Source organism: Thamnophis elegans, chromosome 15 (genome assembly GCF_009769535.1).
Source record: "Thamnophis elegans isolate rThaEle1 chromosome 15, rThaEle1.pri, whole genome shotgun sequence".
Taxonomy (NCBI): Eukaryota; Metazoa; Chordata; class Lepidosauria; order Squamata; family Colubridae; genus Thamnophis; species Thamnophis elegans.
In genome coordinates this window covers 11,312,646-11,376,557 of record NC_045555.1, presented here as the reverse complement: position 1 = coordinate 11,376,557, position 63,912 = coordinate 11,312,646, and the positions used below count along the sequence as shown (strand labels likewise).

Genomic DNA, 63,912 nt, shown 5'->3' with positions numbered 1-63,912 from the left:
ACCACTTTGCCCGAACCGGTAGTAAAAATGCTACCCATTCATCCAAACCGGTAGTAAAAAAAAAAGGCTACCGGTTCAAGTGAACCGGTTTTTCCAACAATCAGCTGTGATGGGCAATTTATATTAGCTAGAAAGCTAATTCTAGCTAATCTAAATCATATGGCACTGCAGATTCCCCCCCTCACTGTTCACTTGCCTCTGCAGGTGTGCTTTGCGCATACTCGCACCCTTGTGACCTCTAGACTGGACTACTGCAACATGCTCTACATGGGGCAGCCCTTGAAGAGCATTCGGCGACTTCAGCTTGTCCAGAATGCAGCCGCACGAGCGATCGTGGGTGCACCTCGGTTCACCCACGTAACACCTATCCTCCGCGAGCTGCACTGGCTGCCTATTGGCCTCCGGATACACTTCAAGGCGCTAGTCGTCACTTATAAAGCCCTTCATGGTATTGGACCTGGGTACTTGAGAGACCGCCTGCTGCCAATTACCTCCACCAGACCGATTAGATCCCACAGAGTAGGCCTCCTCCGAATTCCATCCGCCGGCCAGTGTCGACTGGCGACTACCAGGAGGAGAGCCTTCTCTGTGGCTGCTCTGACCCTCTGGAACGAACTCCCCGTGGAGATTCGCACCCTCACCACCCTCCAGGCCTTCCGCAAAGCCCTTAAAACCTGGCTGTTCCGACAGGCCTGGGGCTAAACAACCGTTGCCCCTATCTCGAATGGTATGATTGTTGCGCTTTTAAATTATGTATTGTTTTGTGTTGGTGTCAAACTGTCTGTATCCCCTTTCCCTTGCTCGACTTGTGAGCCGCCCTGAGTCCCCCTCGGGGAAAAGGGCGGCATACAAATGAAATAAATGTAAATGAAATGAAATGAAATGAAAATACGCGGAACGTCCTAGGCATGTGCGGAGGTGGCCCATGCGAGTGAAGCGTGCATGCTCACATTGCTACCGAACCAGTAGCAAAGATAAGTGGATTTCACCCCTGATTCATCATCATTTTAGTGTATCCACTGCAAGATGAAGGCTTTTTCCGTATGTTTTCCTAAGCTTTCCATATGGTCCTAAGCTTTCTTTTGCCAATTGGGATCACAATACTTGCTGATATTGTTGATCCGTCTTGTTTTAGGTTTCTTTCATGGGCATGCTTTATCAAGTGGGACCCATTCTGTGGCTGACTTGGTCCAGCTGCTATCAGTTCTCCTTGCTATGACCAGCTCATTTCCATTTCAATTCTTTTACTCTCTTGACGATATCGTATACTTTCATTTGTTCTCTAATCCATGTGCAGGTCTTTCCATTGTTGAAAGAAATATCCATTTGTGTTCAGTTCCAAGGTGGGGGGGGTGGACACTGTATTCATGGAAGTTGCTTGGAAAGATGGTTTAATGGTGGACAGGATCGCATGCCTTGAGGTTCTGGGCAAAAAAAAAAAAAACCATGCATTTTTTCACTCTTTCTGAAATGTGGTATTTCAGAAAGGTCCTGTTCAATGCTAGCTTTATAATTCAGCTTTATACAATCAGATGAGCTCTTCAACAAGAATTCAGACGACCGATTCAGCTCCTTGGTCACATGTTCTCTGAATGTGTCTAAAGAGGTATTGATTTTATTCAAAACCTTTTTTTTTGACTCTGCTCTTTAACCAAAAAGCTTTCAAGAGCATCATGCAAGGATTATAATTTGACATGCAATCTAAAAAATATGATGAATAAGGAAAAATAAATGGAAACATGAGTGTTTGTGGGGAGGGGGGGGGAGTAACCAAGATGGCCACAAATACGCAATGAAAAGCCCACTCCTTTTTTTAAAATCTGCCTCACAACATACATCAAAAGTAGGGAAGACTTTGATCTCATGATTCCAGCCACCATCTTGCCTTTTGGACTACCACCTCCCAGGCACTCCTCAATCAGCAAGAAAGAAAGAGGGGAGAAAAGATAATAAGATGCCTTTTCTTTTAATAACCATTCTAATAGCCAGGAGAAACAGGTCAGATAGCCTGATGGACTGCTGTTTAGTGACATGAAAAAAGAACCAAAAGTAGTTTGCTCACCAGCAGGTCTTACTTTTATTTTTCTCATCTTCTGTAATTTCATAGACATACAATATGGTAAGCCTATGAAGAAAGTTAGCACCCACACCTCTTCTAGAAGAATGAAATATTCTAGGAAATATTAAAAAGGCAGAATATTCTATTTCCCTGGATGAGAAAAGGAGAAACATGTTTTTAAAGACAAAGCAGCTCCCTGCCCCCCAGCAGATATTTGGTACCCGTTGAGAAGGACTGGGCCAGCCTATCTACAAAACAACAGACTTCAGCTCCATGGTGGTGGGATTAAGACATGGCCCTCCAGGACATAATAGGATTATCTATCAGCAGAACTCACCACATGGCGTAACCAAGCCCCTACATTACATCACCCAGCAAAGTTCCACCAAACTTGATTCAGACAAACATGACTCCTGTTCTGCCCCGGGCAATGAGGTTCTGCTCGGGCAGCCAGTTAACGCCACGCTTGGAAATAACTTTCAGATCACGTTTATTATCAGGAATCCTTAATAGCAAAACTTACAATTCAGTGTTAAGATTCTTCTGACTTTCCATGATCTGTCCCATCACGTAGTGTAAAAAGACATTAATTCCTCTAACCCATGCCGCTGGTGCAAAGCTGCTTCTGGTAGTGCTGATAGCGATTCAGTGAGTGCGCAGTAATAAAAACAATTTCCCGGGCAAAATACCCCACTGCCCAATCAGGGAGCACAGAAGTGGTCACATGTTATGGGACTACATTTCCCATAAGGTAGTTGCATTTCCCATGAGATAGTTGCTTAAAGGAGACAGCTTCTAATTCTTAAATTGGCTATATACTGTTGGGACAGCACAACTCCACATGCGAGTCTGATTGCGACCAATAGGATACATACCCTTGCCACAGGAACAGGAAGCTCAAGTTCAAAGCCCAAGAGAAGGTGTGTGTGTGTGTGTTGCATTTTTGCTGATAAATAAATAAAGGGAGATTAGTATAGATCTATTTCAAGCTATTTAGCTCTCATCAGCTAGCCATACCCTGGAGTGGGGCTGAAAGGCAAAAGGGAAGCAGTATGCTCCCTCCCATATTTGGGCATACCAGGTGCTTTGACAAAAGAAAAAGAAACACACAGACACATTCAGACACACACACACACATATCCTCCATGTGTTCAGCTACCCAGGACTTCACACCTATGTGGCCCTGTCCACCATTAAACTATCTTTCCAAGCAGCCTCCATGGTTCCAGTGTCTTTCTCCCCACTTGGAACTCAACCCAGATGGACATGTCTTCCAACACCTTTATAACAGGGACTTTAACAAAAACCAATATTAATAGGAATGCTTCCATGCAACCCATTTACCACATTAAAGCTTCCAATCTTGATACTGACAAACACTGTTTATAGCACTCATTCTCCAGAAACAGGATATTTATTGTTGGCCTTTTCCCCCCTCCCCAATCTTAACCCCATGGATTTGCTCCTTTTCACACAATAGAAGCTGGACAAGTGCCAGCTGTGTAACAACTTCATCTCTAAGTCAGGTCATGATGAGCTGTGCATTCCTCACAATCAGTGCAATGTTTTTATGTTCTGTTCTCTGATTTTGAAACCAAATCCACAGAACCAATATGTGGCGTGTGTAATGCTTCAGTGATTCCTCACAAAGCTACCTGTTTTACTTTTGCCAATTATTTTAATGTTGCGGAGATAGCAAAGGTCCAAGAAGAATTTTACAAGTCTTCAGAATATGATTTTAGTGGTAAGTAAATAAGAAGGTCATAAATCAAAATGATGGAAGTATCATGAGCTGTCTTTTTCTTTTTGGAGCTGATGGCGTTATGTGTCTCAAGTTCCAGCTTTGTACAACTAGAATTACCCATAAAACCACAGCAAACTTTTGTGATTTAAGATCTTTATTGCAAATCCACAGAAGCATTCAGACCGTTCATTTAAATAAACTCCAGTCCTTTCCTCTAGGTAAGTATAAGTTTCAGAAATACAACTTTTGTCTGGGGAACGAAAAATAAAAATAATTCAGTTATTTTCTAAATGGGAAATTCTATCAGGCTGCCTGAATTCCATGGCATAGAAATCAATAAATAAAAATAACATGGCATAATAAACTACCTATAAAGTAATAGGATAAAAAAATCTAATGAATGAATGAATAAAAAGGGTCTGATTAGGAACAATTTCATTTTTTTTCAGAATAGATTTCAAAGAGGAAGAACAGAAATACATTAAATGTTTCATTGAGGCAGGTTTTATAGGGCTTAAAGAAGGTTGAATCATGCTGGTTTTATGTTTGCATCCTTTTGAGTTCAGAATGCGGTAAACCCTAAAGACTATATCATTATTCAATACAATTTCACTTTAAGACCAAGAGTTGGCAACTACATAGAAATCATTGACCACTTGTCTTAGAGAAACTAAAATGTAGACCTCTGTCAGATCATAGAATATAGCATTCTTTATAGATGGAATAGAATTCTTTATTTGTCAAGTGGGATTGGACAGACAAGGTATTTATCTTTGGTGCTTATGCTCTCAATGTACATAAAAAGACAAGATATATTCATCAAGAATCATAAGGTACAACACTTAATGATAGTCATAGGGCATAAATAAGCAATCCGGAAACAATCAATATCAATATAAATCATAAGGATACCAGCAACAAGTTACAGTAATGCAGTCATAAGTGGGAGGAGATGGGTGATAGGAACGATGAGAAGAGTAATAGCAATAGAAATGCAGCCTTAGTGAATAGTGTTGAGAGAATTATTTGTTTAGCGGAGTGATGGCGTTCGGATAAAAACTGTCCTTGTGTCTAGTTATCTTGGTGTGCAGTGCTCTATAGCGTCATTTTGAGGGTAGGAATTGAAACAATTTATATCCAGGATGTGAGGAGTCTGTAGATGTTTTCATGACCCTCTTTTTGACTCATGCAGTATACAGGTCCTCAATGGAAGGCAGGTTGGCAGTAACTGTTTTTTCTGCAGTTCTAATATCACGACTTAATATTACGACCACGTTATTATTTGTTTAAATTCAAGAACTGAAGCTATGGTGACTAAAGGGGAAATAGAGAAGATTCCGGTTACTTATAATATTGCCACCTTAACCGAGAAGCTGGAACAAATCTCCTTGGATTGTCCTGGCCAATTCAATGTTCAGTCATTGAAGACCCATTTGAAAACCTCTTCTCAATTTGGTAATCTCATGCAGCATCCTTTGACCAACTCTCACCAATTAACACAAATCCAAGGTAAGTATTTCAAAGCACCCCTCTCCTATGCACAGCTGCTACAAACTTCAGGTATATATCTATTCACTGTATTTTATAATATAATTGTAACTTAGTAGAGGGACACGGTGACTCAGTGGCTAAGATGCTGACCTTGTCGATCAGAAAGATCTGCAGTTTGGCAGTTCGAGTCCCTAGTGCCAGGTAAGAGATGGATGTGGAATGCCAGGATTGTTAGGCTAAACTGGAAAATCAAGATATTTCCTCTAGGAAAGCAGAGTTAAACCACCTCTGTTATTTTCAGAGAAACCTGAAGTCAAACAACATTAAATGAATAGCATTTAATTTAAAGAAAGACAGAAAAAAAATAATTGTATATTGTTGCACTGCTTATGAAGAATTTCATATTGACAAGGCACTTTTAATTGCAGCAAAATAGGATAAGGTGTGTGTTTTTTTAAAAAAATAAATGCATACCGGTGTTTCCACATGTTGAAGTTTCTGAGGAAGGTTAGTAAGCAGAGTGGAGGGTTGGAGAAATGGAGAAGGACACAAGGCCATCTTTTATCTACTTTTCCCTCTAAATATGTGGAAATACCAGAATCCTCTTTCTGAAAAGTCCCAAATTGGGGAAAACAATTAGACTCATATTTACAAATATATGCCTATAATTCACAATTTTGGGAGAAATAAGGAAAGATTGAGAGAGGAAGGTGGGGGGAGGGTCTGCTTTAAGGATAGAGAAATTGAAACCCAATCATTTTTTTTGTTTTTTCTTCACCGATGGCTTCTATCTGTACCACTACAGATGGTAGTGAAAATTGTGCCAAACAATTGACTGCAGACTTTCTATAATCTATCATGCATGATTCTGAAGGTCACCACTATGAAATAGAGCAACAACGAAATCAAGAGTTTGATGACACCTTTTCTAGCTAATAATTTTTATGAAAAGACATAAAATTTTGGCAATCACATTTTCATGCCTTTTCATAAAATTTGCCAGGAGGAAAAAATGCTATCGTACTCTCCATTTTTTTTGCCATTATAGACCAACACAGCTCTCTTTTGACACTAAAAAGTAGGATTTTCTGAACAGATGAAGAGAATTCTGTCTCTCTGACATGTAACCTGTATCTTGGATAATCAGCCTATTTTTATGAAAGCTTATGCCTTTTCATAACATTTGTTAGTTGAAGAATGTATTAGCAGATTTCTTTTCTTTCTGTAAATCTCAAAGCAAATCTGGAGGGTTACAGAATTTGAAACAGATAAGGTTATGCATACAACAAATGTTGAGATGGTTATCTGGAACATATTTGATTTGTTTCCAAAGTAAATTCAGGTCTTTTGCCCCAGGTTGTTGAGCTGCAGTTTGTGTTAGTTTCAACTAACAACAGGCAACTTTTTCAAACAACACAAATTAATTCAGGGCAAGAATATTTGTGTCACACCTAACTACTGCTTTGTTTATAGTCACTATTTATCAGTCATTCTTTCTGTCATATCTTTAACCATTTCCCTCTTTCTCCTCCTCCCTTCTTTCCCCTAAATTGTTGAGAATATATAAAAGATCATCAGATGAAGCAGCCTATGAGCTACGGAATTTTACGCAATTTTAAATCCACAAGACTCTTTGACATTTTGTTTAGAGACTTTTGTTTTGTTTTGTTTTGCAGCTTTGAATGATGCTCCTGGTTGCATAATTAACAATGAACAGTCAGAGAAGGCAATGATAAAAACTCATCTTAATACTCGTATTTCAAAGATGCTTGGCGTCCAAATACCAATTGGTGACCCACTGCCTTTTCCAGTCCCCAAGCTTTCAGTGGGTTAGTATGGAAACCTTTATGCTTTGTTTAGGAATTGATGGGGTATAATCCAGACGTTGTATTCTGCCAGTTCGCACCAGTTCGAGCAAACCATTAGTGGCAGTGGCACAAGGCTCCACCCATCCAGACATCATCACGGACCTTCTGCACATGCCCAGACGTATTTGCTCGTGTTTCTGCTACTGAACCTGTAGTGAAGAAAAGAGAATACCATTACTGGTATAATCTGACTACCAGCATCCCCTACAATGGACAGTCCAACACATCTAGAGCAAGAGTGGGTTCTAGCTGGCGTTACAGCTGGTTCACTCGTATGAGCGCTTTGCGCTTGTGCACTGGATGCATGTTGCATGCACATGGGCAGTTTAATAGAAACTGTTCTGTGCATGCGCAGAGTTCCAAAACAAGATGGCGGCAATGACTGAGGCAACTGGGGAACTGGTTCAGAGGTGTATTTTTCGGAGTATAAGACGCACCGGAGTATAAGATGCACCAAGATTATGAAGACACAATTTTTTTTTAAAAAAAGGTTTTGCACTCTGCAAACCTCCCAAAAATGGCATGCATAGCCTTTAGGAGTCTTGTAGAGTGCTCCTGGGGGCTGGGGGGGGGGGCAAAAACCTAGCAAAAAACAGTCCATCTTTTGTCAAAAAAAAGGGCATGTATAGCCTTTAGGAGGCTTATGGATTCCTCCGGGGGCTGGGGGGCAAAAAACGGCCTATTTTCCACTCATTTGTGCCCTCCCCAGCCCCCAGGAGCACTCTGGAAGCCTCCTAAAAGCTATGCATGGTCATTTTGGTGAAGGGCCAGGGTTTTGAGAGGCAAAACATTTTGTATTCAGTGTATAAGATGCACCCAGATTTTCACCCTCTTTTTTGAGGGAAAAAGATGCATCATATACTCTGAAAAATATGGTAAATTCAATAGTTAAATTATCCTGCAATGAGTTGGCCGTGGCGAGTTGTCACATTCCGCCTTGAAGGTCCCTTCCTACTCAGTTATTCTGTTATTTTTCAAACCACTCTCATTGTTTCCTCACTTAAAGAATGTAAAATAGAAACAATACTTGGCAACTGCTAAGGATTGTATTCTGTGCCACCACAACTCCTTTCTGCTCCTTTTCTTGCTCAACCCAGTTATATCACTCTGTGCAGGAATCTGCCAGCTGTCCACACCTGTAAATACATAAGGGATGTAATTAAAGCTGATTTGGCCGTAGCAAGTTAGCTCTGGTGAGTTGGCTGCGGCAAGTTCTCCCATTCCGCCTTGAAGGTCCCTTCCTACTCAGTTATTCTGTTATTTTTCAAACCACTCTCATTGTTTCCTCACTTAAAGAATGTAAAATAGAAACAATACTTGACAACTGCTAAGGATTGTATTCTGTGCCACCACAACTCCTTTCTGCTCCTTTTCTTGCTCAACCCAGTTATATCACTCTGTGCAGGAATCTGCCAGCTGTCCACACCTGGAAATACATAAGGGATGTAATTAAAGCTGATTTGTTAAAACAAAACTTGGCAAACCAACAAGCTACCTGCCGTATGTGAGCCACAACACCTGTTTTGCAGCCTCTAGAGCATCTTAAAATCATATCACTTATGTGCAGAGGCAAAATGCCACATTTTGCCAACATAATTCATCTATTTGGGTTCATTGGTTTGTTTTTGTTTACAATTCACAAGTTCTTAGGTCATTCTAGGCCCTGACCCCAAGACTGAACTACTAACCATTTCTCCCGTGGTCTTTCAAGTTCAGCCACTAATTTAACTTCCAAATTGTCCAGCTTGGAATAGCGCTGAGATATGAAAATATTGCCCATTGGTATGCTAAATAGGTAAAGTGCCTATAGTGTGATGAAAGTTAACAGGCTTTATGACAGACTTACACATTTCAAATATGTTTCTTACATTTGAACCAATGTAAGAACAGTAGTAAAGCATTTGATATTCTAGCCCTGTGATGGCAAACCTATGGCATGTGTGCCACAGGTGGCATGCAGAGCCCTCTCTGTGGGCACGTGAGCCGTCACTCCAGCTCAGCTCCACCACGCATATGCGCACCCCTCTCACCAGCCAGCTGGTTTTTTCAGATCTGCTTGTCCACATCTCTTCGCCGTGACTTCAGCTGCCCAATCCTCCCCATAGCGAATGGTTTTTCTGTGGACCAGGGGACCATGGTTTTGTGCACTGCCTGCATCTCACAAGTGCATGGATGGGGCTTTGCTTGTTTGTGCGACCCAGTTTCTGACAGGCCATGGACCAGTGCCATTCACTGGATCAGGGGTTGGGGGGGGACCTTTGCTATCGATGACTAACATAAAACTCAAGAGTCTTTTTTCTAAGGACCCAAGAAGATGTTTTCCAAAAGATTTTTTTTTGTACCATTGAACTGGGTTGGTACTTCTGATGCTTAACCATTATTGATTACTCATTTTTTTCCGATATTCACAAGGTCCTTCATCAGACACATCAAGAGAAGAATTCAAGAAGTCTGCCATAAGATCCAGAGGTGCTACCTCTTCTATTGAGTCAGAGAAGAAAGAAACAGTAAGTTTCATTAAATATCACTAAGTGTAATTTCATGTCATCAAATGTCATTAAGACTCCACTTTACTAAGGAGTGGCCTCAACCTTTGAGTATGAGAGAAGGAAATAAATTAAATGAGAAGTAACTATAACTGTGTACTGAAGCCTGAACTATTTGTACAGGAGATAGTTTCAGGGTATAGTAATTATGTCAGTTTCCTTCCTTCAGATGTTTTGCAATTACAATACTTAGACCGTTTTTGTTAGCTAAGAACCTTGAAAATTATAGTTCAAACAATTCTGGAGGGCACCAAATTTGGAGGGTTAGGAGATTGGTATAATATGTTACTAGCTGAAACCAGTGGGCTCTAAGCTGCTAGGCATGCAACTCCAAACAGCTTCAAAATTCAAAGATTACAGTCTTCAAAACAAGTTCTTGAATCCTGCTTGTTTGAGGATAAGGTTGCCAATGAAGGTGAGGGCAGTGTGTTAAGGCAAAGAAAGATAAATTAAGCAACTTCCAGTTTTCTAGCCATCTAGCTTCCTTAGCTTTCCTAAGCTGAAATAATTCATAGTGAAATAATTAAATTAGAAAGAGTCTGGTAGCAGCTTTTCTAACTAACAAATTCTATTGTGTTTTGTTAGATATGGCTCACTACATCAAATGTATATGAATCAGAGGTGGTATTCAGCAGGTTCTGACCAGTTCTGGAGAACCGGTAGCAGAAATTTTGAATAGTTTGGAGAACCGGCAAATACCACCTCTGACTGGCCCCGCCCCCATCTATTCTCTGCCTCCCGAGTCCCAGCTGACCGGGAGGAAATGGGGATTTTGCAGTAACCTTCCCCTGGAGTGGGGAGGGAATGGAGATTTTACAATATCATTCCCCTGGAGTGGAGAGGGAATGGAGATTTTACAGTATCCTTCCCCTGCTACACCCACCAAGCCACGCCCACAGAACCGGTGGTAAAAAAAATTGAATCCAACCACTGATATGAATGGTTAAGCCAATGTAGACTTTAAAGGGGGAGTAAGGTACAGAGTAGAGAAAGGGGGGTTTGTGCAGATGCAAGTTAAGCAAATGACAGGACCTCATCAGTCAACATGACTGTGTTGGGTTAAAAACCCATTATGTTAGTTAAGACTTTCTGAATATCCTGGAACATTTTGAATATGTTAGTTTGGCAGTTTCTCACTCTAAAACTGGTATAGTTCTATTGTTTTAAAATGGGCATCTTAACATCTGCCATGAAATCTGCTGGGAAGGTAAAATGTTCTGATTTTAATCTTTTTTTACATCTGATGTCAAATATATAATTCTTTTGTGCAAAGTTTGTCCCATTTTTCATAGAATCTGGGAAGGGGGGACGACAGATCATGGCATGTATGGCATTGAAAGAGGAGCACGCAAGAGTGTTTTCTACACTGCTTAAGGTTACCCTGTTTCCCTGAAAATAAGACCTCCCCAGATAATAAGTCCAATCGGGATTTTGAGCACATGTACTACAATAAGCCCTCTCCACAAAATAAGCCCTATTTGAAAATATTGCAACACAGCAGCCTAGCCATGAGGTGACCATGATCGCCGCTTCCTGCACCTCAAAAATAATAAGACCTCCCCGAAAATAAGGCCAAATGCTTATTTTGGGGGTCAAAAGAAAATAAGACCCTGTCTTATTTTGGGGAAAACACGGTAAAAAAATAACTTTCTCAACAAGGCCAAGTTTATCTGTCTGTTTAGTTCGAACATTTTAAGAATTCTTTCATGAAACTTTAATTTTTCTTTAATTTTTCAAAAAAAAACCTTTCAAAAACTGCTGTCCCTTCTGCTTTAAACGTTAAGAGATTCGATTCTTCTTAAGCTTTTTGCTGAAAATTTAGATTTTTCTTTCTTTTTTCAGAAACTGTGCTAACTCACCAAGTGTATTTCTTTTATTTTGCTGCTCAGAAAAACCTCTCTTTAGCTGTAAAACATTTACATCTGATAGCGATTAAGAAAGGAGGCTTTTGCAAACCTTGCCTCCATATAAGCCACCTTACAGCTGTCAGCTTGTTTGAAATCCATCAACCCCCAGCTGCTCGACTGACATGTTGACTGCAAAAATCTCAGTTCCTGCTGTCTTCTCAGGTTGAGTAGCTGTTTGGAATACAGATGGGCAATCTCACAATCTCTTTTGTTCTGGAGAGAGTGTATAAGCCATAATTCACAAACTGGCTGTCAAATTCCTTTGCAATGCTAACCATGTTCTTTCAGGGATGTCTACTTCAGCACCTGAGGGACAAGATAAGTAACAGGTGGAAGCTTATAAAGAGAGATCCAACCTAGAATTAACAATTAATCAATGAAATGGTTTGCCTCCAGAAATTGTGGACGCTCCATCACTAGAGGTTTCTAAAAAGAGATTGGATGGCTATTTGTCCAGAATGACATAGGGCAATGTTGACGAATCTTTTCGGCACTGAGTACCGAAACGGAAGCACCCATTTGCCGGAAACCATAAGAGTAGCTGCCCACTGGCCGGCGCATTGGAACCCGAAGAGCAACGGGTGACAGCTCACGTGCCCAGAGAGATGGCTTTGCTTGCCATAGGTTCACCATCACAGATATAGGGTCACCAGCTTGAGCAGGTGATGGACTAGGTGACCTTCAAGGTCTCTTCCAACTCTGTTGTTCTGTATTCTAATAGAATAGAATAGCATAGAATAGAATAGCATAGCGTAACAGCGTTGGAATGGACCTTGGAGGTCTTCTAGTCCAACCCCCTGCCTAGGCAGGAAGCCCTATACCATTTCAGACAAACAGTTATCCAACATCTTCTTAAAAACTTCCAGTGTTGGAGTATTTACAACCTCTGGAGGCAAGTTGTTTCACTGAGTAATTGTTCTAATTGTCTGGAAATTTCTCCTCAGTTCTAAGTTGCTTCTCTCCTTGATTAGTTTCCACCCATTGCTTCTTGTTCTACACTCAGGTGCTTTGGAGAATAGCTTGACTCCCTCTTCTTTGTGGCAATCCCTGAAACATTGGAACACTGCTATCATGTCTCCCCTAGTCCTTCTTTTCATTAAACTAGCCATGCCCAGTTCCTGCAACCGTTCTTCATATGTTTTAGCCTCCAGTCCCCTAATCATCTTTGTTGCTCTTCTCTGCACTCTTTCTAGAATCTCCACATCTTTTTTACATCGTGGTGGCCAAAACTGAATGCAGGATTCCAAGTGTGGTCTTACCAAGGCATTATAAAGTGGTATTAACACTTCACGTGATCTTGATTCTATCCTTCTGTTTATGCAGCCTAGAACTGTGTTGGCTTTTTTGGCAGCTGCTGCACACTGCTGGCTCATACTTAAATGGTTGTCCACTAGGACTCTAAGATCCCTCTCACAGTTACTGTTATTGAGCAAGGTACCACATATACTGTACCTGTGCATTTTGTTTTACTTGCCTAAATGTAGAACCTTACTTTTTTCATTTATTCTATACGCAGAAGCCAATCCAAAAATCTCTTGCATTTTTTGAATTTATATTTTGAAGCTATATATTTTGAAACCATGCCAGAGACAGGAATTTTGGATCAGAAAAAGAATTATATCGTTACATAGTTGGGCAGAATAGTTAATATTTTAATTATTAATATAGACACGTTGTTGACAAAATATGAGTGGAGAGAAGAGTTTGAAATAACCGTTAAGGAGGGTGAGGAGATGACTGGAAATAATTTATTACATCAAAAGAGGAAATTATGTCCCCAAAATGAATTGTCCAACATGGAGAATTTGTTATATCCAGCTCAATTCACCTCTGTGCTATAAATTTCAAATATCCACTAGTATCATCAACAAAGAACCATTTTCAGGTTCCAGTGAGGTGACCTCAAAATAAATTCCCACATTGAAAGCTAGATAAAATTCATGCTGCCACCCAAATGACATTGAGTCCTTATTGATTAGCCCTCAGTGCAAAGTTCCAGAAATAAATTATTACTAAAATTTGATAAAAGCAATTTGAAATGAAATTGGAATAAAATACGATCTAGGATGGAATTGGAATAAAATACAGTCTAAAATAAAATTGGAATAGAATACAATACAATAATTTAAGATATAGATAAAATATGATAAAATTATATTTTGGTGTCACCCCTACAATCTACTCCAATCAGTCCCATGTATGCAGATCTCAACCAAACCATTTTTTTTAAAGTCCTGTGCTGTGTTAAATGTTATTTTCCAGTTCTGGCCGCACATAAGGTAACGTGTTTTCATATGGGGATCCCAATGGGTCATTTGTTTGGTATATGGACCAAGGTACCTGTTTCTCACCCCCTTATACAGGCAATAATCAAAGAGGATGTGAGCCAGGTTTTCTACCTCTGCTGCTCCGCGCAAGCAGAGACCCTCATTGTAGGGCATAGAATGAAATCTCTCATATCTGACCATTGGGTCAAACCGTTCAAATCTCGTTCCCGTAAAATATCACCCTAAGATGTTTTGGCAGTTTTAACTTCAACTAGCTGTCTACTTGAAAAGTACATTTGTATTTACTCAGCCATTTCAAGTTACTCACCTTACTAACGATAGCTAGTAGCTTTCTCTTGTGGATCAATCAGTTGAGGAAACTATGGAGGATTTCTCCAATAATTGTCCATCACCAGTAGGTGGCTCACAAACCTCATTTATATGTAAAGAACAACAACCAAAATAAGGCCAAGGTAGATGTGTAGACATGAAGGGGGAAAGCCAACATTTCTGGAAACAATATCTTCAGTGGGCCCATTGAGGATTTTGTAATGTTGACCTACAGTCCAAAGTTGGGTTGCAACACTTTACTTACATTAAGTCCATGCAGATAACTGCAACGCTGATATTTACACAGCCAGAGTGTTCTACAAGCAACTCTATGGGGAGGGTTTTCTTTTTTTCAAAAAAGCACAACATTTCACAGTTGTGCCCATGATGATAGGGAAAAAAAATGGTGGCAGGGAATGCAGAAACATTTTTCGGCATGAATCCTAGATGGGAAATATGAGGTTTATAGGTCAACGTATCTGGAGATGGCTGGAATAAAAACCCTGAAATTTATTTTTATTTTATTTGGTTTGTCAAATATGTACAAGATAACAGGTATACGTATAAACATGGACATGAACAAAGGAAATGAGTACAAATAAATGGGGACAGTAGGACAGGGATGGTAGGCACTCTGGTGTGCTTATGTACGCCCCCTTATGGACCTCTTAGGAGTGGGGTGAGATCCACAGTAGACAGTTTGAGGTTGAAGCTGTCGGGTAGAGCATTCCAGGCGTTGACCACTCTGTTGCTGAAGTCATATTTTCTACAATTGAGTTTGAAGCGGTTTACTTCCAAAGAATCTGAATCTGAAAAGAATCACTCAGCAGTGTGTTATTTTCTTCTTCTGTCTCTATTTTATGTTCTTTCTGTTGTCATCTTACCTCTTACTGGATTTGAAGGCAGAAAAGTCTCAGAGAGGAAAACAGATCTTGGAAGAAACTGGACATTTCAATCTACCTGTCTCCCAAGCCACAACTCACCAGTTATCCTATTGTATATTTGGAAACAATGATATAAATAAAGCCAGAGATGTATCTACCTTTGCTTTCCAGAATCAGCTAGTCTCAAGCAAAGCATAAATACAAGAGTAAATACAAGAATTTTCTGGCTAACATACAAGCCACCATCTATGATGTAGATTTAGCATTCTTTCATGCGCAGAAGATCTGGAAATGCAAGATTAAGTAGCTGGAGAATAAGAAACTAAGCTAGATATACTAATAAATTAAATCAGATACATAACATTTATTAAACATTACTGGGAAGTAAGATTTGCCATGTAAGCAATAAAAAGTGGTATTGCAATCAAGAACTTAGTGGCTCTTTTATTTCAAACAAAACATATTTGCTTCCTCTGGCATTTTGGAGCTATCCAAATATATAGAACTACGGGTCGCAAAATTGCTCTAGCTTCAATGGCTGGGAATTCTGGAAGTTGGCACAACTGAGAGTGCCAAATTGAAAATGGCTGAATTAACAAATTGTTCAGTTTCATATATTTTGAGAGGGAGAAGTTGTTAAATACTAAGAAAGCATATTAAATACTTCATAAGAGATGTTGCCAGAATGATTTCTGTGGATGAGAATTGTTGGTAGGATGTCTACAGGAGAATGTCCAAAAAGTCAAGATGGCAACTGCACTTGACTTTTTGATCTCGACACATAATAAAAGCCCTACCCCTTTATTGAAATCTGAATTGCATCGCTATCTTGACTTTTTTTTTTGGCTTGCAGACACCTGTGAGTGTTGCTCAACAAAATTTCTGAAGCAATTGAGAAAACTTAAAAGAAAAGTATCATTCTACCTCGGGAGGGGGATATTGAGAAAAATAACCAAGGGTCCCTCCCTTGAATATCTTCTATTGGAATGTAATTAAACGTGGATATCATACAACATTCAACCATTTCTGACTGGTGGACAATCCAGAATTTTGAGATCATCTGATGGGCATCTCTCAAAGTATGCCTGTTCATATGTTGGGGTGGGATTCAGCCGGTTTGGACTCATTTGGGCGAACTGGATCGTAATTTTACATCTGTTTTGCTGAACCAGTAGTTGAAAGAACTGGATGGCCTTGCACACCCTCCTCTGACCCTCCCAGTAGTCTCCATGTGGCCCGTTTTGGATACCAGCTAAGTGCAGGGCCCACATGGAGGTTCTTGGACAGCGAAAAACAGGCTTCCCAGAAGTTCCAGAAGTCCGAAAATGGGTCTGTTTCCAGAGGGCCTCCAGAGCCCAAGAGAGGCTGTTTTCACCCTCCCAGAGCCTTGAGGAAAGCCTCCAGAGCCTGGGCAGGGCAAAAACACCCTCCAACATGGTGCAGGAGCCGAGTAGGCAACACCCACCATGGCCATGCCCACCCAGTAACCAGTTGCTAAAAATTTTCAATCCCATCCCTGGTTGGGTCTTCTATTCACAAAACCTCTGCAGTGGGAAACTTAACTTCTTGGTGTTCTTCCTCAGCTTTATCCATGGTTTCTTTATCATTCTGGTTTCCCTTATCTCAGCACCCCAGTTAAATAGGCAGACTTCCAAAGAAAATATTGGAATGCATCCATCCCACATTTTCATTTTCTGTGAAAGTGAACATGTCTCTTTCAGAGTCCAGAAGTATTACTCGATCTAAAAATGATAATGGAAATGGGATGTCATCTCTGAATAAGTACAGGTAATCCTCGACACAGGTGGTATTCAGCAGGTTCTGACCAGTTCTGGAGAACCGGTAGCAGAATTTTTGAGTTGTTTGGAGAACTGGTAAATACCACTTCTGACTGGCAGTTCCCCCATCTATTCTCTGCCTCCTGAGTCCTAGCTGATCAGGAGGAAATAGGGATTTTGCAGTAACCTTCCCCTGGAGTGGAGAGGGAATGGAGATTTTACAGTATCCTTCCCCTGCCACGTCCACCAAGCTATGCCCACCAAGATATGCCACATCCACCAAGCCATGCCCACAGAACCAGTAGTAAAAAAAATTGAATCCCACCACTGGTCCTTGACTTACAAACATTTGCTTAGCGACCATTTAAAGTTACAAAGGCACCAGAAAAAGTGACTCATGACCAGGGGTGGGTTTCTCGCCCCGTTCCAACCGGTTCGGTTGGAACGGGGCCGGCGGCGTCCTCGTGCACGCGTGCAGCGCATGCATGCATACTAGCATCTGTACAATGCTCCAGCTGCTCCTGGAGGATCGCGCAGGCACTGTATGCATCCTGCGCATGCGTGGAAGCGCAGAACTCGTCAAAACCGGGTAAGGAGCGCGGGCGGGCGGGTGGCCCCTTCGCCGTTCCCGGAAGTTACTTACTTCCGGGTTCGCTGACCAACCGGTTCGCGGGGACCGCCGCGAACCGGTTGAAACCCACCCCTGCTCATGACCATTTTTCATACTTACAACCATTGCAGCATTCCCATGATCATGTGATTAAAATTCAGACCCTTGGCCACTGACTCGTATTTAGGATGGTTGCAGTGTCCCGGGATCATCTGATCCCCTTTTGCCACCTTCTGACACACAATGGGGAAGCCAGATTCACTTAACCACCGTGTTACTAACATAATAACTGCAGTGATTCACTTAACAACTGTGGCAAGAATGGTCGTCAAATGGGGCAACATTCACTTAACAGACGTCACACTTAGCAACAGAAATTTTGTGATCGTAAGTCAAGGATTACTCATCTTAATCTTTTTCTTTATTTCAGTTCTTTCAAATACTACAGGTTACTTCCATAGTACTTTATAGCAGCTTCATGCCCTCTTTGTTGCATCACTTAGTTATTCCAACTTCCTACTGTGTTTCCCTGAAAATAAGACAGGGATTTATTTTCTTTTGACCCCCAAAATAAGTGCTTGGCCTTATTTTTGGGGAGGTCTTATTATTTTTGAGGTGCAGGAGGCGGTGACTGTGGTCACCTCATGGCTGCTGCTGTGTTGCAATATTTTTTTTTGTGGGGGCTTATTTTCAGGGGAGGGCTTATTTTAGCTCATGCGCTCAAAAGCCCGATTGAGCTTATTATCCAGGGAGGTCTTTTTCGGGGAAACAGGGTATTTTATATCTTAAGAAATGAAACATGGAAAGGAAAAAGATTCACAGATTCTTTGCCAGGCACGCAGGGACACCTAAGGGTACCTCAGCTCAACCAGAGTTTATGAAATGTCCTCATTTCTGCCTGGTCTGCCTGAAGGAGCTGCCCTCTGACAAGTGGAAAGATTCAATGAAGTACAACCAAATTGTAATTTGGGCAAAGTCCTTCATAATGAAACACAGGGATTCAGATAAAACGGGACCCTTTGTGTATTTAGCTTCTTAGCTATCTACTATGAAGGTCATTGTGACCTGTCATTCTGCCCTTTCCACCTTCCATTTCTTTCAACATTTTTTTGGAACGGCTTATTAAACGTTACAGACCCATTTCATGGCTATAATTCAGCAGCAGCTATTCACCACTAGTGAACAGAATGGTGAGTGTAGCCTTCATTTTAAGCAGAGGTGGTATTCAGTCAGTTCTGATAGGTTCTGGAGAACCGGTAGCGGAAATTTTGAGTAGTTCACAGAACCAGCAAATAGGCTGGGCCCGCCTCCACTGCCTCCCAGGCTCCCAGCTGATCTTCTTTTGTTGCCCTGAACAGGACAATAGAGCTGGAAAGCATGTTAGTGGGGTGGGGAGGGAATGGATATTTTGCAGTATCGTTCCCCTGCCTCACCCACAAAGCCACGTCCACAAAGCCACGCCCACAGAACCGGTAGTAAAAAAATTGAATCCCACCACTGATTTTGACATTATGTAATTTCTGATTATTCCTATTATGCAATTATGTAATTTCACACCAATTCTCCTCCCTGAGAATACTTAGGAAATCCAACACAAATAATGCAAATTTGGAAACAGCTCTGGAACGAATTTTCACCTTTTCCATGCCTGCAAACCCATGTTTGTGACCCTAGCTAGTCTTGACAAGGAGCTAATATCAATCCTAGTTTTCTGACTTACCTTCCAAATCACACAGTCTACCCAAATCCTATGTAATTTCTGCACTCCAGGTAGTCCTCAAGTTACAACCACAATTGAGCCCAACATTTCTCTAGCTCAGTGAGACATTTACGACTTTTCTTGCCACAGTTGTTAAGTGAATCACCGCCATTGTTAAGGTAGTAACACAGTTGTTACGTGAATCTGGCTTCTCCATTGACTTCACTTATCAAAAGGTGAACACATGATTCCAGGACACTGCAACCGTCATAAATGGGAGTCCATTGCCAAGCATCTGAATTTTGTTCACATAACCATGGGGATGCCGCAATGGTCGTATAAAAATGGTCATAAATCACTTTTTTTCTGGGTCCTAATTTTGAACGGTCACTAAACAAACTGTTGTAAGTCGGGGACTATCTATAGTGAATCACAGCACCGCTGTAGCACATTTGGTTATAGCTGAAATGAAATAAAGGCTAGCTATGTTATGATTATTTGGGCACAACAATAATTGAATGTAATTTAATGGTATGGAAATTATCTTGGATCACAGTTCCAAAAAGTGGCATCTTTCCATGTTTTTTGTTTGTTGTACAAACAAGGTTTGTAGAGAACACCAGTGAAGGAAAGATGCACTGAATTCCACCCAGACAGATTTGTAAGACAGTGTAAGAAAAATCTTTGATTGAGATTGTCTTGGCAACATTTCGGCGAGGTCTCACTCACCATCTTCAGGCTGGTGTTTTCGGCTTAAAGCGTGGTCCGAGCTGCCGTCTTTCTATAAATCTTGGTGGGGGTGTATGGAGTGCTGGCTTTGTTTCAGTAAGTGGATTGATTGGATGTGTGGCTGTATCATGATTGGTAGATTGGTGCTGATTGGTGCTGGCTGTGTGTCTGTTGTTGTTTTGTGTTATAATGGCCTGGGTGGTGGGTGGGGCTCGTTTGTTGACTAGGGCTGGTTTCCAGATGTCTGGTAGGCGTCACAAGAGACCATCACGACAGAAACCCAATACACAGGTTCGAATCCCAGTAAGGATATGGCTAGCTGATGAGAGCTAAATAGCTTGAAATAGATCTATACTAGTCTCCCTTTATTTATTTATCAGCACAAATACAACACAAATGTAACAAAGGCAACAGTAAAAATATTGGGTTTCTGTCGTGATGGTCTCTTGTGACGAGCCGATAGACTAGAGAATGGAAGCAGTTAGCTTCCTCCCATATTTGGGCATACCAGGGGTTGTGGCACTAAATACACACACACACACACACACACACACACACACACACACACATATCGAAATGCCACCATATATATATCGAAATGCCACTTAAGCAGCATCACAAAATCTTCAGAACCATAAAGGCTACAAACCTGAAATTTGGCAGGTGTGTTCCTCTTGGTTTCTAGGTGCTCATTAAGAAAGCATTTCTCAAATTGACCATCAGGTCATTAGTATTTCTTATACAATAATTAACATGCTCTGATGCTAAGGAGTTCTGCTCCCCCTCCCCACCTGAAAAGAACTCTGTTCCAACTGCCAGTTGCCTCACATTCCATTACCTTAGTTCAAACTTTTAGGAAGACATCATGCAAAAATGGAGCAATTTGTAATGGACTTCCAGCACCTTGTTAATCAGGGGTGAGTTCTGTCAGGCACTACTGCCAGTTCGCTTATGTGTGCGCCGCACATAAGTGCACGCTGTGTGCGTGTGTGCAGTACAATTAAAATTGTTCTGCACATGCACAGAACTAAAAAAACAAGATGGCGGTGCCAATGCGCCATCCGGAGAACCGGTTCAGGGGTATGGCAGGCTGGGTCGCTGCTGGTTGCAGCGACCCAGGCCACCAAACCACTACTGGTTCGGCCAAACCGATCCAAACCGGTAGGAACCCACCACTGCTTGTAACCTCCCTGGAGGAATAGATCTGCATTTCAATCAACCTTGACAGAATTTAAATGGCATCCTGAGTCGTAGGTTTTTAAAGGAAGAGCCAGCCTGTCATAATTTCATTTCCAAACAAAGTCAAACTTTTAGAGAGCCTGGGGGGGGGGGGTGGATAAGGAATGTTGGCCCTTGTTCAAAGGCATTAATCTAATCAAAGTGATCTTTGCCTCGGACCAGTTTGTTTGCATATTCTACCTTGGCACCATGCTTGGTTAAAATCAGCAAAAGCTCCAACACTTTCCATAAGTACCAAGGAAGTGACAAAATTAATCACCTGGAACTCTTTAGAAGAACACAGAATCCTACAAGTGGAATAGCTATGAACCACAGCTTCTTCTTCTGAGAGTCTTCACCCACTCTTTGCTTTTTGTTGTTGTTTTTTACCAGATACTGTATGTTCTGGTAACTCCACTCTCCTTTCACTCCTCTTTTATTTCCTCTGGGAGGGGCCATTCATCGTCCACCTGTGGCCTTACTCCCAAGTCGACCCCTGTTCTTTAGCTGTTCCCTTCAACTGAGCCGAGGTGGCGCAGTGGGTAGAGTGCAGTACTGCAAGCCACTTCAGCTGACTGTTATCTGCAGTTCGGCTGTTCAAATCTCACTGGCTCAGGGTTCTCAGCCTTCCGTCCTTTCGAGGTGGGTAAAATGAGGACCCGGATTGTTGTTGGGGGCAATATGCTGACTCTGTAAACCGCTTAGACAGGGCTGAAAGCCCTATGAAGCGGTATATAAGTCTAACTGCTATTGCTATTGCTATCTGGCAACTCTGCGCATGCGCACACTGGGAACAGGCTCCAGCTGTTCTTCTGCCTCACTGATGTCCAACTCGGAAGGCAGCTGATAATTGTCATACAGCCCTGGCCCCCTCTCTGCCTCCAACACAGAGCCCTCATCAGAGCCTTCTCCAGACTCCAGGACTGGCCCATGTTCCTCCTCAACCTCCTCACTGTCCAAATCTGCTGCCAGCTTCACCGGCCCCTGGAGGGCCACAACACTATGAAGCTTTTTCTCATTTTCATGAAAAAGGTGAGCTGATTTGCCATCGTCAACAAACGCAACTTTCCTCTGATAAACTGAGCCCCAAACTCTGCCTTGTGCTGCCTCGAATTTCTTTCCCCCTAAATAAAATAATTTGGGGAAGGAGGAACAGGCGGCACCAGGCAGCATAATTGACTACGGATAGTTCTTGAATTACAACCATTTGTTTAGTGACTGTTCAAAGTTACAACCACACACAAAAAATGACATCGCCATTTTTCACATTTATGACCGTTGCAGCATCCTTGTGGTCGCACAATTAAAATTCAGGCGCTAGACAACCGTCATGTGTTTGCATTCCCATGTGATCACCACTTGTAACCTTTCCAGCTGGCGTCTGGCAAGCAAAGTCAATGGGAGAAGCCAAATTCATTTAACGACTGCATCATTCACTTAACAACTACATCAATCTGCTTAACAACTGTGGTAAAAAAAAAATAGAGCAAAACTCACAAACAATTGTTTTGCTTAGCAACAAATATTTTGGGCTTCGTTGTGGTCATAAGTCAAGGACTACCTGTAGGGAAGATACATGTCCTGGAAAATCACATGTTCTTCTTCCCTGGCTTGAAATAAAAATATTCTTGCAGGAGATATAATGAAATGTACCCTGTTTCCCTGAAAATAAGACAAGGTCTTATTTTCTTTTGACCCCCTGAAATAAGTGCTTGGCCTTATTTTCGGGGAGGTCTTATTATTTTTGAGGTGCAGGAGGGCAAGCATAGTCACCTCATGGCTGCTGCTGTAGTGCAATATTTTTGAGGAGGGCTTATTATTTTTGAGGTGAGGAGGCCCCTTAACCTTGGCCTGTGGATCAGCTGATTCAGAAAGGGCCGGAAGTTGCCTCTACATGTCAATATACTTAACATATCCTAGTTTTAAAGAAAAAATAGTAATAATAATAGTAATGAGAATATAAGAAAAAAAAACAGTATACATGTGGGGTCAAATTACATTAAAATCTAACACGTCTCGTCAAACCTGATATATATCCCTCCCCCCCACCCTCCCCCCAGCCCCCCACAACCTACCCCCACCCCCACTTCCCAGAACCCATACACGGTATAGATTTTTAACAAACACAGTCTATAATATATTGGATAAAAGAATAAAAAATTAATAACATCTTTACATTGAACTTAGCTCCTCCTTGCTAAACTAACTTTAAACAATTTAAATCATTCCTGATCTTAAGCATAAGCTATCTGGAATTTCTTAGTCCCGTATTTATTTTGTATATAATCAATCCATTTTTTCCAGTCTCGTTTATATCTCTCATTTGAGTGGTCCTTAAGATATGCAGATATTTTAGCCATCTCGGCTAAATTTGTGACTTTCAATGTCCATTCTTGAATTGTAGGCAAGTCTTCCTTCTTCCAGTATTGCGCCACCAACAGTCTTGCTGCAGTTATTAAATGCAAAATCAAGTTAATCTCTACCGCTTTACAGTCGGTAATTATACCTAACAAAAATAACTGAGGAGTAAACTTTATCCTTTTTTTAAGAACATTTTGCATAATCCACCATATTTTTATCCAAAATGCCTTAACCTTTTGGCAAGTCCACCATATGTGGAAATATGTAGCATCGAGAGAACCACATCTCCAGCATTTGGGTTGTAAATTCGGAAATACACCAAGGAGAGGAGGAGTGGGAAATAGAAGGGAGAAGAAAGATGGGAAGAGAAGGATAGGAGAGAGGGTAAGGGGGGAAGACGAGAAGGATAAGGAGGAGTGGATTGTAGAGAGAGGAGCAGTAGAAAGGGAGGGGAAGTAGGGTAGAAAAGGATGATGGAGGGAGGATAGAAAGTTGGAGGGTGGTAGAAGAAAGAGGTGTATGGAGAGCAGAAGAGCTATAATGGGTTTCTATTTTTTTGGGTATTGTTGACAAGAGGAATTGATGTAATTATTATTTAATACTATACATGAAATGGCGGGGACCGGCTGCGCATATGGTTAAATATTTTTATGGGGGGACTTATTTTGGGGAGAGGGCTTATTTTAGCACATCAATTGCGCTCAAAAGCTCGATTGGGCTTATTATCTGAGGAAGTCTTATTTTGGGGAAAACAGGGTATCGGGCTGGGCTGGTGCGATGGCATCTTCTCCCAGCAAGTATTTGTTCCAAAAATCCTTTTTCTTGTTTTAATTCCAGTGAGAGGCACAGGGTGTATTTCAGTGCACACCAGGAAAAGAGAGGCCTCTTTTTACAACTGGCAAAGTTCCCACGTCAATTCCCCTCTCAAGACAGAGAAGGGGAAGAAAGCAGAGAGAAGGAGGGGTGTGTGCAGGGTGTTGAGCAGGGAATAAAAAGGTCCCATTCAGGAGAGACGCTGATTGACACTCACAGTTTCTAAAGAGAGCTCAACTCGCTCTCTTTCAAACCTATCTGGATTTGAAGCACCGTCTCTCTGGACTTTTGAATGCTTCGGGTTTTCTATTTTCTTTTTCTTTTTTCCCCATTTGGGTGGCTCTGAACGGTTAATCATTTGCTCTTCCTTGTGATGTGTAACTTGGGGATAGGAAGCAAGACGGGGCTGTGCCTACATAATATGGTTATCTCAGCTCGGCTGAGTCTGTGTTGAAAGGACAACCTTCACTGCCCTCCTCCCGGCTGCGTTCTCTGCCCATTGGTGTGTTCAATTTTGCACCCGCAAAACACACCATGAAGTTGCAGGCAGCTTGCCGGTATTTTTGTTGGCTTTTCTTTTTCTTAGCTGCTACAGCAGAAGGTAAGTGACTGAGCGTTGTTATTTTTGGGAGCAAGAGGAAATGAGAGCTTCATGGAAAATTATTGTCACTTTTTTTTACCCCAAACCAGTGGTGGATTCCTACCAGTTCAGACTGGTTCGGCCCAACCTGTAGTAGCTTGGCAGCCTGGGTTACTGGAACCGGCAGCGACCCAGGCCTGCCATGCCCCCAAACTGGTTCTCCCGGCAGCACTGTAGGCGCCGCCATCTTGTATTTTGCTTCTGCGCATGCGCAGAGCAATTTTAATTGTATTGCACATACGCATGCAGCGCACATCAACCATGCGCACCTGGCGCAGCTCTGAGTGGACCGGCAGTAGTCTTTGCCGGAACCCACCCCTGCCCCAAACCCCTGAATGCCAGCCACTCTGTGTAATGTGAAATCTAAAAAAAGGATGCTTCTGATTTGCATAGAATTGAAAAACCTAAATCCCCAATTGAAATGCTAATTAGAAACAGAGAGCATTGAAAAGGTAAGCTTCACAGAAATTTTACGTAACTAATTACATCATTGCATAACGAAACTGTTTAATTTATTAAAGGGGTCCTGGGAGCTAAATGTATCATTTGGCCTCAACCAATGTTGAAAAATTAAAACTGATGTGGCCCAATCAAACTAAAGGATTTCTAATAATCACAAATGTCACCCAAAATTAGGTTGTGTCACCTTTTACATACCTTGTTACCAGACCTTGCTTCTGAATTCACTGGGACTTATTATAGTAAAAAAAATATATTTTTTTAAAATAAAAATGAAAGTAGAAAATCTACCTGGAGAGAGGGGGAGGGAGGGGAAGAGAGGGAGGGAAAAATAGAGGGAGAAAGGGAGGGACACAGAGAGAGAGAGAGAGAGAGAGAGAGAGAGAGAGAGAGAGAGAGAGAGATTGACACAGCCTTCAATCCTTGGTTGGTAAAATGAGGACCCAGCCTATTGGGGGTAATATGCTGACTCTGTAAACCACTTAGAGAGGGCTGTAAAGCACTGTGAAGCAGTATATGTCTAAATGCTATTGCTGTATAGAATAGATAGATAGATGATAGATGATAGATGATAGATGATAGATAGATAGATAGATAGATAGATAGATAGATAGATAGATAGATAGATAGATAGAAGATAGATATTCTACGGTAGAACATGGTACTCATGCTCTCCTGATTTCTAATCCTACACTATACCATATCGTCTGTCATGATTGCTATACGTATAGTATGCCATATATGCCCACAAACCAGAGGTGGCATTCAGCAGGTTCTGACCAGTTCTGGAGAACCAGTAGCAGAAATTTTGAGTAGTTCGGAGAACCAGTAAATACCACCTCTGAATGGCCCCACCCCCATCTATTCTCTGCCTCGTAAATCCCAGCTGATGGGGAGGGAATGGGGATTTTGCAGTGACCTTCCCTTGGAGTGGAGAGGGAATGGAGATTTTACAGTATCCTTCCCCTGCCACACCCACCAAGCCATGCCAACAGAACCGGTAATACAACATTTTGAATCCCACCACTGTCACAAACACACATTTTCTGAGGTAACTCATAGTAATGAACAAAACCTGTGACACGTTGATCGCAAAACCACCATTTCCCTATCTGTTGACCTCCAAATGTGCTGGATCTCAGCTATTTTAGGATTAGAGTAGATGAGTTCCAAAACATTTGGAGGACAGGAGTTTGCCAAAAGCTGACTTAAAGTTTCTTAAGACTTGTTTGTTTCTGCATCTGTGTTACTTTCTCCTAAAACTAAATAGCTATTGATGCTCTACATGGGGCTGCCCTTGAAGAGCATCCGGCGATTTCAGCTAGTCCAGAATGCGGCCGCGCAAGTGATTGTGGGTGCACCTCGGTTCGCCCACATAACACCTATCCTCCGCGAGCTGCGCTGGCTACCTGTTGATCTCCGGATGCGCTTCAAGGTGCTACTTACCACCTTTAAAGCCCTCCATGGTAGTGGATCTGGGTACTTGAGAGACCGCCTCCTGCCAATTACCTCCCTGCGACCTATTAGGTCACACAGATTGGGCCTCCTCCGAGTTCCATCTGCCAGTCAGTGTTGACTGGCAACTACGCGGAGGAGAGCCTTTTCAGTAGTAGCTCCGACCCTTTGGAACGATCTCCCAGTGGAGATTCGTACCCTCACCACCCTCCAGACCTTCCGCACAGCCCTCAAGATCTGGCTATCCCGTCAGGCCTGGGGTTAAAGATTATAGTCTGTCCCCACCCGAATGATGAATGAATATTGCTTTTATTTTAATTATATGTTATTTATATATGTCATTGTGTGTCTTCCCGCCCTATCTGTTGTAAGCCGCCCTGAGTCCCCCCAGGGAAAAGGGCGGCCTATAAATAAATTTACCATTTACCATTTACCATTTACCATTTACCATGGTAATTAGGGAAGGCAGTGTGGGTTTCACAGTAAAATGTAACACAAAACTAAGAGTGCAGGAGAGTTCAGCCATTCTTCAAACAAGCTATGTTGCTGAGGACATCATGTTAAATTGCGTATGTTGTGTTTTAATGGTATAATGCTTGCTCATGCTTAGCCTGTTGTATGAAGCCATTTCCAGCTTATTCAATAAACTTATGATTAAGACAAAACACAGCTTAGAAAAATAAATGAACCCAAGCTAACCATTCTTTTCTCACATATCAATGACTCAATTGTCATGTATCAATGATAGCAGCAATGACTCATTATCTTATTTAAAAGCTTCCAAGTTACATCAGTATGGGACTTTTTAAAAAAATTTTACAGGAAACTTGGAAACACCTTCTTTCGGCTCAGGAATTCTCTATCAGTACCGATACTCACTAGACAGCCAACTAAGTTTTCTATCCAGGCCAACTTTGCAAAGAAGCAAGCTTCAGGCAGAAGCTGTGGTTGATGTGAATCTCTTGTGGAGTAACACCAATTCAGACGAACAACTGCTCCAAATTCAAGTAAGTACTGTGCTCTTCTGCTTTCTTGGTTTTTTATCTTCTGGGGAAAACATGAGCATTCTGTAGACTAGGAGTGTCAAACTCACTTCATCGGTGCGGAGTTACATGATATACCGGGCCATTTTCCCCCCTTTGCTAAACTCAGTGTGGGCATGGTCAGTGCGTGGTTTTACCCAATGAAATGATATCCATTAATCTATTTGCAATATTAAATGCTTTTGAACTGCTGGCTGGATTGTAGTTTGGGTTTGAGGGATGGGAGCTCACACCATCTCACAGAGCCAGGCTCGAACCGCCAGTGTACAGATCATTTCTGGCCAGCAATTCCAGCATCATTAAACCTGTGCCATTGCATTCCCTATTTGTGGCCTAATTCTACACTATATCTAAGACTAAATATAATAAGGGTGTCAAACTCACACAGAGGCATCATATGACATATTGGGACTTTCCCCCCCCCCTTTGCTAAACTGGGTATGGGTGTGGCTAGCATATGACGCTCCCAGCCCATGGGCCAAGAGTTTGACATCCCTGAAATACCGCTATAGTTTGAGCATCTGCATTTTTCCTTATTTCCTTCTTTTAAAATCTGATCTAAATTGCATTTTTGTATATTGCTTTATGACACACTTTTTAACCTCACAATGCTATTCTTGATTTGAAGTGTCCCGATTTTATTCCACCCACTTTGGGGATTTAGTTCCATGACTTACGCATCAATCAAGATTTGGAAAAGGAGGATCAGACTAGCAAAGGCCATTCTGTAAAAGGCTCGCAGAACGCTACCGAACTCCAGCAACCATTTTTCCTCCATTGGAATAAGGGAAAGGTATGTAAATATTTCTCTACGCACCAGCAGCTGATGGCCCCTTTTCATTCAGACTTGTTTACGTGCCATTTTCCTTTCAGCTTCGTATGCAGGTAAATTTTGCTAGCCATCCTTCCTCAACTGCATATTGAGACCATAGCTTTCAATATACAAGAATGTTATGGTGCTTAGTAAGCGGGCACTCCTTTTATTGATGGACAAGCATTGTTTTTTTTTATGGGAGTAAGACACTGGTGGGTTTCAAATAATTTAACAACGGTTCTCTGCCCTAAGGATCAGCTGGGTTGGCAGGGCTTGGTGGTCATGTGGTTGTGTGGGCATGGCCAATTCAATGTCACTCATGTCGATGGGCGCTTCGCCTTAGCTGTTACAATATAATAAGGGTTAACCAGAGAGGCAGCTTCTGTAAGCAGGGCAATAAAGATTAGACTAGAAAAAAACCCCAGAATGTTTCCTTCCTGCCTTCCTTAAAGGATTAGCCCTGTAAAATGGAAAAAACAAAAAAATAAGATTTCTTCCAACAACCAGTTCTCCGAACTGCTTAGAAAGTTAACAACCGGTTCTCCCGAATAGGTGCGAACTGGCTGAATCCCACCGACTAAGATTGATATCAATGGGCAGCACTTGATTCTACTACTACCAAATGCATCAATTACACCATATTCTTATCCCGCCTTCCCCAAGTAATTGCCCTCCGGTTGAATTGAGATGACGGGTCCTGAAATTCTCAGCTAACTCCTCTAACACAGGAAGCGAGCAGGAGGAAGAAGGGCATGACCACAGTGGATTGAGAATGCCTCTTCACTTGATCTGATTGCTTCCTGCCATTGTATCCTGCGATGCATCTCTTGTTCACTTTCTTATTCTTTCTTATGCATGCCCAGAGGTTGGCTGCTGCCGGTTCAGACCGGTTTGGGCAAACTGCTAGTTCCGACCAGCAGTTGAGCCTGCCCACCCACCCTGGCGCTATCCTGTTCTATATAATCGTGTTTTCAGTGTTGCGCACATGTGGTGCTCACATTTTCAATTCTGGCAAACTGGTTGTTACATTATGTGATGCCCACCTCTGGGCATGCTTCTAAAAGTTGACTTTCACCTTGCAGGTCAAAGCTTTCTACGTAGCCAAAGAAGAGAACCCTTTAATTTTGGATTTGAAGCGAGGTCTTCTCAGCCTTCTCCAGTTTCAGACCCATTCTGGAACAATGACTGAGGTACAATATAAGGTTTCCCTGAACTACATAGCATTTGCAATTCTGACCTCTCTCTCGAGGTAGTCCTCAATTTACAACCGTAATGGAGATTGCCCATTTACAATAGTAAGTCGTCATAATGGCCATAAAGCAGATCACCCACATATCAGGCCCAATTTTATGACGTTTGTTACAGCAGCCATTAAGCAAATGATCATTAAATGACTCCATAGTCATTAAGTGAAGCCATTGTTTGCTCTGGGGAAGTAAATGCTTCAGCAAAAATGTTGCCATTTGTTCTCATGTGACCATAAGATGCTACAAATAATTGTAAATGTAGGCTGGTTTCCAAGTCACAGGACCATGGAGGGTGGCTTTCAGAACTTTGGAACTGGATTGTAAACACCTTTGAGGTCTGTCACAACTTGGTAAGTCATATGTCTAGTCATAAATTGGGGGCTACCTGTATTAACAAGCCCATCATTTTAGCAATAGCAATAGTAGATAGTCTTATATGCCGCTTCATAGGGCTTTCAGCCCTCTCTAAGCGGTTTACAGAGTCAGTATATTGCCCCCAACAACAATCCGGGTCCTCATTTTACCCACCTCGGAAGGATGGAAGGCTGAGTCAACCCTGAGCCGGTGAGATTTGAACAGCCGAACTGCAGAACTGCAGTCAGCTGAAGTAGCCTGCAGTGCTGCATTTAACCACTGCGCCACCTCGGCTCTTTTTTATTTTTACTTGAATACTGAATCTAACTACTCTTCACCTTTGCTAAAAAGTGTTTTCATACATTGAAATAAGTGAGGCCTTATGGTTTAGGCAAGATTAATGATGCTTTGAACAATACGGATCCATAATGATTATTCATTCAATTCATTGATTTCCATTTATATAGGCTGCTTTACTCTGCACAGCTAATAATATTTTTAAAAATATTGACAACAACAAACATATAAACCACAGCTAGTGTAAAGGCGAAGGGGACATGGTGGCTCAGTGGCTAAGACGCTGAGCTTGTCGATCAGAAAGGTTGGCAGTTTGGCATTTGAATCCCTAGCACCGCGTAATGGAGTGAGCTCCTGTTACTTGTCCTAGCAGTTCGAAAGCATGTAAAAATGCAAGTAGAAAAATAGGGACCACTTTGGTGGGAAGGTAACAGGATTTTTTTGTCCCTTCGGCATTTAGTCATGCTGGCCATATGACCACAGAGATGTCTTTGGACAGCACTGGCTCTTCAGCTTTGAAACGGAGATGAGCACTGCCCCCTACAGCCAGAAACAACTAACACATATATGCAAGGGCAGTGGTGGGTTTCCATTTTTTTTACTACCAGTTCGCTTGTGCGTGCATGCGACACTTCTGCGCATACGCAGAAGCATCCAGGCAGGTGGGCGGAGCCTCCTGCCACCACCATTACCAGTTCGCCCGATCCAGGCCGAACTTGCAGAAACTCACCTCTGGGCGAGGGAAACCTTTACCTTTAGGTTAAAGGCAAACTCATCAATAGTAAATCAATATCACCATTGTAGATTATGCTTCCAGGAATAGAAAAATGTAAACACTGAATAAATGGCATTTATCACAGGGATGTATTGCTAATCCCAATGCCAAAAGAAGTCCCTAAAATTACAGTATGAGATCACAGGACACATCCTGTAAAGAAACAGGTCATAACTGGTTTACCCTTCTCAGATACCTTTTGCTTTTAAAAGCAAGGATGACTATTTCCAGATCCTAGAGAATCAGTTTCAAATAGCCCTGCATTTTGTGTGGGAATCTCTTAGCCTGCAATAAAGTGGATTTAATATAAATTCAACCCAGAAGAATCTGTTTTATAACAAGTGATCCAACACAGTGCTTGCAAAATAGCCCAGAATTTCACACGTAAAATCTTTAAAAAAAAAAAAGCAAAGCAAAACAGATGTTTGAATTATATTAAGGGCTAATGTTACATCTGCTATTTTAATCACAGTATACCCATTTTTATTGTTTAGGAGGATATTTCCGGGAGCTGCCAGGTTACCTATGCTGTCTCTAAGGATACTGTTTTGAAAACAAAAGATCTACAGAGCTGCATAAGACCGAAATTTGGATTCAGCACAGCTAACAAAGCAAGTCAATTTCTATTTATCACATTGTGTATTGTACATATTTCAGATATACCAGTGGTCTCCGTGGTCTGTGAACCACTGGTGGTCCATGAGAAAAGTTTGGTGGTCCGCAGAAAAATCTTTGCATTTTTGCATTTTTTTAATATTGTACTAAATCAGGGATCCTCAAAATACGACCCCTGGGCCAGATATGGCCCACCAAAGCAATTACTCTCACTCACTGATGGGATGGGGTCCTTCAGGCACTTAGCTTGGCTGCCTGTTTAGTAGCTCCAGCCCTTCCCTCCCTCCCTGGGAGTCCAGGCGCTTCAGTGAGCAGTGCACGAAACTTCGGCCGGGCTCCTCAAAAGACAGAGTTTGCAGGGGGCTGATCTAGCACCTGGGCTGGCTACAAGACAAATATTCATTCTTGGGCATATTTGAGATTCCTAGCTGCAATAGACAGCAAACCTAGGGTTGGCCCTGGGCGCTTCTCTCAACTAACAGGTGGTCAAGCTAAGTGCCTGAAGGACCCCATCCCATCACTAATTCATATTAGTGGTCCATGGGATTTAAAATTATGAATTTAGTGATCCCTGAGGTTCAAAAGGTTGGTGACCCCTGAGATATACTACAGTCTGTCTATTAGAACACTTCCCCCAGGAAGGAAGGAGAGAAGAAAGAGAAGAAAGGGGGGTAGGAAGGAGGGAAGCAAGGAGGGAAGGAAGGAGGGAAGGAAGGAGAGAAGGAGAGAAGAAAGGAGGGAAGGAAGAAGGGAAGAAAGGAGAGAAGGAGAGAAGAAAGGGAAGGAAGGAAGGAATGTAGGAGAGAAGGAAGGGGGGAAGGAAGGAGGAAAGGAAGGGGGAAAGGAAGGAGAGAAGGAGAAAAGAAAGGAGGGAAGAAAGGAAGGAGGGAAGGAAGGAGGGAAGGAGAGAAGGAGGGAAGGAGAGAAGGAGGGAAGGGGAAGGAGGGAGGGAAGGAAGGGGAGTAGGAGAGAAGAAACGAGGGAAGGAAAGAGGGAGGGAGGGAAGAAGAAGTAGGACCGTTGTAAGATAAGATGGATCTATGGGATGTTAAAAAAGCAATCTTCAAGTATATTGTCAACAGTAGGGAAAAATTGTTATAAATACATATTATTAATAACAGTTATGAGATCATATAATTGTGAATGTATATATGAAATTGATAAAATTAAAATAAAAAATAATAATAATTTTTTAAAAAAAGAACACTTCCCCCATGACATAATTTCTCCTTTATCTTGGTTTGCTATGATCAGAAAAGTTGTCGGGGGACAAACCTCAAATTTCATTCATCTTTCACAGCCAACATACAAATAAAACTAACCCACCCAGCAATGTTATCTTTCTCTGAAATCTGAAACCAGGATTATGATTTCTTATGTCAAACATGCCCGGGCTTCTAAGGATACTTAAATCAACATTTATTTGGGGTTTCCAAACCCTATTTGAAGCAAATTAAAATATACTCTGGAAACAAACATATTTATTTTTTCGCATAAAATATTTTATTCAATTTTCAATTTTCACATTCCATTTGCAATCATTTATACACAGGGTATTTACTATAAGAAAAGAAGAAAAAAAAAAAAAAGAAAAAAGGAATAAAGCGAACAAATAAAAAGGAAACACAACTCATCATTCACAACCCCACCTGACCCTTGCATCCTCCATACACCCCATCTACCCCCTCCAACTTTCCTTTCTCCCTCTAACACTCCCCTCCTACTTCCCTTACCCCCTCAAACCTTCCTTCTCCCCTTACTCCCCAGACACCCTCCTTACATTCCCCTTACTCCTTACATTCCCCTTACTCCTTCCTTACTCCTCCCTCTTCCTTCCCTCTACCTCCCTCCTTGGTGTATGCCTTTATTCGAGTGTTGTTTGATCTAATAAAAGTAAAGTGGACCAAGGGAGAAAATAATAATAATAATAATAATGAAAAAAAAAAGGAACCACCGTGTATAAATACATTCTTGTTCTTATTAAGACTATGTTAACCCCCCCCACCCCACCCCCCACAATCCCCATCCCTAATCCTCCCGGCTTCCCAGGGCCCACACCTGGCACTACCTTCTATCTAAAATATCTTGTATACATATGGGTTGAAAAATAAAAGTAATATATGAAAAAGGAAAAAAAAAGAAACCACTCTTTGTGTTGATCTCAGCCCCCCATCTTTATCTATGCTTAAATAGTATAAATCATTCTATCTATATTTTATTCTCGTCTCTTACTTCTTTGCTATTTACCCCGATCTTCTGTAGATTCTCCCGTTCCCTTCCTGAATCTCATGATCCCTTCCAATAAGATTTAAGCAGCATGGTTCATGCCATATATTCAAATATATCTTTACAGACAAGTAATCAAACTTTCCCTTCTAGTAAAATTTAAACAACGTAAATGATCTTTCTTTACCCCTTTTTCAAACAGTAATTCAAAATAATCTAACCAGATTTCCCCTTCTTAGTAAAGTTAAGCAGCGTAGATCAGATATTACTTTACACAGGGATCAATTTCTATCTTAAGATAATTCCAACCGACTTCCCCTTCTAATAGGATTTAAATAACTTAGTTCATTCCACATGCATTTTACCCTCATCCCCCACTTGTCTGATATTTACCACTATCAAATTTATGCTAACATTTGTTTAAAGTATAGTTCAAAGCGATTTGTAGCATGAATCATTCCACATATTCCAATAATACTTTCAGCAAGAGTCAGTTAACCTTCTATTTTAAGGTAGTCCCTTCTAACAAAGTTTAAACAACATAAATCATTCCGCATTCTTTTAACAGTTATCTTAAGATAATCCCAAGCGGCTTCCTGTTCTAATAAGCTTTAAACAACATAAATTTTACCCTCTTCCCTTGCTTGTCTGATATTTACCACAAATAACGTAGTTCATTCCACATGCATTTTACCCTCATCTCTTGCTTGTCTAATATTTACCACTATCAAATTTATACTAGCGTTTATTTAAAAAGTAACTCAGGACTATAACAACCACCTTTCCCTTCAAGTAAAAATTAAATAGCATGGATCATATTCAAATCTGATGTTTACCACTATCAAATTTATGCTAACATTAATTTAAAATCTAGCTCAAAGTAGTTTCACCCAGCTTTTCCTTCTGATGAAAATTAGTCCGCTTTTTCTACCGGAGAGAGGTCTCAAACCCCCATTCAGTCCTCAAGCATTTTAAAATGTCTAAATTCTCGATCTCCGTTTTTCTGCTTCTCCGAGGGAGGAGGGGCTACCCCCTCCATCTTGCAACCACAAGGCCAGCCGCTCGGCTTCTCCTTCCGCTTGTCTCTCCACTCTTCCAAACGCGTCAGGAGGTCCCGCCTTCAGAATCCTACAATAGAAATCTTGAGCCTCCGAAACAGAGTTGAGACGAAACCTTTGATTCTCAAATGTAACCGTGATACCGGCAGGGGCCTCCCATCTGTATCGAATCTGTTGGCTCCTAAGCTCCTTAGTTAAAAAGGCGTAATCCCTTCTTTCTTTCAGCATCTGAGAAGGAATATCTTTAAAAACAATCAGATTTTGGCCGTCAACTCGGAGACTATTATTATGAAGCTTTTGCACAATTGCATTTCTAGATTCTTTTGTAGAGAAATGTATAATTATGTCCCTTGGGAGCTGTCGCTGTTCCGCTATCAATGAGTTCTGGCGATAGATTTTCCGAATCTGCCAATCAAAGTTAAGTCCCGGGCTTCCCAGCGCATGGCTGAAGGCTTCAGCAAAGGTCTGTTTTAAATTCTCTTGCTCCTTTTCACGGAATCCTCTGACTCTTATAGAAGATGCCTTCCTATTAAAATTTAACATCATAAGCTGTTTCTCATTGTCTCTAATTTTCTGTTGTAAAATTTGAATATTGGTAGTCAAATTAAAGTTAGCCTTCTCCAGACTTTCCAATTTGTTCTCTATTTCAGCAGAGTAATCTGACAGAGCAGACACAGCTGCAAACGTATTCGCCTTCATTTGATTAACTTTAGATTTTAAATCATCATATAATTCCAATACAAATTCCCTAATTTCTTTCTTAAAAGCGTTAAGCATTTTAAGGAGATATTCCTGTGTTAAAAGTTCCCCAGCAGAAGGCATAGGAGACAAAGGCTGTGTTTCCAATGAAGATTCTTTAAATTCTTTTGTAGCAAGACGCTTCCTTGACTTGGGTGGCATAATAAATAAGCAAGTAAGCAGAGCTTCGCTCCCCTCTATTTCCAAAGAAAAAAAAATTTAAGGAGCAGTCTGCAGGAAGATAACACCGGCTAGGTACATCAATCATCCACGGAGAGAAATCGCCATTTTGAGGTCTGTTTAGACAAAGAAGCCTCTAAGACGAATGGTGCTGGTATTTACGATAGTAATAAAAACATAAATCTCACAGGGGTGGAACCCGCCCGTATCAATTCTAGCTTGAAAAAACTTTGTCTTGTCCTGGGGGGGGGCTAGCCTGTCTGGGGCTGCCAAAAAAAAAAAAGGCAGCTGAGAAGAAATGGCTGGAGATAAAAGCTCCGCTTCGGCCGGCTCTAATCTCTTTCCACAGCCAAAAAAGAAAAAAGGCTGTGGCTTACGATTAGATCCTAACCTACGGGGCTAACCTCCCTGCCCCTTTCTTAGCCAAAAAGGGGTGCTATCTATGATCTTATTTAGATATACAGACCAGATCTCTGAGGAGCTCGGTGGAGCCCTCCTTGGCAACAGGCCACGCCCCCCTGGAAACAAACATATTGAAGCAACTTATACTATTATAACTTATACTATTTAATTTGTTTTATTGCTTTATAAGAAGCCAGATCATCTCCCTTTCTTCATGTCCTAGAGCCCCAATTTTTTGTTATTATGCCAAGGTGGCGCAGTGGTTAAATGCAGCACTGCAGGCTACTGCTAGATCAGCAGTTCAGCGGTTCAAATCTCACCGGCTCAGGGTTGACTCAGCCTTCCATCCTTCCGAGGTGGGTAAAATGAGGACCCAGATTGTTGGGGGCAATATGCTGACTCTCTGTAAACCGCTTAGAGAGGCCTGAAAGGCCTATGAAGCGGTATATAAGTCCACTGCTATTGCTATTGCTATTGCATTCACCTACACATGCACATACATGCTATCCAGGGGTGGTATTCGCTTACTTTCCCTACCATTTCACAAATGTGAACATGGCACACGCCCCATCCACGCATGCATTTGGCTTTCCGTGCATGCACTTTGGTTTGAAAATGTGCCTAAGTGGGATGGCATAGAGTCAGGATGGGAGGACGGGTCCACCCGCTATTTCCACTACCGGTTCAAGTGAACCGGTATGAACCGGCTGAATACCACCTGTGATCCTATTCCCCTCCTAGAATGAAAGCCGTGATCTCCTAGGAAGAAAAAACCACAACTGGCTTTGCCATTTACAAATTTACAATCTGTAATTTCCTAAACAAAGGTTACTAAAGGTATAACTCAATCAATGCCATTTTTAAGGATATAAATCAGTCAATTCTTGACCATTATCATTCTATGGCTCAAACCCAGATTCATTAACACTATTTTTTTTAAAAAAAAATTCAAAGTAATGCTTGACTGTAATCAACCAACCTGTGGATCGAGTTTTTGTATTTCTCCTGGCCAGAATGCAGTATGTGAGGGTGTTTGGTGTTCTCTGAGCTTGGTTGATGGCTTGCTGACATTTCATTACTTAACCTGATAACAACATTGGGGCACTGGTGATATTGTTACCCAATGAAGTAATGAAACATCTGCAAACAAACAACCAAACTCAGCATCAACGACGCCCAGGGGTGGGTTGCTAATCCCGTTCCAACCGGTTCGGTTGGAACGGGGCCGGCAGCGTTCTCGTGCACGTGCGCAGTTGACGCATGCGTCTTAGCGCCTACGCGATGCTCCAGCTACTTGCGGAGACTCGCGCAGGCACTGTATGTGCCATCCAGCTGCTCGTGGAGAATCGCACAGGCGCTGTATGTGCCATGCGCCTGCGTGGAATCGCAGAAGCCTTCAAAGACCGGTAAGGAGCGTGGGTGGGTGGCTGGGCCCTTCGCCGTTCCTGGAAGTTACTTACTTCTGGGTTCGCCGACCAACCGGTTCGCGGGGACCGCCGCAAACTGGTTGAAACCCACCCCTGACAATGCCACAGTTCAATTCTGAGCTACATATATTCTCTCCTGTTGGAAAATGCAAATTGATCATATTTCTGTTCTTTTCACAGATTTTTGGACTCCTGTGGCATCCCACAAGTAAAAGCCATTATGTTATGGAAGGAAATCTCATAAAGTCAGCCTCGTCTGAGGAAAATCATATAATTTATCAAGGCATAAAGTCATCTGTTGGAGTCGATATCACCTCCAGGTTAATTTTGTAGGGGTTCGTGCAGCTGATCTGCAGCTTGGGGAAGTCTAAGAGTAGCAAAATAACAGAGTTGGAAGGGACCTTGGAGGCAGTGGTGAAATTCATTTTTTTTTTTACTGCTGGTTCTGTGGGCGTGGCTTTGTGGGTGTGGCAGGGGAAGGATACTGCAAAATCTCCATTCCCACCCCACTCTGGGGCCAGTCAGAGGTGGCATTTGCCGGTTCTCTGAACTACTCAAAATTTCTGCTACCGGTTCTCCAGAACCTGCTGGATTTCACCCCTGCTTGGAGGTCTTCTCGTCCAACCCCCTGCTCAGGCAGGAAATCTTGTACCGTTTCAGACAAAATGTAGTCTAAACTCTTCTTAATGATTCCCAGTTAATTAACATTAGAAAAATTCATCTTGTTCATTGAGGCTGAAGCCAGATGCCAGAAAAAGCACAGAGGACACAAAACTTGCTGCTGAGTGGAAGATAAAAATCCTAATCAAGCTTCCAGGATGTGCTTTTACGTGCCAATCTAGCCTATTACTCTGTTTTGCTCTGGAAATCTCTACTCAAAAATTAACTCAGGCCTAATTTTTGCTAACTTTCTCAAACTCAGCCAGGTTTAACTAAGTGTTCCATCAGATAAAATTAGAAACAATGCCTATTAAATTATCTCATTTTGAATACTGTAAAAATTCCAGAGACCCATCCTACTCAGTTCTCCAAGTTGTTGTCCAGGGGAGAGTGCAAAAGACAAGTTAACGAAGAGCATGCTTGCTCGGTGGCTACAGAAATACAATAATAACTGCCTGTTCTTAAGAGGGATAAAAGATAAGGAAGGTAAAGGAATGGAGTACTCTGGAAAAGGGTAAGGTCGTCTTCAAACCTGACCAGAAGTACTCAACCATGCAACATCAGTTGTATTTCCATGCCATGTTTGCAACTTGCAAAGTCCACAAGACAATAAGAAGGAAGAGTTACAGGTAGTCCTCGACTTATAACAGTTCATTTAGTGACCATTCAAAGTTACAAGAGCACTGAAAAAAGTGGCTCGCAACCGTTTTTCACATTTACGACCGTTACAGCATCCTCATGGTCATGTAACCAAAATTCGGATGCTTGGCAACCGGTTCATACTTATGACAGTTGCAATGTCCCAGGGTACCTTTTGCAAACTTCTGACAAGCAAAGTGTCAGGGTTCCAAATATCATCCAAAATTAAATCAGAGTCCAAAGCAAAGTATTGCTCAAAGTTCCAATTTATTAAGAGAGCCATGTTGGCACACCTGGGAAAATCCAATTCTGAAGGCTTCCCAGTTTTCCCACCCAGTTGAAAATTCAAGATCTTGCCCCCACACCCACAAGTCCATCACATGGTCCAATAGCAATAGCAATAGCAGTAGACTTATATACCGCTTCATAGGCCTTTCAGGCCTCTCTAAGCGGTTTACAGAGAGTCAGCATATTGCCCCCAACAATCTGGGTCCTCATTTTACCCACCTCGGAAGGATGGAAGGCTGAGTCAATCTTCCACTGCCATGCTGGCAGTTCCACCAATCCAATTCCAGTCAAGTGCAGAGGTGCAGAGAAAAAGGATGACCTTGGCTTTCTAGAAAGAATTTTGTTATGGCTACATCGCATCTCACTCCGTACAATCCCCCCTCCTATTTTCCCACAATAGAAAATGCATAGTAGAATAATAGAAAGTGTGGCAGGCCAAAGATCCACCAGAAAATATGGCTGCAGGCCTGACACAAAGTCAATGGGGAACACAGATTCATTTAACAACCATGTTACTAACTTAACACCTGCAGTGATTTGCTTAACAAGAAGGACTGTAAAACGGGGCAAAACTCACTTCTGATTCACTTAGCAGCATAAATTTGGGGCTCAATTGTAATCGTAAGTTGAGGACTACCTATATTTAAAGGCAAAAGTCCAATTACCAGTCTCTTCCTTCTCTCCCTAGGCAACATCTTGAATTTCTGACTCAAATGCCTGGATCCAAAGAATTATCTGGAAAGAATCTCCAGAAAATTCTGAACTCTCTCCTGGGGAAACCTCAGCCCATTAAGTTAACAAGCCAGCCATTCAAAAGGATTTGCAGTGAGTGCCCAACGGTGAGTGAGACAGAAATGTTTAACCTGTTTACATTGCTCCGTTTTCGGCTGCGACAGCCTCCTGCCATCCTCTGCCAGTGAAAATGGAGCTCGGGGGCCTGTGCACACACACATACACCCAAGCTCCATTTTCGCTGGCAGAGGGCTGCAGGAGGCCGTCGTGGCTGAAAACGGAGCTCAGGAGCCGGTATTGACTGGCCGAGCGCTCGGGCCACCACAGACGCCACCGACATGAGTGACGTTAAGCTGGCCATGCCCATCCTGGTCCCTGAAGTTAAAAACAACCCAGATGCAGCCCTCAATGAAATTGAGTTTGACACCCCTGGTTTAAAACATGCACAGTCCTAATATATATTCCTCTATACAAGTAGCCCTCAAGTTAGACCATAACGGAACCTGTTAGATTACAGTGGAGTCATAAATTGTAATTGTCATAAAACAGATCAGTCACATGACCGATCCAGTTTTACAACTTGCTGTGGTTGTTGCTAAGCGAATACCAGGGTCGTTAAGCAGAGCCATTGTTTGCTATGGTGTGATTTTGCCAAAACTGAAGTAGATACTGGTTTTTGGCAAAACCGTTGATAGCCAAATATGGCTTTTTCAGGCTTGGGCCTCGGTGTGCATTTTTTTCCAATGAGACAAACTGAGACAGGAAGATCATTTTATTACAATTTATCAGAATATAAATTGGAGATTTATAGGAGATTCCTCTCATTCGAAGAGGGAACCCCGAACTTTAGCTTACATCCCCTTTTACAGTTAACATAACAAAGAAACCTGAAAGAGGAAAGTTGATTGGACAGGATAAAAGCATACATGTTTATTAAAATTAGGGCTGAAGGGGAATAAATTGTAAGGAGAAAGGTTGTTTAGTTCACAAGATATAAGCCAGACCCCAATTTGTACTAACAAACTTTTCTTATCGGGAACTAGTCTCCAGTTTGTTTATCAGTTTAGGAATGTTAAAAGCTAATAGATCTTGAACATCACTTGAAAAGAAAGACTATAAATCAGATTAAAATACAAACTAACTATGTTAGTTAACAAGTAACAAAACCCATGTTATTTGCCCCTCACTGTCATAAAACTTGGTCACATGACTGAAAGACGCTGCAAATGGCCATGTTTTCAAGCACCCAAGGGGCAGTCATGTGAACACAGAGGAACCTAGGATTCAGATCATGTCTCCTTTTTCACATTAAAAAAAAAGTTTTTACACTCTCCAAACCTCCCAAAAACGGCCCGTTTTTCGTGAAAACGGGCCTGTTTTTTTGTCAAAAAAAGGGCATGGATAGCCTTTAGGAAGCTTATAGAGTGCTCCTGGGGACTGGAGGGGCCAAAATTGAGCAAAAAATAGCCCTTTTTTTGCTCATTTCTACTCTTCCCAGCCCCCAGGAGCACTCTGAAAGCCTCCTAAAGGCAATGCACGGCAATTTTTGTGAAGGGGGTGGGGTTTGGGGAGGCAAAAAATACTGCATTCAGTGTATAAGACGCACCCAGATTTTCAGCTTTTTAAAGAAAAAAAGGTGTGTCTTATACTATACGGTAGTTTTTATATGATTTATGGGAGTTCATGATAATCCTCACAATTCTTGTCTGATGAACATTCTCAGACTACCAGGGGAATCTACAAAGGGAAGATTTAAAAGGCCAGAATGGTAACCACCATTGGAAGCTCTGATTCCTTTTTCCCCATGGATTGCAAATACAGCACAAGGAGAGAGAAAAATCTTTCACTGTGTAGTCACAGCTGCCATCTTGACTTTTTCGACCCACCCAAACCCCATCTCAGAACATTTCACACATTCACATGTAATGCAAATTCCTGTGGTTTGAATATAGGCAGTCCTCATCTTACAACAGTTCATTTAGCTTCTATTCGAAGTGAAGACACTGAAAAAAGTGACTTATGACCATTTTTCACACTTAGGACCATTGCAGGATTCCCATGGTCATGTGATTTACATTTAGACGCTTAACATCTGGTTCATATTTATGACGGTTGCAGTGTCCCAGATCACGTGATCATCTTTTGCGATCTTCTTACCTGTCAGACTCAAGTAACAACAATTACTAATTTAACATCTGCAGTGATTCACTTAGCAAACTTGACAAGAAACGTCATAAAATGGGACACAACAAATTTCTCTTTTAGCAATATAAATTCTGGGCTCAGTTGTGGTCGTAAATCGAGGACTACCTTCTGTACTAAATATGTATTATTGAGAAGGGTGTAAATATCTTAAATTTTATAGTGGCAAGAATGTTTGTTTAGCTAGAGGGCACTGTAAATTGTTCTTGTTCTTTTAGCTCAGATCCTACTTGAAAACATTTGCCAAAAAGAAGATCAAACTTGATCCCTCTAAAGCATCAACTACTTGGCATTTTTCCAGAGTTGTGCAGATGTTGCGTAGTGCCAAAAAGAAAGATATCCTTCTACTACTGAAGAAAGCTCCAGAGAGCATGTTGTAAGTAAAGGAAAATTATTATTCCTGTTATCGTTTGTTGCACAGTTAGCCAGATATTTAGACTGGATTTGGCATTTTTATCCACCTATCAAGTCCTTCCCAAGGACCTTGGATAAGCAGAGATTCTTGTTTGATGGAGTTATAGCTATCTTTGCAGGATGTAAGATGTTCCAAGTAACCTCTTGGGGTTTTTTTTGCATTTGGCTGGTAATGATTTTGTCAATGCTGTGGTATTATTTTCGTTTTCCTGAGGACATCCAAAGTACTGCTATTCCTTTTTACAAAAAATTAAAGCACAAGGCATTGTACTTATCCGGGATATTTGCAGGGTTGTGTCAAAAAAGTCAAGCCCACAACCATCTAATCAAAGTCCCACACACTTAACTAATTCTGCAGATGCCCTCATCTTAATCATTCTGCCCCCAGCTATCTCAACATTTAATTTTTTTTTGTCTTATCTCATTTTTAGACCCTTCTACATTGAAGCTGCAATAGCTGCCCATTCAACACCTTCCTTAGTAGCAGTGACTGAATTTCTGGATTTGCAGGGCAGAAAGCAAATGTCCTTGGTGGAAAACTTCCTCTATGCTGCAGCTTTGTCTCCTCGTCCTTGCAAGGAACTTTTCGGTCTGGTGCTTGTAAGTCCAAGCCATTTCTGGTATTCGTTGTACTGCTCTTTCCATATCTTGATGTTTCAATATTGCTTTTATCCAGTGGTGAAATCTAAAAAATTTTCCTACTGGTTTTCTGGGAGTGGCTTGGTGGGTGTGGCTTGGTGGTGGTGGGGGTCATGTGACTGAGTGGGCGTGGTTGTGTAGTCATGTAATTGGGGGATCAAAAGACAGAAACTCATTTTAATAATGTCCTGCTGGAGCAGGGTTGGACCTCCGGGTCCCTTCCAGCCCTGGATTATCCTCTGAAACTGCATCTAGTGCCAGGTTTGTAGTCCTTCCTTTCTCTCCTTTTTCCTTCCCTCCCTCTATCCCTCCAGCCTTTTCTCTCTCTTTCTCTCTTTCTTTCTTTCTTTCTTTCTTTCTTTCTTTCTTTCCTTCTTTCTTTCTTTCTCAGGACTCCCCACCCTCGTTTTTTGCCTAGCAGACCTCAGGGAAGCCTGCTGAGAGCAAAAACGGACCCCCCGCCCCTGCATTTCCGGAGAACCTGTAGTAAAAAAAAAATGCTGAACAAGTTTTTTAAGCCTACAAGCCTCCTAAAGGCTATTCATGCCTTTAAAAAAAAAACAGGCCCGTTTTTGTGAAAATTGGCCCGTTTTTGGAAGGTTTGCAGAATGCAAAAACTTTTTTTTTAAATTGCCTCTTCAAAACTTTGGTGCGTCTTATACTCCGCTGCATCTTATACTCTAAAAATACGGTAATCAGAAGTTCCGAAGATCAGCTGTGCAACGTGTGATCATTGGAACTTTTTTTTTAACATAGTTTAGTATTTTTTACTATTGGTTCTGTAAACCAATAGCATTTTTTACTACCGGTTCGGGTGAACGGGCTCAAACCGATAGCATTTCACCCCTGCTTTTATCTCCTTTTACTTTTAAGTGATGCATCAATGGATGGATGCATGCATGGGTGCATGTATCTAGGTCCGTGATGGCAAACCGATGGCACGTGTGCCCCAGGTCAGTTCTCCGTGACGTTTCTTTCGTGAGCTTCCCTGCAAATGACAAAACAGAAGCTCACGAGAGAAAAAGATCTTACCTCTTGCTGCGCTGCCAGTGTTGGTATGCTCCACCTCCCGCCAGCCGTCTCTGCTGTGCATGCATGCATGTCCATGCATTTGCGTGGGTGCACAGCTTTCAGTTTGGGCATGCGCGCACGCAGTTTGGCCACTCGGTGGATAAAAGATTGGCCATCACTGATCTAGGTAAAGATTTTGAGATGGCTGTGAGATGCCCAAGTTACACAGCAAAAATGATATGAAGCAGCACCATAGAATGGAATACCGATTTGACAAAATAGAATGCCAGAATGATTTTTCTATGGTCATCTCATATATTCACCCTTGCTTTGTATTCAGTACTTGGTGACCTTTTGATGAATATTTGAGCTGTCTGCACTGAAAGAAAATACTTCCAAGGCAAAGAGCTTAATAAGATTAATAAAAACAAGTAAGAACTTCACTGCACAAATTATATTACGATATCTCTGACAAGCTGTTATCCAGGTCCGTGTCTCCGAAGGGAAGCTATTCCACTGGTTTCATGGAAGACAATTTTCCCATGGAGTGGTGGGTGGGTGAGGAGTATGCAATCTAGATTCCATACATGTGCAGTTTACAGTAGGGTTTGCTGTTCCGCCGCTCACCTCCACCTGTGCTGCCCAGTTCTTAACAAGCCGAGGACCGGTACTGGTATGTTGCCTGGGAATTGGGGACCACTGCTGTATAAAACAGTTGAACAGAACAGTTACAGTGTGGTCCACCTGAGATCTCCTGCCAGGTTGATCCCGAGTTATTTATGAGTACCTGTTGCCACAAAAGAGTCTTTCCGGACTATAACTATTCCTTTGAGCTCTTGGCAACTCCATGGATACATCCATGTACTTTTCTTAGCAGCAAGTCAGATTTGGCTTGCTCTATTCTGGGATGTTTCAATGGTCCCTACAGCCTTTAATGTTCTGGTGGTCAACTATCCAAGTACTAATCAGGTTCAACCAGGGGTGAAATCTACTTACCTTTGTTACTGGTTCGCAAATGTGAGCGTGCGGGCGGAGCATTGAAAACGGATGTGATAACGTCCAGGTGGGTGGGCGGAGCCTGCTACTGAGTGTGCCTGCAAAGGTAAGTAGAACAGCGGGGGGGGGGGAATCCGCAGTGCCACGTGATTTAGATTAGCTAGAAAGCAGGAAATCCTACTTTCTAGCTAATATAAATCATGCATCAGAGTTTATTGTTGGAAATACCGGCTTTTTTTACTACTGGTTTGGGTGAACCGGTCCAAACCAGTAGCATTTCACCCCTGGGTTTAACTGTGCTTAGCAGTTGGGAATCATGCCAAGATTAGCAAGATGTTGCCAACTTGGGCATCTCTCCTTCTGGAAATTGACGTTACCGGACTGGAGGATTTTGGTACAGCAAGTATCATCATCTCAATCAAATGCTCAGCGCAAAAAAAAAAACACCCTTAAATTCTTTGCAATTGTTCAACTCCCTTCAAGATGACAATCCTCTTTAATACACCTTTGAATGAAAAGACATCTGCTGCCATGTCTCTCCTCTATCTTTTTTATAGGACAGACTAAACAACAAAAAGCTGAATAAAGCCACTTGGGAAACGGGAAGCATGATCATTGGCAGTCTCGTGGGCAAATTGTGTCAGATGAATCAATGTGACCTGGAGGTGAGTTGATACCGTATTCTCCTCCTTTTCACTTTGGATTGCCAATTTGAATTTTGACAGATGTCGCTTCTTTCGGTTTGTTCTTTCCATCTCTCAAATAAACTAGGAAGTCAGCCTTGCAAAGGAAGCCATCCTGAAAAAGCTTCATGGCTCCAAAACAGACTCAGTGAAGATGATGCACCTGGCGTCTCTGAAAAGTACTCTGCTCCCAGAATTCATCTCTACCTTCCTGTATTATGCAGAGGAAGGCTCATCCACCATCTCAGCTGCAGCGGTGACAGCTCTAAAGAGATACAGTACAGAGCACATCACAAGCAAGGTATGGGATAGGATGTCCTGTTGCTAAAATAAACCTTGCTAAGAATTAATCTTTAAAACCAGTGCTTTAATGAAACATTGCTGCTATTCTCTGCCAGGAAGTCCAGAAGCTATATACAGTAATTTGATCGTTTCTTGATTTGCATCAGAAATCAGAAACCGTTTCCACAGTACCTTCCATCTATGATTCTTCTTGACTGGATTTCTGACTGTTTCTCCTACTGGTTGAATCAAGAAACAGGTTACAAAAGATCAGCTTCCAGCTGCTAGCTGGGGTTATGAGAACAGCAGAGCCATAGATTTAAAGAGTCTCAGACTTTGAATAGTGAACTTAAAAGGTAAAGCATCTCTTCGCACATATGTGCTAGTTGTTCCCAACTCTAGGGGATGGTGCTCATCTCCGTTTCAAAGCAGAAGAGCCAGCGCTGTCCGAAGGCATCTCCGTGGTCATGTGGCCAGTGTGACTAAACGCCGAAGGGGCATGGAACACTGTTGTCTTTCCACCAAAGTGGTCCCTAGTTTTCTACTTGCATTTTTTACATGCTTTCGAACTGCTAGCTTGGCAGAAGCTGGGACAAGTAATGGGAGCTCACTCCATTACGCGGTGCTAAGGATTCGAACCGCCAATCTTTCAGATCGACAAGCTCAGTGTCTTAGCCACTGGGCCACCATGTACCTTAGTGAGCTTAAATGACACTGTTATTGTTCTGAATAAAGTATTTGACATAGTCTTCTTCAGACATTAAAACTTCAGAAAATAGGTTTGCTAGAAATAGATAATGAATGGCCTTCATTGTGCTATTAACTGCATTTGAACCAGTCATAGAACTGCTTCTTTTTTCTTTTTACGACTCTGTATAATTCCTTGATTCAGGGTGGGGTCAGGGCAACTGGGTGGACCTGAGCGTTTACTGGCTGGATTCCCTTCCTGATACCTACATGGAGTTTACAGCAGATATTTTCTCTTTGCATCCTGAGACAGAAACATATACTGCTATCTAGGATCAATCTCTCCCAAGCATCTTCACCATTAGGCCACCATACCACTCAGTCCTAGGACTGTTGATGTAGGGGAAATAGGAGGTAGGATGATTAGCTATATTCATGCTTTGATTGAACCAAACTAAAAGGGGGATTTTAAAATATCTAATGATTAAATGATGCTCCCATTATCCCTTGCCCTTTTCCACATAGATCTGGCATAAACAGTAGTTTAACAATATCTTGAAATATAGAAAACCAGCATGTCAAGGATGTAAGCTCATTTGAATGGAAGAAAAGTTGCCATTCAAATCAAGTTATTGTCATTGCACTAAAAACACCTATGGTTTGTATCTGCTTTCTGCCACCAGGTTAAAAAGGCAATGAGACGCATTTTCCATCAAGTTCAGAGAAAGTATCAAAGAAATTCAAGGTTGGCAGCTGCAGAAATCCTCTTGGATAACAGTCCCTCGCACACAGATTTCATCAATATCCTGTTGGCCAGCAGACAACTTTCACCAGAAATGCAAAGATTTATATTGTCCAAAATTCTAGGCATTATATCTTCTGATAACCATCCAACCAGGTAAACTATATTGAATATCATTACATAAAGTTATATCTAATATTACCTCTCCATAACAAACAGTGTTGTTTCTTTTCCTTCAATCTCTTAAATAAAACTCAATAAAACTTCTTATGGATAATTCTGCTGCCTAGATAAAATCTCATATGAATCAACTTTATGTTAGGCCAGTGATGGCTAACCTTTTTTGGCTTGGGTGCCAAAATTGAACCCATAATTCAATCCCCCCATGCCCCCCCAGTGCATGTGCACATGACCCCGCCCACTGTCCCTCCCCCCACGTATGTATACATGACCCCTCCTGGTCCCGTTTGGGCCTAGCAGGCCTCACCGAAGCCTCCAGAGGCTGGAAACGGTTTACGTGCCCTCAGAGATGGCTCCACATGCCACCTGTTGCAGGTGTGCCATAGGTTCGCCATCACGGTGTTATATCTTTGATCAACTAGCTCAGTGGCACATTTTCTACATCACTGTTGACAATTATTCTTTGAGATGGTAGAAATATTTGCTATTTTCTTAGAATGTAAGATTTAGACTTGCACAGCAAATATTCATTTAGAACTCGGGTTCTAAGGTTCTCTGATCTGTATTGAGATATTCTAGTGCAGGTAGTCCTCATCTTACAGCAGCTTGTTTAGTGACCATTTGAAGTTATAAAAAAGTGACTCGTGACCGTTTTTCACATTTATGACCATTGCACCATCCCCATGGTCATGGGATCAAAATTCAGACACTTGGCAACAGACTCGTAAGTCTGTTTGTTTGTGACAGTTGCAGTGTCCCGGGGTCATGTGATCACCTTTTGTGACCTTCTAACAAGCAAAGTCAATGGGGAAGCCAGATTCACTTAACAACCGTGTTACTAACTTAACAACTGCAGTAATTCATTTAACAAATGTGGCAAGGTTGCAAAATGGCAAAAAATTCACTTAACAAATTCTTACTTAGCAACAGAAATTTCAGGCTCAGTTGAGGTCATAAGTCAAGGACTACCTGTAACTCCCATAGTTCAACTCCCCTTGGCTCCACCGTGACCAGCAGACTGATGTTACAAAGAGAGTCAGAACAATACAGTGAATAAAAACTCAAGCTAAAGAAATCCCTCATCATAAAAGATAAATACCGTATTTCTGGACTATAAGACGCACCGATGTAAAAGACACACCAAGATTTCAAAGAGGTAAATAAGAAAAAAAGTTTTTGTCCTCCCCAGGGGCACTCTTCAGCAGAGCTGGGGGAAGGCAAAAACGCACCCGTTTTTGTGAAAAACAGGTGGAAAGGGCCCATTTTTCACCAAAACGAAGGCATTTTTGCCTTCCCCCAGCCCTGCTGAAGCCTGCAGAGTGCTGCTAGGGGGTGGGGAAAGGCAAAAACGCCTCAGTTTTTGCGAAAAAGGGACAAAAACTGGGCTAGTTTTCACAAAAATGGGATGTGGGGGCAGGGCTTCAGGAGGCCAAAAATGGCTTCATTCAGTGTATAAGACACACCACTCTCTTTTTGGGGGGGGGGGTGCATCTTATACTCCAAAAATATGGTAGTATCAAGTAAGCATATTATCTAGTACAATGAGAATGATATAGCCAAACATAACCTTCTTTAATAAAAATAGATATAGAAATCAGGGTTTAGGGGATAGAACATTTTAGCAAAATATGAAAAAGTGCAGCTGGTCTCCTTTTTTGGGGGGAGGGGGGACATTGTCTGCTGGAGTTCATCCATGACTTCTTTCATTTTTTCTCCACCTCTCCTTTTGATCCAGGCAGCTGATCAAAGATCTCTTGAAGGATCCAAAGATAAACAATTACCACTACTTCTCACCCAAAGATGGCAAATCCATCTCTTTCTCAGGATTATTAGCAGGTGAATAATTACTATTTAATCATGTCTCTAAAAAAAAAAGAGGGAAAATCCCTTTGATATTCAAAAATATCTATGGAGGCCTCCTGTATCAATGTGGTAAAAAGTGCTCTAACCCAAACCACTAAGTACAATAACACTTCAAGAATATGAAATAAAGAAAGAGTTTCTTTTAAGTATTGATGATTTCATGGAACATGTCTGGCTAATTTTCTTAGCAATTAAATAAAACTTTATCTTGCCATTTTTTCCTTCCATTTATTTTTTTTGCAGCCCAATGTAGCCTAAACTTGGAACTTTATGATACTCTCCCTCCCAAGTATTAATCAAGCCTCAGCATGCTTAGTTCCATCCATCCACCCATCCATCCATTATTATCTTTCTTTCTTTCTTTCTATCTATCTATCTATCCATCTATCTATCATCCATTCATCTATCCCTCTATCATTATCTATCTATCTATCTATCTATCTATCTATCTATCTATCTATCTATCTATCATCTATCTATCTATCTATCTATCTATCTATCTATCTATCTATTTATCTATCTATCTTATATCTATTTATCTCTATCTTCATGATTATCTTTCTATCATCTCTCTCTGTGTGTGTGTGTGTGTGTGCGTGCGTGCGTGTGTGTCTTTCTCTCACAATGAATATGTTATATGCCATATCCCAAATAGTATTTGACCTTCAGAAAGGCAATTTTATCCCTGAGTGTACTGCTATGATTATTATGAAATAAAATAACCACAGCAAATACATTTTAAATATACACCCCTCCTCTCACTAGATTTCACTATTCAGAAATCCTAAATAGTACTTTTATGCAAAATCACTTCCAAAGTGAGAGAGACTTTGATATTATACTTGAGATGGATTCCCATGTCTGCATTCATCGTTCAACAGTAGGGTTTTCAGTGCTCTAGTAAAACACTTTGCCATGGGCTGCACATAACCAGAATCCCTTTTGTCAAATTTCACTGCTCCCATCAATCCTTCACCCATTCTAGAGAGTTAGAACTTATAAAAGATACATACATCTACAAATACTCTTTTTAAAAAATCCACTCACTATTTGACATCATGGTGCCATTTTCCACACCACTCCTGTTTTCAGGTGTCTAAAATAGTAAAAGAATGGCCACTGGTGTCAAAAATGTGTTTTTTCCTACACTACAATATGTACATCCTATGTGGTTCTCCCTTTAGGAAAGCTTTGGAAAAAGTGATGGAGTTGTTATTTGCTGTATAAGGCCTCACAGCAGCCTTCATATTCATTACTGTCTCCTTTTCCTCCCCTTTAGCCACCGAAGATGCATCTTCTACTTTTGGTGTGGAAAACTTATTCTCAGATTTTGGTTTACTTCAAAAGAGCACCACTAATGTTGATATTGAAAGTCATGGCCACCGGCTCCAAGCAGCTCAGGTCTGATAGTTTATGTAGTTGATCAAAGTCTCTTCTGCTATTCAAGACAATTCTGAAGACTTCTGCTAGCTACCCATCACCTTCTGGCTGCTCTTTAAGTGTTCCATTAAATTTCTACCAGATATATTTCTATCCATAAAGTCATTTCAAGTCTTCTCAGAATGCCCTGAATGATTGTCCATACTCACCAACTAGGAACCAGATGGATAATTGATTGCCTACATATCATCCAAGCGCTTTAAAATTGTGTTGTTATTTTTAATCACAATTGATTGCATTTTAAAGTGCTTCACTAGCTATGGAACAGTGATGCAGATTTTGTTTTCAAGCCAATTTACATTGGTCCAAGTGGCGTATTGAGGATGATATTGTAGAAGTAGACTGGAACAATGTGCATTTTTGATCATATTAAATATCATAACTTAATGGCAATGTTTGTACTCCTGATCTGGCACTATTCTTGGGTCTATCTTGCTTATTTTGGAGTCTTCCAAATATTTTAGGCACCTGTTTTTATGAACTGTACTAACCATCTAGTCCTAGATGATGGAAGTTGAAATCCAATGTGTTTGGTTCAAGGTTTTCCAAACTTGGCAACTTGAAGACTTGTGGACTTCAATTTCCAGAATTCCTGAGCCAGCCATGCTAGCTGGGAATTCTGTGAGTTGAAGTCCACAAGTCATAAAATCCACAAGTCTACAAGTTTGGAGACACCTGGTCTAGACAACAGCTGTTTGAAAAAAGATATTCTTGTTTACTACCAAAGCTTTTCATACGCTTGAGTCATCAGTAGTTTCACTTCTAGCAGGGAAAAGCTAGCAGGCATCAGCAGAAGACCTAAATGGCCTTTAATGGGCTTACCTGGTAGAAATTTGGAAACAGAGATTATACAACCTTTAAAAGCATACCAAAATATAAATAGAAAAAAAAAACCCGTGCATCAGAGCTGTGGTGGCGCAGTGGTTAGAATGCAGTACTGCAGGCTACTTCTGCTGACTGGCAGCTACCTGCAATTTGGCAGTTTAAATCTCGCTAGGCTCAAGGTTGACTCAGACTTTCGTTCTTTCGAGGTCAGTAAAATGAGGATCCAAATTGTTGGAACCAGATATGCTGAGTGTGTAAACCTCTTAGAGAGGGCTGCAAAGCATTATGAAACGGTATATAAATCTAATAGGGATGCAGTGGCTCAGTGGCTCAGTAGCTAAGACACTGAGCTTATTGATCAGAAAGGTTGGCAGTTCGGCGGTTTGAATCCTGAGTGCCACGTAACAGAGTGAGCTCCTGTTACTTGTCCCAGCTTCTGCCTAGCAATTCAAAAGCATGTAAAAATGCAAGTAGAAAAATAGAAACCACTTTTGGTGGGAAGGTAACAGCGTTCCATGCGCCTTTGGCATTTAGTCATGCCGGCCACATGACCATGAAGACGCCTTCGGACAGCGCTGGATCTTTGGCTTTGAAATGGAGATGAGCACCGCCACCTAGAGTCAGGAACAACTAGCACACATGTGCAAGGGGAACCTTTACCTATATAAGTCTAAGTGCTATTGCTATCACACTTTATCTTTCTGTGCATCCTGCAGGTGGTTATTGAAGCAAAAGGGCTTGAAGGATTGTTGGGTGGAGATCCAACTGAGGAACAGGTGGACTTTACAGCTGGCATGTCTGCCATTTTGCTTGACGTCCCATTGCGACCAGTGATCTTCTTTGATGGATATTCAGATCTAATGTCAAAAATGTTTATGAGCTCAGGAGAGCCCATGAACGTGGTCAAAGGAAACGTGCTGTTGGTGGATCATGAACAGGTATTAGTCCTATAGGATATTTACGACAACTCTAAAAATTTTATGTGATTAAGAATAGGCTACTTGGAAGTAAGACCCATTGAACTTAGATTTATTTTGGAATGGCTCTATACCTTTAGTGATTGCACTGACTATGTAAGGCGACAGTAACAGGATGTTATTGTTCCAGGCAGTTCCACTTCAATCTGGGTTGCAATCTGTGATTACTCTTCAAGCTGGACTGGGCTTAGATATTTCAGCTGATGTCAACATGAATATGTGGGAGCAGGAATTCAATACAAGTATTACATCAAGGTATGTGAATAGGTACCAATTTCACCTCTAAACAGTGAGAATGCAATGGAATGAAATAGGAATAGAATAGAATAGAATAGAGCAGAACAGAACAGAACAGAATAGAACAGAAAATTATATTTGGCCAAGTGTGATTGGACACACAAGAATTTGTCTCCAGTGCAGAAGCTTTCAGTGTATATGCAAAACAACAAAGTAATAATAATAACAAAGCAGATTAATCATAATATGCCGAGGTAGCGCAGTGGTTAGAGTGCAGTACTGCAGGCTACTTCAGCTGACTGTTAGCTGCAGTTCAACAGTTCAAATTTCACCAGCTCAAGGTTGACTCAGCCTTCCATCCTTCCGAGGTGGATAAAGTGAGGACCCAGGGTATTGGGGGCAAAATGCTGACTCTGTAAACTGCTTAGAGAGGCCCGAAAAGCACTATGAAGTGGTACATAAGTCTAAGCGCTATTGCTAATGCTAATAGTGATATCAAAAGAGAAGGTAGTGGAACAGATGAGAAGGATAAAAGCAATACAACTATCCTATATGGGTAAATATACTTCATCATAAGACAGTACCATGGGAATAAAGAGTTCAGTAGAGTTATGGCAAGAGGAAAAAAAAACTGTCTCTGTTGCTTTCGCATGTGATGCTCTGTTGAGGTGTCCCGAAGGGAGGAGTTGAAAGTTTATTAGGCAAAGTTCATGCAAGTTATTTGACAAAGTGTATGAAACCAAGCCTTTATACCGTATCCACTCATGAAAACCTATAGGAGGGATATTCTCTTCTCCTGTTATGTTTATTACATAGTCATTGGTAGCAATTTGTTCAAATGGCTGGCCACTGCTGAGATATCATTATTTATTATGGAAGTTTTCCCCAATATGGTGCCCTTTGGATGACCCACACCTGTGCTCTAAGAATTCCTGCTGAAGAACCATGTGTCATGGTTCTGACTAAAAAACCCAAGCAAATCAGAAATCTGAGGCTAAGGTCTTCCTTAAAGAACTTCTTTATTGGATACATCATATCGGCACAATCAAATGCAAAACAAACTCTACTGTAAATATTTCCCACGGTTTTAGTATAATTAAAATAGGAAATAACTCCCTCCCCAAAAGTTACAGGTCACATTGGCCAATTAGATTAATTGGCAAGCTCTTCAGACACTCCTCCCCGGCTCTATCCAGCACCTGTATCTTCTCTTTTTATGTACACTTGAGAGCATATGCATCAAAGACAAATTCCTTGTGTGTCCAATCACACTTGGCTAATAAAGAATTCTATTCTATTCTATTCTATTCTATTCTGTAGAGATGACCTTGGTTCTCACAAGAAAACTCTGTATTTTGACTGGCCACGCATTTCATCCTCCTTTCCCTTCCCCACTTTGTGTAGAAACTGAGGAATAGAAAAATGGCTTCCGCCAGGTTCGATTCAAAGTTGACACCATGTTTGTATGGGAATCTGGAAACCTTTGTCCAACAAATGGGGAAATGTACAGAGTGTTTAATATCATGCCAAGGAAAATTTACCATTCAACAACGTAGCCAGCTATGAGACCCATTATTTTTTGATTTTTTAAAAACATTTTTTCTTCTCCAGATTTATATTCAAATCGATCCAATTTAGGTAATTTGTGTCATACAAACAATCTTGTTGCAACAGTAAATGTGGATGGCCTTACAGGATTGGCCAGATCAGAGTCACCATTTCTCTGAATATCAATTGCTGGGTGACAATAAGACTGATGCCCTCGTGTTCTGCTTGGTGATCTCCAATTGCCCATTATGGGAAATAAAAAGTAAAAGAAGTCTCTGTGGATTTTACTCTGCTAGTAATTGCTGATTATACTCCATTTCAAGGTCATTGAGCCTGCACTGTCTGAAGACATTTCCGTGGTAATGTGGCTAGGATGATATCTCGAGCACTGTTACTTTCCCACTGCAGTGGTACCTATATATCAGGGGTGGGTTTCAACCGGTTCGCGGCGGTCCCTGCGAACTGGTTGGTCGGCGAACCCGGAAGTAAGTAACTTCCGGGAACGGCGAAGGGCGCACCCGCCCGCCCGTGCTCCTTACCCGGTTTTGATGAGTTCTGCACTTCCACGCATGCGCAGGACGCATACAGCGCCTGCGCGATCCTCCAGGAGCAGCTGGAGCATCGCGCAGATGCTAGTACGCATGCGTGCACCGCGCGCGTGCACGAGGACGCCGCCGGCCCCGTTCCAACCGAACTGGTTGGAACGGGGCGAGAAACCCACCCCTGCTATATATCTACTTGAATGTTTATGCTTTTGAAGTGCTAAGTTCCGCAGCTAATGAGCGAAGGTTCTCCAGTGGTTAGAGTGCAATACTACAGGCTATTTCTGCTGATCACCGGCTGCCAGAAATTTGGCAGATCGAATCTAACCAGGCTAAAGGTTAATTCAGCCTTCCATCCTTCTGAGGTGGGCAAAATGAGGACCCAGATTGTTGGGGGCAATAGGCTGTAAATCGCTTAGAGAGCGCTGTAAAGCACTATGAAGCAGTACATAAGTCTGCTATTGCTAAGTGCTAAGTAGGCAGGAGCCGGGGTGAAAACAGGAATTCACATTGTCCCATGGCGCTCAGGTTGCAAAGCTGGGCTGCCAGCTTTCCAGAATGACAAGCCCAGTGTCTTAACCACTGAACCACCACACTGCCCCATTATGGGAAATACCACATTGATGTTTACTCTGATCCAGCAGGAATCTTCTTACATTTCTGTAGAGTAGAAAGCAAATTTCAAAAAAAGAAAAGAAAAAGTGTCCCACTGGTGTCAGTATTGACCTGTTCTTTCTCTCCCCAATACAGAGCTGCACTGACTGTTGATTTCCAAGCAGAAATGGATACTTCCTTCTTTAAAGCCACTCTCAAAAGCCAATCAGACATAGAAATGGGCACAAATGTTAACATTCTTGCAAGGCTTTCTTTGGGCCCCATGCTCATGTGTCTGCAACTTGCAGAGCAACCAGCCTCTTACAGGTAAACTAGATATAAATTTTAAGCCAAGGCACTATGGCCGTGATGGCAAACCTACGGTACACGTGCCACAGGTGGCACACAGAGCCATATCTGCTGGCACGCGAGCCGTCAGCTCTAGCGTGCATGCATATGACAGCCAGCTGATTTTCAGCCTTCTGGAGGGCCGGGAGAGGCCATTTTTGCCTCCCCAGGTTTCAGGAAAGTTCCAGAGCCTGGAGAAGGCAGAAACAGTCTCCCCCGGCCGCCCGGAGGAAAAACCAAGCTCAGCTTGAAGGCGAGCAGTGCGGCAAGACTGGGGGTTTGTGCGGGCATGTGGGACAGTGGTGGGTTTCAAAAATTTTTAGAACCTCTTCTGTAGGTGCGGCCTGCTTTGTGGGAGTGGTTTGCCAGCCATGTGACTGAGTGGGAGTGGCATGGCAATCACGTGACTGGGTGGGTGTGGCCAACTTGTAAAATGTGGTGAAACTCACTTAACAACGCTCTTGCTTTGCAACCAAAATGTTGGCTCAGAAACTCTGGCATTTGAAGCAGGCAAGTCTTAAAGCTGTCAAGTTACAAGACCCTTGCACCCCTAACCCTTTAGAGAAAAAACCCCAGGGGTGTTCAAACTTGACAGCTTTAAGACTTTAAGGTTTAGATAGGACTCTTAGAGGCAGGCGGGGCGATTGGTGAGCCAGCCAATCAGTAAGCAGCGGGTGGGGCAAGCTTGGTGCAGACGGGCAGGGGGAGGGAGCTGGAACCAGTTCTAAACGGCACGGTAGATTTGTGGAACCTCTTCTATAGAAGAGGTTATAAACCTCTTCCATAGAAGAGGTTATAATTGGCAGGAACCCACCCCTGATGTGGGGGTGCGCTTTTCATTTTGATTGCCTGCATGTGCTATCGCATGCGTGCACTCGCAATTTTGGCATCCAACAACAAAAAGGTTAGTCATCACTGCACTATGGAGTCCAAAACTATAAATAATCTTAGGCATTGCTATGAGTACTGCTTTATTTTGCTTTAAAAGTAATCTCCTAAGTAATCATGGCCTTCCCACATTGCAGCATGTGCTGTTCCTGACATGTAGCCATAGATCAGTTGAAGCATGCACTGTTTATCCCAATTGCCAGAAAATTAAACAAGGTCTAGCACTTGTATGGATCACTGCAGATCAAATTTATAAACAGATTCAGTTCAGATACTAAACCATTTGGTTTTGTTGATGATGTAAATTTCAAGTATACAGTATCCAAAAAAAAAACAAAAAGATAAAATTTTAAGCCAAATGGCTAATGAGGGGTTCTTGGTGCTCTCTGAGCCTGGTGATTTTCTTGCAGACATTTCATTATCCAAACATCATCAGTGCTAGTAAGGAGTGGGCTTTGCTCTCAGTTTATATTCTAGTGACTTGCCCTGTCAGTGTTAGTGAGGGTGATCTTGGAGGATCTTTGTTTGGGAGGTGTATAAATAAATAAATAAACACCAAAACACCTCCCACCCAGCAATCAGCACCCAGATGAGCACAGATTAAGTTCAAGATTAACATCAGACCAACAATCAAGAAGTAAACTATCAAGGAACTGCCATACAAGGTAAACAGGAAACAGTCCAACCAAAGAATTTTCAAGACCCAACAACACTGACAGGGCAAATCACTGGAATATAAATTTAGAGCAAAACCCACTCCTTACTAGTACTGGTGTTGTTAATTTTACATGCATAGGATAGTTTCCAGAAAAAAACATAGCAGATGCTACATATTGTAGTTGTTGTTAGTCATGAAGTCATGTCCGACCCATCACGTTGTCCACACCATGGACAATGTTACTCCAGGCCTTCCTGTCTTCTACCATCCTCTGGTGTCCATTTAAGCTCACGCTGACTGCTTCAGTGACTCCATCCAGCCACCTCATTCTCTGTCGTCCCCTTCTTCTTTTGCCTTCAATCCTTCCCAGCATTAGGCTCTTCTCCAGTGAGTCCTTCCTTCTCATCAGGTGGCCGAAGTATTTGAGTTTCCTCTTCAGGATCTGGCCTTTTAAAGAGCAATCAGGTTGGTCTCCTCTAGGACTGACCGGTTTGATCGCCTTGCAGTCCAAAGGACTCGCAGGAGTCTTCTCCAGCACCTTAGTTCAAAGGCCTCCATTCTTTGGTGTTCACCCTTCCTTATGGTCCAACTTTCAAAGCCGTACATTGCAACTGGGAAAATCATAGCCTTGACTATACACACTATTGTTGGCAGGGTGATGTCTGTGCTTTTTAGTATGCTGTCTAGATGCTACATATTAGATGGGATTAATTGTATGTATCTTTCACTTTTTTTCCTCCTTACAGGGAAAAGTTCTTCATCTCTGAATCATCTGCAAACTATAACACTCAAGTTCGCAAAGGGAGACGGGGTACGACGCCTGGGCATGGATTTCCTTTCTACAGAGCCAACTCTGACATGTGTAAAGTTCTGCTCGCAGGAAAAATGTAATAAAATCACTGTTGTTTTGTTGTATCACTGGCTTGCTGATCCTTTCCCCACCTTTCATATCTGATCTACGTTGTAGTTTTAAAAGGTGGAATCCAGAGCCATGTCTTTAACAGGGAAGGTAAGACAAAGCCAAATAACTGGTGATTTCCATCCCTTCAAAACAGCATAGCCTCACACAGCTTGATTGGATAAATGTACACTTTGTGCATGCTCCATACTACCATTTCCCACTATTTCTATTTCACTTTCTTCTGGCCTTTGACAAAGAGCCCATATTTTACAGACATTTGGCATTTTTAGTTAAAACACTTCAAGTGAGAAAAACCTATTCCTGAAACCCCAAAGTGGCACAACTAGGCTTAAAGTTTTGATTACCATATTTTTCAGAGTACAAAACGCACCCTTTTCCCCCCTAAAAGAGGGTGAAAATTTGGCTGCGTCTTATACACTGAATGTAGTCCCACCCACCCACTGGCCCCCAACCCTTTGGCCTCTGACTCCCAGGAATTTACCTCTTCGCAGCAGGGGGGCGGGGGCTTGCACAAGCTTCAATAAGCTATAGCAATCCCTGCTGCCTGAAACAGCTGACGATCGGGAGAAACTGAAAATGAAACTTGCTGTTTGCTCCAAGAGGCAGAGGCAGATTTCTTTTTCTTGAGCTAATCAGGCTGTTTACTGCAAGGAGGTAAATCAACAACTATAAATGCCTATAGAATGTTCAAATTATTAGACTTATTTTTTAAAGACTGCTTTATTATTATTCTAGACAACTTAACAAAATGAAGCTTTTTAAAATAAATATGCTTGATCTGAAGAGGTCCAGTGCTATTGTTTTAAAAAGTGCTATTCTTTTAAATAACAGAGAATAACTATACTTGCAGAAAGCACATCAATTTTAACAGCATCTGTACAAGTATACTCTGAAATATAACACTACAAACAGTGATATTGTCTGTACTGTTTGTTGCAAGGAGGCAAATTGCTGGGAGGCAGAGGCAGATTTTTTTCCCTTGCTTTCCTCCCCAAAATCGAGGTGTGTCTTATACTTCGAAAAATATGGTAAGTATGAAAATTCTTCCATTTTCATCCAAATGCAGAGAAATTAATATAGGTGGAAGCCTCAAGGAATCCTAGAGCAAAGTCTGAATCCATGCCTTCTAGATATATGTTCATAATATTGGTATTCTAATTCCTTTTAAAAACATTGTAGTGAATTCATTATTTCTCAGTGGAAATCACACTCCCAAGATGAGACAACCATTAGGTCAGTTGGTTTTGAATTCAGGAAGATAATTCCTCCAGTAGCTGAGTCATAATGCTACTGAAATGCCACATTTCAAAGTGAGACCAAATATTTTCTTCATGTGAGGTTCTCCACCATGGGAAGTAGGATACTGGACTGGATTTTCTTCCCATCAATCTAAATTTTATAGCTCAGGGGTGTCAAACTCCTGGCCCATGGGCCGGAACCAGCCCGTGGGATGCTTAAATGTGGCCTGCGGGAACTGCCTAGAAATAGCAAAGGACCAGCCCCCAGTGCCTTTGGCAGCCAAAACGCGGCATGGGGCACCTCCTACAACACCCCCCTCGTGTCCTGTTTTGACCGGCAGATTGCTGCAGGCTGTCTGGGCTGAAAATGGGGCACAGGGGGACACACAGGACCCCTTGCGCCCCATTTTGGCTGCTGGAGGCACCGCAGGCTGGTCCTTTGCTATTTCCAGGCTGCCTCCACAGGCCACATTTAAGCATCAGCGGACTGGACACCCCATTCTATACCCTTTCACCTGTCTTTCCAGGGCTACTGAATATTACTTCCCATTAATCAGTTGCGTATGGATGGAGGACTCTTCATTTAGAATAAAGAATCTCTGCTTCTTTTGAATTTTTGGTGGTGGTGATGTCTCCCCCACCTCAACTAATACTTGAGGGCACTTTTTGAGGTCTATCCAAGCTTCACCATTATTTCACAGCTTGCGATATGTACCATACAAATTCCAAGGCTATATAATCTCTCGGCAGTTTAGCTTTAGGCAGATCCTCCCATGCCTCCTAAATCAAACATAAATGGCCCTAAATCAATGATCATTCAGCCACATTAAATTATTCATAGATTGTATTCCTTCTTTTTATAAAGAAAACATCAGTCCTTTATGAATTGCCCATTTTTTACAGCATTAACGTCGCTCTTCTCACCCCCCAGCCCCAAAATAATAAAATAATAATAAATACATTAAAAATCCAAATCTCATATTTACAAAACTCTTACACACGATAATATTCATCAATAATATTCATCAAGTTTATAACTGTTCAATTATTGGATTTGTTTGATAGCATTCCTCTGAATGGAAGCTAGAGACAAAGAATCTATCTTTAATTAAACATTTGAACTGGACTCTTCTGCATATTTTCATGTCAGTTGAGATTTTCTCTCCCTGGTAACTGTGATATAAATGGACAATTGTCTTTTATATAATGAAAAGGGGCTATTGGAGAGGGTGGAGGAAGATAAACATTTTCTTCACATTAAGGTAAAGGTTCCCCTCGCACATATTGCTTACATTCCCGACTCTAGAAGGCAGTGCTCATCTCAGTTTCAAAGCCAAAGAGCCAGCGTTATCCGTAGGCATCTCCATGGTCATGTGGTTGGCATGACTAAACATCGAAGGTGCATAGAACACTGTTACCTTCCCACCAAAGTGGTCCCTATTTTTCTACATGCATTTTTTATGTGCTTTCGAACTGCTAGGTTGGTAGAAGCTGGGACAAGTAACATGAGTTCACTCCGTTACGTAGCATTAGGGATTCGAACTGCCGAACTGCCAACCTTTCTGATTAGCAAGTTCAGCGTTTTAGTCACTGATCCACCCTTTGTTCATATTATAACAATGTAATTCACCTAATATTTTCTTTGCCCAGAGATCTCCAAAGGGTTGAGGGAACATGAAGGTAGAATCTTTCACTTTGATTTTGCAACACACTTCACAATGCTTAGTACTATTTTGAGAAACAGGTCTCTGGATAATGTCCAAAGGGTTTAAAAATAATAATAAATGGGAAGTGTGGACATGAAAAACACTGTTAGGGAAAAATGGCTGAGACTATGACAGAATGAGAAAATCATAGCTAGGATGCCAAACTCTTCATGTATTGCCCACTGAAGTAAGAGTCTATTTATTATATTGGTACAGGTAACACCCTAACTCTTAATGGAAACAAATTCAGAAACATTCTGAGGAAAGAGGGAGAAGAAACATTCTCACACCCAAATCTACTTTCATGTTACAAATGTTGCTGAAGTGTGAGAATCACTTTGTCACTCTCACAGGCTGGTCTTGAAAATAATACTCCTGTTAGTCTGAGAGGCGACAGTTTGAATTCACAAATGCAAGGTTAAAAAAGAACATTCTTGTTTTCCACTTCTCCTTTTAATTCGGAGGTTTGTGCCACACCCTGGAACACTCATTCTGCTTGGAGTGGTTATTAAGAGGTATACAAGAACTGATGTCAAAATTGCCACCAGTTCCTTTTTCAGCCCTTGAAGGCCAAATGGAGAGTCAATTATAAAATCTTCATTGATAAAGATGCATTCCTCACAAAAGAAATGTTTAACCAATATGGCGCTCAAAAAAAGATTGTAAACTTGGGTTGGTCACTTGGGTGATTCAATTTACAAGTATCATGACTTATGGCCATGATTAGGGAGGCTTCCATTCTGGTCATAAGTCTAGGACTATTGTTATAAATCAGGGGTCGGCAACCTTAAACACCCAAGGAGCCACAAAGGTCCTAACTGGAAGCCCCCTGTTCAATTCTGGAGCCAAGCAGAAGTCCGGTTCCCCCACCATAGAGTTTCCTCCTAGCACAGCATCCTTTTTCCTCTACCTGCCCTTAACCGAAAGCCCTATCAATTTTGGAGCCAATTGGAAAACCCGCCCCTTGTCTAAGAGTCTCCTCCTGGCATGCTGTGCTTCCCCGCCCCAACCGGAAGCTCCTCTTAAAATTGTGGTGGTGACTGGAGACAGGGAGCCACAGCAAAGGGATGAAAGAGCCACACGCGGCTCCAGAGCTGCAGGGTGCTGACCCCTGCTATAAACAGTCCAGTTTCCAGTAATGTTGCCGAGCAACCAACACACCCAAGCAATGAGAATGGGAAGAGAACTATGAAGTCATTGATCAAACCAAAAGCACTCTCATGTTTTAGTGTTCAGTGACATACATCCTGACACAGCCTAGCTTGGCATTCAGAAACTGCTTTTATATATTTACATCGATGGCTACAATGCATTTAGCCCCAAAGGCACATTTTCTTCTTAGATCCCCAAAAGAGTTATTTCTAGAATGTGGCAGAGTAAACATATGTACATATGGCTTCAGTGGAATAGAAGAATAGAAGGCCTGCAAAGATTTAGGTAGTCTCTTTTGAGGCTTGGTGATTCTACTGCAAATAGTGAACACAGCAGATGGAAATTGTTAGGAAAGAGGAAAACTCATAGCTAATATAGGCAGTTTTCACAAATAGAGTCACAGCAGCTTTCAATAATTCAATAAAATTTAAATGGCATTCAATTGCACCAGTCCCTCTTACTTCAATGGATTAGCATTCGTAATTCAAACTCCGTTTGACACACTCAGGGGAACAGGTGAAGTGAAAACTGAATCCCAAAGGCAAGAATTTTCAAATGCTCTTAAAGATTTGGATAAGTATTTACATTATAATAAAAGAACTTGACTATGGCTAGGATGAAAGCTATTATCACAGCATTCCTGATTCAAGACGGGAAGGATAAGAATAAGAATATTTTACCAACAGTGACGTCAGATTCTTATTCTTATACTCCTGTCACTGTTGGTAAAAGACTCTTATTCTTATCCTCCTGTTCTCATCTTGACTTTTCTGCTAGCTGTTGAC

General features: G+C 41.7%; 1 protein-coding gene across 1 annotated transcript; it reads left to right on the top strand.

The window, feature by feature from the left end:
* Window positions 1–24,725: 24,725 nt before the first annotated feature.
* Window positions 24,726–59,024, top strand: LOC116518449 (microsomal triglyceride transfer protein-like). The gene is made up of 18 exons (XM_032231846.1): window positions 24,726–24,905; window positions 27,681–27,865; window positions 28,566–28,694; window positions 29,798–29,905; window positions 31,883–31,999; window positions 38,215–38,354; window positions 40,310–40,460; window positions 42,774–42,931; window positions 43,401–43,569; window positions 46,173–46,280; window positions 46,387–46,599; window positions 47,951–48,165; window positions 49,925–50,025; window positions 51,332–51,453; window positions 53,034–53,255; window positions 53,425–53,549; window positions 56,372–56,542; window positions 58,856–59,024. The coding sequence occupies exons 1-18, from the start codon at window positions 24,839–24,841 to the stop codon at window positions 58,998–59,000; spliced, it is 2,646 nt and encodes an 881-aa protein (XP_032087737.1). The 5' UTR covers window positions 24,726–24,838; the 3' UTR covers window positions 59,001–59,024.
* Window positions 59,025–63,912: the final 4,888 nt, after the last annotated feature.

What these genes read in the sequence shown, in the direction of transcription:
- LOC116518449 (XM_032231846.1), top strand. Translation starts at nt 24,839, where the DNA reads ATGAAGTTGCAGGCAGCTTGCCGGTATTTTTGTTGGCTTTTCTTTTTC. An exon ending in TGAATCAATGTGACCTGGAG is followed by an intron (nt 46,281 to 46,386) that starts GTGAGTTGATAC and finishes CAAATAAACTAG; the next exon opens with GAAGTCAGCCTTGCAAAGGA. An exon ending in ACCGGCTCCAAGCAGCTCAG is followed by an intron (nt 51,454 to 53,033) that starts GTCTGATAGTTT and finishes TGCATCCTGCAG; the next exon opens with GTGGTTATTGAAGCAAAAGG.